The sequence below is a fragment of the Anas platyrhynchos genome, chromosome 35 (assembly GCF_047663525.1).
Source record: "Anas platyrhynchos isolate ZD024472 breed Pekin duck chromosome 35, IASCAAS_PekinDuck_T2T, whole genome shotgun sequence".
In the NCBI taxonomy this organism is placed as follows: domain Eukaryota; kingdom Metazoa; phylum Chordata; class Aves; order Anseriformes; family Anatidae; genus Anas; species Anas platyrhynchos.
This window is the reverse complement of record NC_092623.1, coordinates 452,173-524,261: the sequence shown is the minus strand read 5'-3', so window position 1 is coordinate 524,261 and position 72,089 is coordinate 452,173. Positions and strand designations below refer to the sequence as shown.

Here is a 72,089-nt window from a genome sequence, read left to right as displayed (position 1 = left end):
CCCATTCCCCCTCGTCCTGTCACCAGGCACATGGGAGAACAGGCCAACCCCCACCTCGCTACAGCCTCCTTTAATGTACTTATACAGAGCAATAAGGTCACCCCTGAGCCTCCTCTTCTCTAGGCTGAACAAGCCCAGCTCCTTCAGCCGCTCCTCATAGGACTTGTTCTCCAGGCCCCTCACCAGCTTCATCGCCCTTCTTTGGACCCACTCAAGCACCTCGATGTCCTTCTTGTAGCGAGGGGCCCAAAACTGAACACAGTACTCGAGGTGCGGCCTCACCAGAGCCGAGTACAGGGGGACGATCACCTCCCTAGCCCTGCTGGTCACGCTGTTTCTGATACAAGCCAGGATGCCGTTGGCCTTCTTGGCCACCTGAGCACACTGCTGGCTCATATTCAGCCGACTGTCCACCATCACTCCCAGGTCCTTCTCTGCCTGGCAGCTCTCCAACCATTCCTCTCCCAGCCTGTAGTTCTGCTTGGGGTTATTGCGCCCCAGGTGCAGGACCCGGCACTTGGCCTTGTTGAACTTCATACAGTTGACCTCAGCCCATCGGTGCAGCCTATCCAGATCCTCCTGCAGAGCCTTCCTACCCTCGAGCAGATCGACACACGCACCTAGCTTGGTGTCATCTGCAAACTTACTGAGGGTGCACTCAATGCCGTCATCCAGATCATTGATGAAGATGTTAAAGAGGACCGGCCCCAGCACCGAGCCCTGGGGGACGCCACTAGTGACTGGCCTCCAACTGGACTTGGCTCCATTTACCACAACTCTTTGGGCCCGGCTATCCAGCCAGTTTCTAACCCAACGAAGCGTGCGCCAGTCCAAGCCAAGAGCAGCCAGTTTCTTGAGGAGAATGCTGTGGGAGACGGTGTCAAAAGCCTTGCTGAAGTCAAGGTAGACCACATCCACAGCCTTTCCCTCGTCCACCCAGCGCGTCACTTTGTCGTAGAAGGAGATCAGGTTCGTCAAGCAGGAAGAAGGAGATCAGGTTCGTCAAGCAGGAGATCAGGTTCGTCAAGCAGGAGACGAAATGACAGAACAGGATACATTTGGATTTTTGTGCAGACAAGACTGTGCACATATGCACACGTGTGCATACATTGACAAATATTTTAATGCTAAATAACTATATAGTTAACCAGCTGAGGAAATTAGTTAAAGTTGAGAGACTTCATGCTCTTACTAGCTGGACACAAAATATGTTGAAACTTGAAGCTCAGAGAAAAGATTACAGGTGCATCTTTACAGCAAGAAAAAGCACCAGATAAAAGTGCTCAGTCATGTTCCACAAGAACTTATGATGCTGGATGTTGCTCTAAAGTAGACAACACTCAAAGTTTTGTCTGCAGACTCCCTGCTGTGCTTGGCTTAAGAAAAAAAAAAGAACTATAGTATGACTCTTCAGTAAAAGCTTGGAATTTCTAGTCTCTCTCTACTGTGGTGTATTTATAGTTAATGTAAACAGTACAACAGCACAACAGTCTTTATTTGTACAGTGGCAGCAGTGGCTAATGCTGCCAAATCCTTCTTTTTGCACATACAATCTGAAAACAATTACACATAGCTGAACCTCTACACAGGTACATAAAATGACTGCAAACTCCCTTCTTTCGTCTATAAATACACCAATATAAATACACCAATAAGTATACCTTTGCTGTCTTATCGTAGTTGGCATGCAATTAAGAGGCAGGCAGCAGCAGTTCCCCTTTGGGCTGTGCAGGGAGAGGCCCCTGGTGGAGCAGGCTGTCCCCCTGCAGCCCATGGGTCCCCCATGGAGCAGATCTCCACGCTGCAGCCCCCCCATGGGTGGAGGAGCCCCCGGTGGAGCAGGTGGATGTGGCCTGGAGGAGGCTGCGGCCCATGGAGAGCCCCCGCAGGAGCAGGCCCCGGGCCGGAGCTGCAGCCCGTGGAGAGGAGCCCACGTGGAGCAGGGGCAGAGAGGGACCGAGAAGGAGTGGTGGAGATGAAGTGCTACAGACTGACCACAACCCCCAGTCCAGTCCCCCTGTTCCCCTGCGCTGCACGGGGGGAGGAGCTGGAAGAGCTCAGATGGGGGGAAGGAAGGTGTTTTTGGTTTCTTTCCTTTGGTTCTCACTTGTCTAGCCTGGTAGTAGTAGTAGTTAGGCAGGAAATCTTACTGTCTCCCTATGCTGAGTCTGCTTTGCCCATCACGATCCTTGTTGAGCGATCTCCCTGTCCTTGTCTCAACCCTTGAGCCCTTTGCATCGTATTTCCTCTCCCTTTCTCTTTGAGGAGGGGGAGGGAGAGAGTGGCCGTGATGGAGCTCGGCTGCCCACCCACCGAAAAGCACTGCAGCTGCAAAGTACTGGAAAAGTTTTCAGAAGCAACAAGGTGTTTAACAAGGAAATGTATGGTTTCCTTTTTCAGGCTTCATAAATAATTGGGCTTATTTCATATTCCCAACTCGGAGGAGGAGAATTGTTGATTTCACCTTCTTTTTTCTTCCTTGGAAATCAAAGGTGAACAGCTCTAAAAGGAAGGGGAACGTATCAGAAGCAAGCTTTTTTTGGCTTGTAATCCTTTCTTAAGGAAAAGATTTCTCACACACCTTCCCCAGATGTAGGGGGGCAGAGAATAATTTTGGAACTACTCCAATTAAAGTCAGCTTGGGGAGAGTGGTACTTCTCTATTTGTTTCTATCACATTCGCATTAGCAACAGAGAGTGTTGTGTTGCTGCTGCCAGGGGCCTACGGTGATGACTTCAGAAACAGAATTGAATGATGTCACTGTGACACCTTGGTAACAGCGCCGCAGGAGGGCAGGAGGTGCTGCAGGCAGGCAGCAGCAGTTCCCCTTTGGGCTGTGCAGGGAGAGGCCCCTGGTGGAGCAGGCTGTCCCCCTGCAGCCCATGGGTCCCCCATGGAGCAGATCTCCATGCTGCAGCCCCCCCATGGGTGGAGGAGCCCCCGGTGGAGCAGGTGGATGTGGCCTGGAGGAGGCTGCGGCCCATGGAGAGCATTGCTTTTTGAAAAAGCTAAGAATTGTTCATAACTTATTACAAAAATAAAGAAATTTAAGACGAGCTGGAGCTTCTGAAGGTTAGACTTACATGTAATTGGTGAGTAGCCCCCTGTAAGCTGTGCAAGGACAGCAGCTACCAGCAGCTGGTAGCACAAGCAACTGCCAGCTTAAGCAGCTCTGCAGCAAGGTGGAATGAACAACAGTGGGTGACAACCTTGTTTGAAGTTGTCCTTTCCAGTGGTCAAACCTCCTCAAAATTCCTCACAGTATATTTGGTTTAAAAGAAACGAAGCACAGAACCAGCAAGAAATTCAGTGTCATTCTACTTTACGGATGGCAAATCAGACCCTTGTTTTGAAGGAAAACATAATAAAATAAAATAAAATTAAAATAAATTAAAATAAATTAAAATAAAATAAAATAAAATAAAATAAAATAAAATAAAATAAAATAAAATAAAATAAAATAAAATAAAATAAAATAAAATAAAATAAAATAAAATAAAATAAAATAAAATACTAAGCTATTTCTCCACCATAAAATATATTATTGTTTTCTGAAAGAAAGAAACTACAAACACCTTGGTCTTAGATTCAACTGACAGAAATGCTTGAGTTACTCATAATGTTTCACTTCATTGTAGATATGACTGGAAACCAGAGACAAGACTGGTAAAATCATTCCTAGAACTCTGTGTTGTTTTCCTTCAGGTACCTTGTCTCTCAAGTCAGTGAGGGCTGGGACAGAATGAGATTGGAAAAGTCAAGTGTAGTATTCATTGTTACAGAAGTAGTTGTCCTGTATCTTCTATGGCAAAAGAATTTTCCTGAATAAATATATAAATAAATAGATAAAATTCCCCTGGCAAAGATTGGAAGCTGACACTTACCTGAAAGTTACCAAAGCAACTTCCTCCCGGCAAGGTAACATAGCTCACAAATGGTGGGCCCAGGGAGCTCAGTGATTCATACACAATGATGCCTTCGCTTGGGAATATGGCCTTCTGCTTCTGTTTGCTTTCCCAGAACTCCTGCAATATTGCTACAACATTCACTGTCAAAGACATAAAAATGCTGAATGTAGGATGCATACATGTCCTTGATCTTAGTGTTTTCTGTGTTACACAAGAAATGCAGACATATGAGCTTGATACATTTATTATTGATAATAAAATGTCTGTGATTATCTCTGCTGGTGTGAAAAATATGATTTTGTGGCAATTTTGGACTTTCTGGGATTGCAGGCTACTGTAGTACATAAATTGCAGGTCAGCAATATTGTACTATTAAGTCAATGTGTTGGAACTTTGATATCACAGCAGCCATTAAGCTGCTCACTTTCAAACATGAGAAAATGTTATACTCAGATTCCTCTTTTCCATTCTCAAAAAAAACAAAAACAAAAACAAAAACAAAAACAAAAACACATGGTCATGCAAGGAAAGCAGCTGACTTTTAATGCAAAACTTTATGAAGTAGCTGGAAAAAAAGGTGTTGTATATTATGATGATAATAGTTGCAGGCTAATGTGAAAATAGAAATGTGAAAACCAGAAATCCAATTGACATCATGACTATTGAGCCAGTACTCCAAAGTTTTACGTTCTGTGTTGGGGTTTTCTCAACACTTTTCGGCTTGGACTCAAAAAGAATTTTAGTATAGTTTATCTAGACTCGTTTTACAGAGCCATGTGTAGCTTAGAGATAATTTTCTTTCTTTCTGGGCATCGTTCAACAGGTGGTGAGCAATTGCATTGTGCATCACTTGTTTTGTACACATTAGTGGTATTAATACTCTTATCATCATTATTATTATTTTCCTTTTTTTTCTTCTTCTTTTTTTTTTTTTTTTTCCTCTCTCCAAATAAACTGTCTTTATCTCAACCTACAGGCTTTCTTTCCTTTTTTTTTTTTTTTTTTCTTTTTCCTGATTCTCTCCCCCATCCCACAGAGGGAGGGAGGAGGGTAAGCAAATGGCTGCGTGGTGCTTAGCTGCCTGATAGGTTAAACCACAACACTATGCAAAAACAAACAAATGAACAAACAAACAAAAAAAAAAAAAAAACAGCTGTGTATGATGTTCATCATTTCTCACTTGAAAATTTAAATTCAGAAGGTAAGAAGTATGTTTCTTAATTTGGACCTTCCAGTGGAAGTATGGAAGCCCTAGGCAGCAGTATGGGTCCTTCAGAGTACTGATACTGGTTCAGTATCAAGTATTAGTGCATACAGGAATCAGTGGCAGAGATAATTTTCCTCATACATGTATAATTTTCCTCTTTCTTCATCTCGTCTGACCTTGTTAGTAGTGGAATAATGTAGAAGTGATCCATTTTGAGACAGTGTCACCCTGGTGGTAGCTCACATGCAATCTATGGACAGGGCATTGCTCTGTTTGCTGCAGGGTGAGCAATGTGAGCTCCAATATTGTCACCGCCTGTTTCCTGACTTCTGGCAGCTGCACTGCTCTCACAGACAACAGCTTTTCTTGGCATTTAGCCATGACAAGGGCAGACACACAGAGTGTGGTCATCACCAGTTCCCTTTTTGCTGTGCTCAAGCCATGAGGAAGTGCGGGTGACGTGGTCTGAGCTCTGGGGAGGCGAGGCAGGGTGTTTGGAGCACACTGCTGTCTGCCACTGGATGGTGTCACTGATGCAGCAGCAGTGTTGGCTCCTGCCAGTTCTGGCATTTTGGGCATTTAAAGCTGCAGAACTCTCATGGCATTGGAATATTGCTTCACCGTAAAGAAGAAAGCTATCTGAATAAATTTTGTATTTGTAACAGGAAACACTTTGGGATAACCACTGTCTCAGTGCAGCTGTGAGAAAAAACTGAAATATTGAGGAACTCTTAACCACAGAAACTGACTTCTGCTTTTCTAAATGATGATGAATGTGGGAGAAAAACTGGTCTACTAGCCAGGGAGACTGCTACCAGTACGGACTCCAAATGGTAATCCACCTTCAGAAACTGGTCTCTGGCTGAATACCTCACTGATGTAAACATCTGAGTGTTTTTTTTTTTCTTCTTTTTTTTTCTTTTTTATGAGACCTTCTGCTCCACAGAGCATGCACACATTGGGTAACAATCTAATTTTAAACCCATTAAGTGAAAACTGATATTTGAACATAAAATTCATGAATGTAAAATTTCCAAGTTTAAACATGACAATTCAGTAGGAGCTGTTGCTTCAGTGTGAGAATGGTATTGGTGACATTCAGTCCTTTACTGGTATTGAAATAGATAGCAACAGAAAGTATCAGCTTTAAGAATATCACTGATTTAGGATGTTTCCATAAAGTGCTTTGGTTTTTGAAACAACTGTTGTCCAAGAGTGCAGTCCTTAAAAACAATAATGCAAAGTCCACAGGAATAATGAATTTGGTGGTGTAGGTAACCCACAGTACTCTTTCTGGTCTCATCATTCAGCCTGTATGATACAACTTTTGGTAAAACAATAAATAAATACATTTTAATAAAGCTTGATTTCTCCCACATCATGATGAGATCGATTATTCTGTAGGTAATAAACTGCTGAGTCTTCTAAGAAGATGTACAATGCAATTGGCAAAGCTGCACAGGGAAATCCCAAGCATGATCATTTTTTGTCCAGTCCAAGTCCCTAGATTTTAGTATCCTATGCCCCTCATTGATGGAGGGGAAACTACCCATAAATATCATGCGTGCTTTTGCTTACCAAGAGGAAATTATACTGGTATAGTGGTCTATAAAAGAAACAGGTATTTAAACTGTTTAGTACCAATGATAGCAATAAGTGACCTAAATTGCTGTGTGTCTGATCCTTGCTTCTCTTCTGTTGTTAGTTTTACAGAAATTAAGAGTTCAGAGTGTAAAATTTCTGTTTTAATTTCCATTCTTGTTCATGAGTCCTTTCGATGGTAATTCAGCATTTAGACAGCCTGCATCTCTCACTTGGCTGAAAGTTTCCACTCTGAAAACTAATATTCAAAAGACTTTTTAGAGCTATAGAGAGGTATCTACTTTCACTGCAATACACCAACAGAAATATATTTCCCTTCTTTTCCTGAAATCCTGAAACATGCTTTAAGCTGTCTCAAATTTTACAGATAAAGCAATATTTTACCAGAGGACTAGTAAGCAGTGAGTAGCTGCTACAGATTAAACTAATACGTGTATGACTAACACAGAAACAGTAGCTGAGCAGCATCATTTTTATTCTGTTTAGAATTTCTGTCAAATGAAAGCTATGTGCCTATCCCACAGTGCAGCTGGATATCTCTGTAATTAAGTAATTAAAAGTGCCTGGGTTTGTACTGAATTGGATAAACATAAAACCTGGCTTAGCTGTGAGGATGGTAGCAGGAAATACTTGGTGGTATATATGTAGTGGCAGCATCAAATTATCACTGCAGTTTTTGCTGTGATTTTTTCAATCCTAGCCAAAACTAGCACCTCAAAACAGTGATGAACATGAAGATGCATCAGGTTAAACTACAGAATGCAGCCATGATATCAAAGCCTCAAACTTTTTTTTCCCCAAGAATTCTTTATGTTTTGATTTAATTAATTTTATTTTACTCAACTGCTTAGCTTGAATCAGTATGTTTATCATCATTAAATTAAAACAGCATATCAATTTCAAATATATAATTAAAACAATTTCAGCTAAACTTGTAAAAATTCGGTGTGTGTGAAAACAGTTCTCTACTAAAAAAAAAAAAAAAAGATTTTATTTATGCCTAACAGCCACTACAGCCACTATTATTTTTTTTTTCCTTCATTATGTATCACATGGATTTGTAGTAGTTTAGGAAGATGTGAAAAATGTATACATATGATCAGATGCACAATCAAATATACTAAGTTACTATTCTAAGATAGTAACTAATGATTACTAATATGATGATTACTAATGTTGTATTAAGATCTCTCAATATTCATTTTTCCTGCAATCACATGCATTGTTTGCCTTCATTTCTAAACATTCCAGGCAGAATGTTGTTCAGTCTCTATGCTGTATATCAGTATTTGGCATCCAACTGGCTTAAGTCTAAAAATGCAGTATGGAAAACAATGAGGATTTTCAGAAGTACATAAATGAAACAACAAGATTCATGGTTTAATGCAGCAAAATACTGTAATTTACGTCTCATTTTGAAAGGACATTCTCATTGTAATTGACTTTCGTATTTTGAAAGATGCCTATGATGTGGTTGAGTTTTTAAGATAATGCTTATAGTATTTGTATGCAATGACAAACAATTTTCTTCAGGATTAAATCATCCATGCTTTAAAACAATTTATTTTGTACACTGTCAGATGCTGAATTAGTTAACAGTATTGATTTTGTTGTAGGCAATGCCAAGACCCCATTCAGACAATATTTTATCCACTTTATACCTCAGATCTTTCTCAGTTAGAGTTTCATAGTAGTACGTGCATCACCAAGTTCAAGAGCAAGAATTCCATATACCCTCCTTTAGTACTCTCCCATCTGTGAATATTAATGGTTCCACAACAGTCTATTTGATGCTGGCTGTAATGCCTAGTTACGAGGTGAGAAGATGATTTTTCTTCTCTACTTTGCTTTTTACTCAGCTGGAAAAGCCTCTTGCCCAGGGGCTGAGCATTGTACCAAATGAAGCTGTCCCCAAGTGCAAATCCTGGTAGAGTTCTTGAAGTTTTCCTAGACTCTAAGGACTTTTTATTATTTATTTATTTATTTATATATATATTTGAATTTAGGACAGGCTGCGAGTTCTGTGGAACAACAAATATGTGGGTTATACAGCTGCATTTACCCTAAGTGAACCCTGAGCTCTTTTGAGAGTTCAGAAATACAGTTTGATGTGAACTGTGTTTGAAAGAGGATTAAATGATAACACATTTATTATAACACAACATTGTTTTCCAGACAATTTCTCACCTTTCAGTAGCAACTGTCTTGCCTCTGCTCAAGGAAGTCTGTGAGTCAAATTAAATATCATTCTAAGTGGGAAACAGAACTCTCCAACTTGGATTATGTCAGTAAGTTTGCACTGCATTGATGCCAGAAAAAAAATAGCTCCAGGTTTCTGTGAATTACTGCTAAAAATACTGGCTAGGCATTCACCTCAACCAAGGCAAACAAACAATGCCATAAACAGGAGGCTGGCCAACTGGGAGGGGGGTGTTTTGGCCAAGACTGGAAGGGCAAATCGGAGTGGGAGCCAAGTGACTCTGCCACTGAAGTGGAATGGAGTCATATACTTGACAACGTCTCACTGCCGAGAGAGTGGAGTATAAAGAACACACACACAAGATAACCACCTACTTTGTCATTTTAAAACTTAAAACAGCTGTTTCTAAAAGTCCTTTTAACTGCCTTTGTGGATTTAATTTAATACATGAATGCAGAAGAAAAATACAAGCTTTATGAATGAAAGAAATATGTAATATGAAATCTATTAAAGAAGATTCTTCAGTGAGAGGCTAGTAAAGTTCCCTTACATGTCTTAAATCAAGCCATGGCACATAATCAGTAAAACTATATCGTTTAAACAAAGTTCATAAGTTACAAGTGCACCCTTCCCCAGCTGCAGCCTATTAAGGCTTGTAACTTAATGCATACATCTTAGGGAAGCTGTTAAATTGGGCTCAGGCTAGCAAAGAGATACTGTTTAAATCTCTAGAAAAAAAAAAAAAAAAGGCAGCAACTGGAGTGGGATCCAGCTGTTTTGAGGGAAGGTTTTATTGCTTCTCTTTTGATTTATTTTGCATATTTTTAAACATATAAATAATAGCTTTAGGAAAAAAAAGGTACAAATGTGAGTAGGCAATATCAATTAATTTTCCCATGATCTTACTATGCATTTATCATATATATTATGTTATGTATTAGCATGTTGGCAGTGATTTTGTTAGGATATTCTGGTCCATATGCTATACTATTCTGTTCTCCATGTATATGTACAAAAATAAAAAGCCCCATATCCTTACTAAACCTAATGAAATTAGGTATATTGTTAAATATATATAAAAACATTATCAAGTATCATGTACTGGGACACCAACAATATGCTGAGAGGACTTCAGGGGCATTTTTCCTTCTCCATGATGGATTTGGATGCTATATGAGTGAGCTGATCTAGCAGTGGACTATTAGGTGATTCTGTCTAAAACCCTTAAAAAGCACAAAAAGTAGCAAGATGTTGTTTCAGGAAAAGAAGATCTGATTGTGGCGTGAGATTCCACTTGTGAGAAGCAACATCTTTAATTGGCAATGACTACCTTAAATCCAGCACTGACTGACAGTTCCTAGACTTCAAGGATTTGGAAAAAGAACAAAATAAAATTAAATAAATGAACTGGATGGCCTCCTCAAGAGCCATTCTGAACGTGTTACCAAGTAAAGGAAGAAAGAAGAAGATGTTGGAGGCAAGCAGCTCAGAGAATGGTGTAGGCTTTGTGAACCATTGGTATGTTTGTAGTCACAGCAGATTTAGATGCAGCTAGGGAAAGGAAGGGTAGAGACTGGGAGGGTTTCACTGACACCACCGTTGGACTGAGGCAAAAAGTCAATCCCTGCAGCGTTATGAATTGAGTAAGCAGGTTATCACTTGGAACAGAATGAGTAGACATACTAAAGTCAGGTGTTTTTAAGCTGATAGTCTGAAGACAACTGTTAATCATTGCCGAACAGCTTGGCTTGGTCTACCTTCTTATGTAGCATTACATGGGAAAATGATAAGAACTTTGGTATAATTTCAGCATCTGAATATAGCAATAAAGATTTATAAATTGGTCAATCTCTTGTGATAATCAGAAGTATAACTGATTCGCACAGGAATAGTATAGTAATAATAACATTAATCTAGAAAGGAAAAGACTGTTTGTTTGATAAAACTTTTAATCTTGTAATATTTCTCCAAGGCAACTGACTTACTCTGGCTATAGTGCACTTCAATTTAAAAGCTTGTATCAGAGAGCTAGTATGGTACCCACTGACAAATCTATTTCAATGTTAAATGAAGAAAAGTGAGCTGGGCTGATTCTACCAAAAATTATGGGCAGATCCCCATAAGTTAACATACTTTCTTATTAAAAACTCTACAGTCTAACCTGTCCATCTATTGCTGACCTGAAATCTTTGCTGGCAAAACGTGCAAAGGAAAATGTGCGATTTGTTGCTACCAGTAAAAAGAAATGGAGACACAGTGCTGTTCAGCTGATGTAAAATCACTTTGCTAAATGTTCACAAACCAACCAAGCAGCAATCCAGATAGGAACCATGAATTCAAGTCAGGGCTTAAAAAGACTTTCTGGAAGTACTTAGCTTTTTTCCAAGCTTTATCGTAACTCCTACCTGATACCATAATATTTTTTGATATGAAAACGAAGTCGTAATAAGGTCAGCATATGGATTAGACCAGTGCTGGGGTTAATTAGGTCTACATGGTAGAAAGCATTATCTTTTTATCATGTTATCTGGGATGGAAGCTACATACAGCGCACAGTTCAGGGAAACACACACACCAAAAAGCAAACACAACTCTTGCAGTAGCATGAGTTGAGCACTGGGCTCCTTCTTCTTGCCTTCCTCCTCCATGTCTTTGCCTGTCCCATTCTTGCTGGAGCTGCCAGCCCCTCTGCAGCCCACTGTTCCCCATCCCCCATTGGTGGGCTGGTGACAGGCCTGCACCACGGGGCCTTGCTCAGACCCCTGCTCTCTGCCAAAGATTGTCTACCACTATAAGGATAAAGCATTCTCATGGCAGGGAGGAACTTGTGAGAAACAAATTATCCCTGCTGTCTTGTTGCCAGGGCACCCAGCCATGATCTTGCATCTTTCCCAAATCCCATCATCTCTGCCTCTGCTGGGCAGATGCTAGCCCAGAAGGAGCACTGCTGCAGCAGGCACAGCACCACTCACTGTATTTGCTCCTGCAAGCTGCACCCAGGAGGGCAGGGACTTTTGAACATCTTGTCTCTCCCTGCTGCTGTTGAAGAAAGCCCTCTATGAGACATTCCCAACAGAACAAAGTGTTGGGACAGTGCAAGCCAAGACCTCTAGGTTGGAATGGGAACAAAAAGTGTATGTGGTGCTGAGCAGTGATGAGCAGACTTGCTCTGACATCTTGCCCTAGCAAAACTCAGTCCTGTTGACATACTGAGTCACACCACATTGTGAAAAGGGTAGATGCTGCTGCAACAAAGTAGATCCTGAATGGACTTCATTCTTACTTTGTTCTTTCCAATAAGGTCTGAAAGTAATGCGTTTGTAAGAGATGTGGACGTGGTCCCATGGGGAAACATGAGACACTATGTTCTTTCTAGTCTAATACTTGCTTGCTGTATTTAAATCTGATTAAAAGTCAGAGATGGACACCACCTAGATCTAAAGATTGTTATAAGCTCCCTCTTAATTAATTTTTCAGAGAGCATTGCTTTAATAATAGAAAGGAATTTATTGAGTAAGCAACAGCAAGCAAAACAGCGCTGGGCGGCCGGGGAGTCTCGGCTCCGCCAACGGCGCGCACCTCACCCCCCCCAGGGTCCCTTTTTATATCTTGGTGATTTCAGGATTACGCAGCACGTCCGGGTATGTTCTGCGACTGCGCGCACTGTTGCTAGGGGGTCGTCTCTGTCCCTCTGGTGGTCGTGAAGATGAAGGCCGTAGTCTTCCTCGGCGTTGTGGTTCAACTTCTTTCTTTATTTGGTCATGTTGGCCCAGCGTGAGACAGGGAGGCAGGGTGTTGATACACTAGTTTAACAACTTATCAGGAGATGGTTACATGAACTTTGCAGCAGTGTTTTTTGAACAAAAGAGGCTACTGAGATGCAGAAGGAGAGAAGGGGAGAGGGTTCTCTTTTTTGTTACATTAAGCAAAGGAATTTTCATAGTGTCTAGCTAAGCATTATACAGCTCCTTACTTCAGCATGGAGTTTTCACAACTCCCATTCCTCAAACAGAACTCCTTGTTTTTACAAAAGACAATGAACAAACATTTATTGTGTATTACAATCCCTCCTTTTTCTTTTAGTTACTCATTTTGTTCATTGAAGCTCTGCAATGCCTGGCTACTAAGAACTAATGTTTCCTCGATTCCTTCATTGGTACTTATTGGCTCGTATCTGGCATGTATGAGCATTAAATGTGCCGCTTCTAAATGTCCCTTTACAATCGCAATCAATTTATTAAAAATACATGGTCCAAAAGTTAGTGCTATTATTAAGAACAACAAAGGTCCTGTTATTGTTGATAATAAAGTAGTAGGCCAAGGTGAATAATTAAACCAAGATTCGTACCAGCTCTGTCGGGCTTCATTCTCCCGTTTCCTTTTTTTTTTCAACCCTTCCCTGGGTCTTGCCATTGTATCTCTTACCTCTCCAGTGTGATCAGCATACACACAGCATTCCTCTTTCGGGTCTGCACACAGCCCGTCCTGTTGTAAAAAAAAAAACAAATCTAATCCCCTATGATTTTGTAACACTACCTCTGAAAGCAACCTGATAGATTTTCCAGGGCCGAGATGGATTGTTCAATTTGGGTCAGGTCCTCGTCCACAGCAATGCATAAGGAAGTAAATTCTTGATTTTGTTTAACCAATGAGGCTACCCTGGTCCCCACTCTAGCTCCTCCCAGGATTATTAGGGTGGCCAAAGTTAGAGCCGTGAATGGTTCCCATCTTTCCAGATGATGACTTTCCACTGTGTCTGGGTGTACATATAATCCTCAGGGTGGTATAGAATCCTTGGTATAATTATCACCTGTATACAGAAATCACGAGACACATTAAAGAGTTTTAGTGATAGACAAGGAGTTATGCCCACTCACAAACAAACCCACCTAGCGTTGTTGGCTGGGATTAACCACTTGGCTGATTGTTTTCCATTCTCCATGATATTACATAGGTGACACTTCCCACTAGGAACCGTGCACACACACCTACCACCTCCAGTGACTTGTGTTAGTGTTACCCTTATGTCTTTTCCCCAACTGCAATGTAGAGGGCTGTTCTCGTTTGTGCGGGAGGGCTCCCCAGGATTCCCGATAGCATCATAATATGAAGGCCTTATACTAAAGCATAATCAACAGTGTTTTGTTACATTTGGGTTTGTTTTGTTTAATAATTTGTAGCTGGCATTCATGACCCCCCCATATGTTATTCTCAGCTATGTTATCATTCTCGGCTTTACCTGAGCTCGTAGGGCTGCCGAGGGTTGGAAGTGTAGTATTTTCCGCAGGCTGGATTCCCTGGACATTTTCTGACAATACCTCATTTGGTCCTACTGCCTGGGGCCTATCAGCATCCTCCTTTTCATTAGTATGAGTCCTCCCCTATCTGTTCTGTGTTTGTAAAATCTGACACCTCACATTTTTCCTAGTACCCAGCTAGTATCATCCAAGTTTGTTATATTTATATATAGAACCTTGCAAATTTCTTTATTTCCATGGAAGGTTCCTGTATACCCTATACCATGCCCTCACCACCTGTAACGGGGACCTGCTTGTTGGTTACAACCTTGCGGCCCATATCCCACTTGTAAGAATTTATTCCGACCAGCCCCGAGTGTCCAGTCCATAGCAATGGTTTCACACCCCCAGTATGCACAATAATACATGTTCGGGTAATTACAGTACCCCTTTCCTGGGTTAGAACTTGGGCAGAAATAAAATCCTGATCGGTTAAAGCATGGCTGCACTGACACCAGGTCACATAATGTGATGCGGAAACTGGGAGCACCCGCTGTCGTTGTTTGCTGGATGACGAATTGATCCTTCCATCTGATCAAGCTCCATTTAAAAGGCTGATGGGGATGCGCAGACCCATAGCTGACCAAAACGATGATACTGACTCCCATGTATCGTAGGAGGTGGTTGGAGCCCATCTAAATTGTCGGCCCCTCAGTCCCCCACCGTTTTCACTTCTCTGCCTCGCTTGTCAGTTCGGTTGCAGCGAACTACAAGGTATCGGTTCTTCTTGGCAGCAGCAGTGTTCTTCAGGGGAACCTACTAGGGAGCCTTTGAAACAGGGCCTCCTCCCCTTCCCACAATACACAGATAATATAAAATACTTATCGAGTCCGTCTTAGTGTCAGCTTCAAGTCGTCAGGGCCTGGAGCTGCCTCCCATTTACCTTCCTGGATTGGTCCTTTCACACGGCTGGCATGCGTCCATCCTTTCTCCGCAGTTCGAATAGCCGTTTCTGTGGTAAGCAAAACAACATAGGGGCCTTCCCCATCGTGGTGTTAAAGCAGTCTCTTTCCAAGTCTTAATTAGAATTGAGGGTGATCAAGTGGCAGTTCCAAGTCATAGGGCATACCATATAGCATTTCAAAAGGAGAAATTCCTACATCAGTTCTGGGCTGTGTCCATATGTTTAACAGTGCAAGGGGTAAGCATTTTACCCAAGAAGCCTTAGTTTCCAGCACAAGTTTTGTTAGTTGTTTCTTAATTTCACCATTCATTCACTCTTCCTTTCCAGAAGAGGAGGGGTGCCAGGGGCTGTGAAAATCCCACTCAATCTCTAAGGCCTGCTTTGATCCTTGCAGTAAAGCTTTACACCCATTCAGTCACGTGGTCAATTAGGACAAACAAGTAACTCAGTAAAGTCTACCTGTATACTTTGGAAAGGTCAAAGCCCTGGCTCCCGTCCCCCTCTAGATAGGTTACAGAAGGCCTTTTTATTTACCTTTTGACATATAGTAGTACATCCTCTACATGTGTGCTTCCCTAAAGTATATATTCCTACACAGACATGCTTTCTTAGAACAACATCACACATTGCTTGCACCTCCCAATGACTCTTCTGATGTAAAACAGTTAATATTTGCCTCATTATCACTTTATTCAGCATTTCTCTCCCATCAGGGAGTATCGATTTTCCTTAAAATGATCCACATATTTGTAACATTAATACCTCCTTGGGAGGTTGTAATTGCTCCAAAATCTTTTTTAGAATTTACCCAAATAGATAGGTGGCCCTGTATAGCCCTGAGGTATAATTGTCCACCTATATTGTTGCTTCCGCACCCATTTCAGGGTCTTTCCAGTCAGAGGTGAATATACATGTATGTTTGCTCTCAGGGCCAGAGAGCACTCCATTAATAACACTGTTATTCTAGTCTAACAATTTACTAGTTGAATGCCCAATTTAATCATCAAATCCCTTCCCAACAAGTTAGTCTCTGCCTTGGATACATACAATAATTGCCCAGTGATCATTTTATCCCCTAGTCTCAGCTTGGTATCCCCCAAAAGTGGCACTGTTATCCCAGTCCCTTCTACCCCCATCACATTTAGGGTTTCATTAGTTAATTTAATCCCTGATACTTTACAAGTAACAGCAGTTGGGAGAGCAAGAACCCCCCCCGCAGACACCAAAGTCAGTGCAGAAGGAGGGGGAGGAGGCGCTCCAGGCGCTGGAGCCGAAGCCCCCCTGCTGCCGCTGGAGAGGCCCCTGGTGGAGCAGGCTGTTCCCCCCTCCCCGATGCTTGGGAAACTGAACAAACACCACAGCAAATATGCAAATATACCAAAACTTCTAGATTGTTACTTAGATAATGCCTACATCACCTTTCCCTGCTCATTCAACTTCGAATACCTTTAACACTTTCAACAAACCTTTTAACACGTACTTTATCTTTCTCTAGCCTTTACTTTTCTAATGCCGACATCAAAGGCTCAGTCAGGGGCCAACTTAATTCCGTACCTTTTCCCTCCAAGATGCTGAAACAACATCAATATACAACATTTCATCCTGTTTTCCTTCTTTCCACAAAAACAACATTGACTGTAATATGGTGTTATAATTAATACTTCCATTTAGGAGCCACTCCGCTCCATCCTCTAGTTTATAAAGTGGCCACCACTGATTACAATATTTAATAAGGGTTCTTTTACTCTCTGTACCCTCTTACCCCACTATATCCCTTCAATGTGTTAGTATACATCCTAGGGGGCTTTTCCTCGGGATTTCTTTGCTTTGAACTTTTCCTATTGTAATCTGCAGTGGTTAATATTCCACCGTTTTCCTAGAAGCTCTTTACTAGTCAATCCCAATCCCTCCAAAATCCACAATATATAGATACACAAGTAAAATCAGACCACTGGAAATTAACTGCCTGTAGACAATTACACTGGGAACATTTAAACCTGATGAACCGATAATATGCCTGGGAAAATTTTGTTCCCTTAAACATACACCTCAATGGCAGTTCTTATATTTTCATATTTACATATTAACATATGTATAAAAGAACACTTTAACAAAAATGCCCGGGCTTTTATATATACAATATACAATGTACAGTTATTATTCCAGTTACAATCATTCCTCAGCAGCTGGAAACATTGTGTCAGTTGCCATTAAAGCTCGCTTACCCTCCTCCTGTCTCTTTCTTAAAATCTCGGACGTCCCCGGAGTTAATGGGGATGGCCACATATTCCTAGTCACTGGTCCCTGAACGCTAGAGTCAGAGTCGCTATCAGAGTCTCCCTGGGGTTGCGGATTAGGAAGCCCGGGAGTCGGAGGGGCTGCAGGTGGTGGTGGTGAAATATAGGGAGACAGTAGGGCTGGGATCTCTAATTCTCGGTTTTTCTTCTGCCTCCCATCCCCTCCTTTTTCTTTTAGAGGATATAAATCGGCTTGAGTTTCCAAGCTGATCCACAAATGTCCATATTCACTTTCTTCCAAACTAAAAGGTTCCTTTGAGTTTACATAAATATTTAGGGCCTGGCAAACCCAATCTTCAAAGGACCCAAATACAGGCCAGTAAAGGTGGTCTCCTCGAATCTGTTTACCACCCCAAACTTCAACACAATAATGTATCATTTTTACTTTATTGCTTCCCCGCCTAAAAGGGGAATCCTGCCAATTTTTAATCATTAATCCCTGGGTAACCTAACATCAGACGTTACCCTGCCCATGGGACCAGAAGGCTTACTCTTCTTCTGTCCCATCTTCTGGAGCGCCTTCACACACACACGCACAAATCGCTTCCCCCTTTTCGTGGCCCAGTCCCTCGCGGGATGTGGGAACCGCACTACGAGGGGTCCGCACTCGCTTCGTCCGCAATTGGACGTCTCACAACGCTACGCTCCAGGATACCCAACCCCAACCGAACGGATCACCGGCCTATACTTACTCACTCCTGAGTCTTCGTTCGGTCTTCGTGCACAAAGATTACTAGGGGTTGCCGGCTTTATTTGCTTGCTGCCGAATTTAGGGTTCGTCGGTGAAGGATTTGAATGAAAGTAGTCCTAGCGAAGGCCGCTGAAATCAGCGGGGCGCCCCCTCCGAAGGTCTTTCAATCAGATTGCCTTCATCCGAGTCACGGCACCAAATTTGTTATAAGCTCCCTCTTAATTAATTTTTCAGAGAGCATTGCTTTAATAATAGAAAGGAATTTATTGAGTAAGCAACAGCAAGCAAAACAGCGCTGGGCGGCCGGGGAGTCTCGGCTCCGCCAACGGCGCGCACCTCACCCCCCCCAGGGTCCCTTTTTATATCTTGGTGATTTCAGGATTACGCAGCACGTCCGGGTATGTTCTGCGACTGCGCGCACTGTTGCTAGGGGGTCGTCTCTGTCCCTCTGGTGGTCGTGAAGATGAAGGCCGTAGTCTTCCTCGGCGTTGTGGTTCAACTTCTTTCTTTATTTGGTCATGTTGGCCCAGCGTGAGACAGGGAGGCAGGGTGTTGATACACTAGTTTAACAACTTATCAGGAGATGGTTACATGAACTTTGCAGCAGTGTTTTTTGAACAAAAGAGGCTACTGAGATGCAGAAGGAGAGAAGGGGAGAGGGTTCTCTTTTTTGTTACATTAAGCAAAGGAATTTTCATAGTGTCTAGCTAAGCATTATACAGCTCCTTACTTCAGCATGGAGTTTTCACAACTCCCATTCCTCAAACAGAACTCCTTGTTTTTACAAAAGACAATGAACAAACATTTATTGTGTATTACAAAGATGACTTTTTGCTGAAGATAAAAAGAATGCATGTAAATTCTCATCTGACTTACAGACAAAGCACTATGAATGTCTGTCACCAGTCAGAATTAGTGGCACACACTCACAGCAACTTCAAGCCTGTATAGGTTAAATTTATATTAGAATGCCTTCAAAATTCTTTTCATACCTCAGAAAATCTAAAGTAGAAAAAAAAAAAAAAAACTACTCGAATCCACTCGCACTTTTGTTTCTATTTAATCATCTCTCCCTCCCTTAGATCTGTGGGTGGTCACAAATGCATTGTCCAAGCAGCTTGTACATACACTTTCAATAAAAGCCTTGTCAGTAGACCTGCAGGAACTGGTTACCAGTGGAAACTTATGAAAGGGAATGCCCCTCTCCTCGAGCCCACCCCCCACACTGCACCCCGATCAAATTCTTTGTTCCTGTGATGTGTGTACATTCACAGACTGCTCCACGAGGTCCCAAGACTGCAACAGTAATACAAACCTACCCAGCAGCATACAAACCTCCTGCAGGGTGGCTTGAGAAACAGATGTCAGACTCCTAAGCTCTGGGACAGATCCTTATGCTACATTCACACAAGAGTAGCATCCTTCTACAAGAGTAAATCCAACTTAGTCCCAGGGAACTACTGGGTCAGCCTCTGACTTTTCAGTGTGGCTATGAGCATAAGAATCTGGCAAGTGGAGTTGTTTAATGCAGATGTACATGGGTTTTTCCCCTAGGTCCATCACTAGCCATGTCTTTAAGTCTTTATTCCTTTTACAGCAAGTTTAGAAGGCAACAGTTGACTGTATGAGACTGATTTTATTAACTCTAACAGAGCTGTTGACAAAAGAATGAAGTGGAGATTAAATAAATGTCTCTGCAGTGTGCCTCAGGTCACACGGGAGATTACGATTAGAAGTGAATGTTAAATAAATAAATAAATAAAACTCCCTTCTAAAAATCTAACATTGTTCCAGCATTGTTTGCATGTTAAATGATTGACTAGGTGATTCAGACTGAAATGACACCCAGCAAAATACTAATTTTACAATCAAATTGTTTATGTAGGACCGGATTTGGGGGCATGACATCAAGAGATCTCATTCACCTGTGAAGAAAACTGAGAACAATGGAATTTAACTATTGTTTCATTTGATCTGTTGAAGAGGGTTTTTTCCATTGTATGAAATCTGTGGATGTATTTTCTAAGAAATTACTAATTAAATAGCACTTTGTTCCATGCATAGCCCCACTCAAATCATAAATTCAAATTTAAATACTCTTATTTCCATGATGTGAGTTGCATTGAACTCTGTTTCAAGGGATGCATCAGGCCAGTTTATTATGTGCCATCTACTGAAAGGTACTTCAGAACATTTCACAAGGGATAGTTTGTAAAATGAGAGAGAAAGAGAGAATAAATAAGTGTTTTGGCCAGGTTTAAAAAGTGCATCCATAGTCAAGTCTGATATGGGGGGAGGGGAGGGAAATCACATTCCATATACTTGCAGGAAAACATCGTATGTTTTAAGATTGCAATATTTGATATTTTGCAGTACTACAGTCAAGAAAGGTAATTTATAGGACAAACTAACCACAGAAAGAGAGTTGGCATAAAGTTTTCCAAAATTGTCAAGCAGTAAAGTTTTTACCATGTTATTAGAATGTAGTTAAATATCCTAGGTTAAAGTTGTGAATCAGTTTTCTGAAATGCAAACTTAAAAAAATAAGCAGCAACACTGCCTTCAAATAGGCAAGATAAAATAATGATAGTTTGTGGTATGCACACGAATACATGTACAAGCATGTTAATTACTTCTCTCTCTTAATTTGTTGGGTACAACAGACATTTGAATTAAATACACTCACTATCAGGGAAATAAAATCATTATCTTTGGTACTTACAGTCTTTAAAAACCAGGGCAGGGTCTCGAGGAGGCAGAACTTGGGCAATTACAAGTTGCAGAGACTCCAAGGTTCTGTCCATCTCTGCTCTGCTTTTCCAGAAAGCAGCCACAAGCTGCCCTCATGCCTGAGTCAGGCAAGTCCTGTACCAACTTTCCGCAGCTCATTGATGCGCTGGATTCCTGAGGAATCTCCCCACGTCTCCCAATCAGGCATTGCCTCAAACCCCACGACCCTCCGCAGGGTCCACCTCCCCGGACTGCTTATCTTTGCTGTATGCTGAGCTAATTAGCTGCAAAGGCAGGCTGACAGGCGCATTCCTACTCCTTCCTTCTGTTAAACACACCCACCTACAGGCCGGGGAGAGAAGCTAATCACCAGAAAGAAGTTTGTTTCATCGGTTTATTGGCGATGTGCTGAGGCAAAGACCTCTCTGGTTCATACCAAATGAATAAAGAGACTCTCTTGCTCACCCAAACCCTCAAATTATGGAAAAGATTGCAAATATAAGGAAATACTTATGTAAAGCTATACTAAATGTGATAGCCTGAAAGCAGCATGCAGGCTCTTGTTTAAAAACAACAAATTCGATAAAAAGTATGGTGTTTTTTTTTTTTCTTCCTGTAACTATGTAACTGGAGAAGAAGGATATTAATGGCAAATAGAAAATTAATCCGATTAGCAAAATTAAACTTGTGATATATTAGGTTAACCCAATTTGAATCTGGTTTCCTGAAAAGCAGTTTCCTTACTCCCTATACAATAAATGTATTAAAATACCAGTGAATTAAACTGTTTACATCTCAAAGGACCTGTGGGATATGCAGAGGTCTGAAGAGGCACTCCAATCAAGGCAAACACAGATGCAGTGGCAAAAGCTTGAAGCACGAATGTAAATACATTGCTGTCACACACATTTGTGTAAGAGTCATAAACTGTACAAAATAGTTGCTTTGCTCAGCTTACTTTTATTTCAATTCCAGTAAAGTCTTCTTTTTGATTTGGAAAAAATCCCAAAGTAAGGATGTGTGTTCTTTAATTACTGTACAGTCTTTCCCAAAGAAAAATTATTTTTTTCTTTTTTTCTTTTTAAAGATGCAGCAGTAGAAAACTGCTGGGCAACCTTTTATCTCCATCACTTGCAAGTTTCAGTACATACTGTTTCATTTATAGAGTGTGCATTGCACAAGGTGTATCTACTCTTTATCTTCATGTTTTGTTTACAAATTAATGAACTAACATTGTGTTTGTTTACTAAAACATTTAAAACCCATTTTGTTATTACCCGCACATTCCTTGCTAGGTGAATTCGCTAAGATAATCAATAATGCTATTGTCTTAACCTCTGCATTTTCCCAAGTTCACTCTAAGAGAACTCTAAACTTCATCCCATGTGTAAACTTTGTGGCGACCTTTAATGACTTCAGATATTTCAGGAATTCTGCTGCTTTGGAAAAAAAAAAAAAAAAAAAAAAAAAAAAGGCTTAATAAAGATATATTAAGCTGTAACTCCCTCACTTACTCTACTCTCTGAAAAGTCTCGTCTGGCAGAGTAAATGAAAATGATAACTTACAGCCATCCATTAGAATACCTTTAAAAGAGTTAATGGATGCTTTAAAGGAACATTTTGAAAATAAACAGCATGGATTTCCATCATTCCATCCTTTCTATTCTCATGGAGCACAATCAAACGGGACAGGCTTTGTATATTTTTGGAACCCATTACCAAGACAGACTTCAGGTCATGCACCAGAAAGAACTCACCCACTGTGAAAAGCTCTAAATTAGAAGCCAAAAAGTGTGTGCACATCTTATGCAAAGAGCTTCAACTGAAATCTCATTAAGCAGTCACTGAAACAACCCCTTAACAGATAAGAGTGTAGAAACATAAAAATATGTTTTTTCCCTTTACATTTAAAATGGAAATAAAATTAAATTCAATTAGGCTGCTTTTCTGCCCGTGCTAAAAAGAGCTATTTGCATCAGGAAACAGCCCTACATACCTTGATAACAATCACATTTAAGATTTAATTGGACTTCCTTACTTCTGTCACCAGACCTTCCTGCAGCTTTGATGCTAAAAGAAACACTTATCTATTACATCTCTGCTCCGGCCTGCCATGCTTTTAAGAATGTATACCGCTGCTAGCTAAGACTAGGTTTTTTATTGTAAGAGCAAAAAGACAGAAGTTGAAAACTTTCAAAGCAGAGCATGCTGCAAGACAGGACAGAGGCTGTAATTCTCAATAGACTAAAAGCTGATTTTCAGTTAGGGTAAAGTAGAATATAGATAGTATCAGGTGTGAGTAAAAAATCAACCTCAAATCCAAACTTCCTCATTTCCCCAGCCAAGTAAAAGATTTAAAACGTTGCAAACTATGGGTTGATGACAAACTTTACCATGTCATACGTCTCTAGGAAGGCTCTTCACCTAAATCACAGATACATCAAGATACTTGTTTTTCTAGGTCTTCAGAGACCCAAAATAACATAAAAAAAAACGTGGTAATATTTTTTAAAAAGAGAAGTTCAGAATGCTCACCACTTTATGTAAATTGTTAAATGAATTAGATTTATTGGTAACTGCACAGCCAAATTCAAAACCTGAGTGACTGCCAGATCTCTACAGCACTGATTTATTCCTTTTCTCTTATCTATAGATCTTTTCAAGATCTATACAAGATCCTGGAGTGAAAGGAAAAACAAGTAAGAATTGCTTGGTTCAAAGAATGTACATTATCATGTTGTTTGATGATCCTTGTACAGGTTCAAAAGAAATTTTAGTGTTAAAAGCTATCAGTTTTTATTTCCTTTTGATTTTTAATTAAATCAAACAAATATCTGTTTGTAACCTGAGGGCAGAATTTCACATTTAAATTTTATGTTGTAGGAACAAAGGAAAATTTTTAAAGAGGAATCCTCTGCACATCAGAAGATTCTTAATCTATACAAAAACAGTAAAATTGACCTAAAACAAGATACTGTTGGAAATACTGTACTTAAATGATCGTACCTAGTACTACTAATTTATTTTAAATCACAGTCGATATTTTTAACTAGGAACACAAAATAAAATCATGCAAACAAAACCAGAGGAACCAGCGTGATGTTTATTAGTTTCCAAAAATACACGGTATTGTTAAGAACTTTTTCCTCCACTGTATAAAAGGATGCTTGGTTATTAGGTAACTGTTTTAGCTGTATGTACTGTGAGTTTTCTCATGTTCAGTGGCAGCTATGATAAATTATCCCCAGAAACTAGCTGCATCCAAGCTTGACTTAATGTTGTGCATATTTTCTCGACTTTGTTTGGTATAAACGTTTGCCTCTCCTTTCTGTAGTCGTCGCCTCAGAGCAGACTTCTGCTGTTTTGTCAGCTGACGTTTTATCTTCCTTTTCACCAGTTCCTACAAATAAATAAACAATTCAGTATCACAAGTTTTTGAACATCATTTAGTACTAACATTACCATAATGATACTGTATTCTCAGTACTAACATGAACATGTGGTAGTGAACCTGTCGAGAAGACCACCATGCGCTGAGCAGCTGGTGATCCACACCAGGGTTAACTCGAGTTTGCCCAGGCCTGCCCTGTGCTGTGCTGCCCATACTGTGTGGCCCCAGAACCCCCTGTGGGGCTGCACAAATCCCTTGGCCTGGGGCAAACTCAGCCAGCTTCTTGGGACAGAGGAGCCTGCAGGCAGCTTCCGCCTGGTTCCAGTGATTACCACTGCTCTGTGGTCTTGCCTTTATCTAACAGAGCAGAAAGAAGTTATAATAAGAACTTCACCTCTTCTCAACAGCAGAAATTGAGCAAGCAGAGTTGTTTCTTTGTAAGAAAATCATGTAATTATCTCAACTGAGTGAAAGGGGAGAACCTCTGCTACAGACAAGGTCTACAGTATAGCTATGTGGTTTGGAGTCAGGGTCAGGGCTCTAGCATTTGAAGGGGTGTACGATCACCTGTGCTATTTTTTTTTTCTTTTAGCGTTAGCTCTAATAAAAAGCATCTTAGGTGATATCTTGCAGAGTTTAGGTGCCTTTCATTCAGGAATCATAATGAACCAGTACTTTTCAGTGCAAAACATATGCCTTCAGCAAAAATGATAATGTCCTGTGCTTGGAGATTTGACAAACATCTTGTACGTAGAAAAAGGACCAAGAGAGTTTGCTCCAGCACAAGGAGAGATCTCCTTGTCCTTATCACAACCCATGAATATTTTTTACGTCATCATGTTTTCTCCCCCTTTTTCCACCTGAGGACAGGGCTAAGAGAAGCATGGAGGAGCTGAGGTACCTGCTGGTGCAAAATTACCCCACAATCTAGTAACATTTCTTTTGCATTTACCCCAATTTCTCTTGCCTTGTTTTTTGTTTATGATACTGTCAGCACATTAAGTAGTAAGTTGGTAGTTAAGTCAGGAACCAGAAAGAATTCTTTTGGCACTGTTTAAAAACTGCTGTGACTAATACAACTAAATTATGCAAATACAAGGTAGTAAATAAATCCAGGTACCCAATCCTGATTTCAGTAAGAATGCTGTAGTAATTACATAGTATTCACCTGAATAGTAGTTTCCTAAGCTTTACCACATGCAGGTTGACTATCAAAAATGTGAATAAAAAGAGTAGTATAAGATCTGTCTTTCTTTCCTCGGAAGCTTAGCAGAACTCAGTATTTAAACAAGAGCATTTTGGAAATTAAATCTGTGAATGCTCTTTAAAAATATTCCAGAAGAAATTCCTGAGGAAAGCTGGTAAGAACTAGTTTAAATTGGGCCACTGATGTTTTTCTTCTGTCAGTAAGACAATTGTCATCCTCTGCTTTTTATAGGCAGAGCTCTGAAGGAAGGCTTCTCTACTTCTCCCACTTCAGTGGACAGATGACTTCCTTCACAGTTCATACAAGGCTCGCTAGAAGAAACTTTGCAATACAAATACCAGATATTTTCACTATGCAAAAATGTAAATTCACAAAATACTACTGCTCAACCACAGCATGCAAGTCTCACTAGTCTCTCCATCATCCTAAGCCTGACTGTAAGCAAAATGAATAAACAAATCTATCATTTATTATTTAAACTTTTGCATAGTTTGCATTATTTCCTATAATTAAATTGCAGCAGTCCCTACAAAGATTTGTACAAGCACAACAAGACATTTTATTTTGTCTGGAATAGCTTATTGTCTGTAACTCATAAGGCTTTCTTTTTGGCACAGTCACCCAGCTATGACTGCACCTACTGCTATTACTGCTATTGTTTATACATGCCCATATGAATTCCTTCTGTGTGTTTAATCTGGAAACCTGCTTATGTTTTAATGTGTTTCTTCATTGAGAAAGCTATATAAACAACAGAGAAGTGCTAGAAGCAGTAACAGGCATTGGCTCTAAGCAGCTCAGTGGGTCTTACTGCAGTGCCTTTTGTGTTTTTCGTTTTGCAATCACGTTCTGATGTTACAAATAGCTCATCATGCATATCCTTTCTTTAGTTCTAGTATTCAAAAGTTCAAATAAGATTTAACAATGGGCAGAAACATTTTACTTAGCGTAAGAGCATATAAATGGAAAGATTACACAAAGTAAATTGACACAGGATGTTTATGTGGCTGAATCTCTTGAAAGCTGCTTCTGCTTTTATCTTTCTTTTAGAACAGAATATTAGGTACTTAAATGCCATTTGAATATTTTAACAAGTTTGATGTGTCTGCCTACAGAAAAAACGTGTTCGCTAAACAATCAGGAAGGTTTCTACAGTGAGTGACCACTGCTACCACCTACTGGTGTACAGAAATATAATTTCAAATAGGGATCTATAGGCGATTCCAAAAGAAATCCTACACATTTAGGTTAGCAAACTGAAAGGGAAAAAATATGTATCGCATGGATCAGAAGCCAGGCGATTCCTAGCATTTATCCTAGCATTTATCCTAGCTCTTCTTTACTTCATTTCATAATTCAAGGCTAATTCTTTTTCTCCTTAATAAGGCACAAGGCCATGTCCTACAGTAAGAACAGGGATGACTAACAAAAGTCTCTCTTTCCTTCACACGAAGTCCTGTAAAAGTCTTACACAACTTGCAAACATGCTGTTCCCTAACACATTTATTTATGCATAAAACTGGCCTTTCTTCCATTTAAAATTTAGACACACTCTTTAAAATGTGATAGAGGTAGCCATACTGGATAGTATACTGAGTAGGGATGAAGAAAGATGTAAAATTCTGCCACAAAGTATTGATTTATGTAATGCTGAAAGTCAAATTCATATTGCCAAAGACACCATGACTACAATGAATTCATATCTATGTTTCAGAAATGTGGTAAGAGATGTGTTAAAAAGACAGATGAAAAAAGGCCAAGTTAAATCTTTACTCACGCATGCAAATTTAAAATACAAAAACATTAATTATGGGCAACAGAATTGATTTCTAGCAACAGAAATGAAATTAAAGTTGCTAATGCCGGAGTAGAGCTTTTGTGAAAGAGCAAAGAACAACACATGAAGTACAGCACTGGATATAATTCACTTGTAAACATGTAGAAAGCATCAGACCTATTTTCTGTGAACATGGAACTACAAACCAAAGATGTACATAGTAGTAATCAATTAAAGACAGTTACTGCTAACTAGGTATTTGTAAAAATATCTTCAACAGCTAAGTCCTAAGATGGTATCAGAGTAAACTAGACAGTAGCAGTAATAATTACCGGTGGAATGGTTGAACAGCTCCCAACACTGCTGGCTGACGTACTTTTAGTTCTTGTTCTGTGCTCCGCAATATGAACCATACTGTCTTCATTTCTAAAATATGTAAATTAATGTTTTATTCCATTCAGTGAGCATCATGTTTCAGTCATTTTTTTGATATACAATCAAAAGTGCTAGCAGAACATTTGAGCACTAAAGAAAGAACATTTACATTTGAAATATTAACACTAGTTCAAAAAACACGTTTTATGACAGGAAGGATTATAGTGCAATAGCCACATACATACTACACAAAGTAGTGTAAGAAAAAGAAGCTTCAGAACACTAAAAAGATTAATTCAGATTCTGTACATTGCCTAGGCGTAGAATTTCATGAAAAAGGAAAAATTCAAAAAGAAAACAGGGTATATGAACTTTATATATGCATTCAGGTACATGGGGAGCTTGCAAACTAATAGTTTGAATTTTATATAAGAAGGGGTTAGCTTAAAGGTAAGAAGGAATTTCCAAGTGTGTCAGTAAAGGCATTAAAAGCCACATGGTATGACGTTCAGTAAAATATATTTGAATAATATATTCCAAAGAGCTTGTTCTTGCTAATTTCAGCCAAATGAGGGGCAGAGGCTGAGAAAGAGCACTCTAATTATAAACTCGCTTGTCAAAGCTACTTAGCAGCAGCAGCGTTTTAATATAAAAAAAAACTTTTACTCACATTATTACTAGAAATAAAGAAAAAAGAAGAAAATTTCACCACACCACTAGACAGTAAATATAAGTATTTACCTGTAAGGTCTCAATTCCTTATTTAAAGTTGACAAGTCAACCAGATCAGGGCATTCATCGTTGTCCTTATCACTGCTGCCCTCTGTCTGATTCTCAGCAGCATCGTCAGGTATTCTTTTGTGCTCAGAAAAACCAAGTGCACAACTCTCTGCATCTTCACTGGACTTCGAAAGCACAGGCTGCCCTTCAACCTTTTCTAAGGCTGAACTCAACTCTGACATACTCAGTCCTTGTGAATTTTCACTACTTTCTGTGGCTTCAGCATCTTCACTGTGATAACAAGTCTTCAGAGGTTCTGCTTTCAGAAACCACTTCATATATGAAGTCTGCATTGTTTTCTTTATCTTGGCTGAGGAAGTTGGCGTTACTTTCAGCATCTTCTACAAATTCCCTCTCCTCTGTTGTATGATCATCCTCATCAGAGCACTCCGGGAAAAGCAGCTCATCATCTTCCTGCATTTCCTTTGTATAACCACTGGCAGCAATCTCTATGTCAAGAGAACTCTCTCTCCTGAAAGAAATAGAAGTGAGCTTTCTTTTAATATATCAAATCATTATGCTGTATTTTGGATTAAAAATACTATCAAGTTAGACTATAATTACCATGCTATTAACAAAAAGAGTATACTCCATTGGAACATAGGTAACATATTACAGTGCAGGGCTTTGGGTAGTTAGCAGAATGTAGCCTGACAGAACCAGACTTTCATACAAGATGATTCCATCTTCATAATCAGCACTTACTGAAAGCAAACAATTTGATTTTAACAAATATAATACTTAAATTATGCTTGTGCAAACAGAACGATGAAGGACATGTTGACACACACACAGACAATTCCCCTTTGAGAAAGGGCTCAGAGTGATATAAAACCCTTTTAACTGAATCAGCTTTGCTCTTAAAATATGTGAGAAAATTGTTTGCTTTTCAAAAGGGACAAACTACAGTAGGAAAATTTTGAAGATAATATTTGAAGAGGCGGTCACCACATGTACTAGCATTTTGAAAATTAAATTTAAAATTAAAAACTAAGTTAATACTTGATCCCCCAGGACTGTTAAATATGGTTTTAAGAGTCAGAGAAACTAATTCTGCGTCACCGTAACATTTACGGCATTTGGATGTATCTCTTTCCCCTAGCTGCAAGAGGTAAGACAAAGGAGACAGCAGATTTTAAGACGTGCTTCAGTTTTTGGAAACCACTTTTAGTAACTGCCAGTGAAGACAGTATGGATCCTTTTTACTGTAAGAATGACAAAAATATTTCAAATTGGCTCTTTTTCCCCCTGTTCACTTCTAAAATCATCTCTCAGAGGCATCCATTTTTCTCAGAAAACCAACGTAACTACCATAACATAGGGGAATTACGAGTCAGCTGGCATTTTTTACCTGATATCTTGGAATGATGGGAAGAGCTCACTCTCATAGTTGAAGCGTTTCTTAAAAAACTCCTTAATGCAGTTAACATCCCTGTCAAAATACCTGTTTAAAAAATACAGAATTGTAAAAATGCAATAATCAAGGAAATTAAGTCTACTGGTATGACAAACTTTTACTCTACTTTCTTGCCTTTTATTTGAATATTAATAACCATCAGTGACTCGAAGTGAGAAAGTACTCGTGTAGGTATACATACATAAATGCAGATTATTTCTATTCATTTCTTAATTGAAAGAAATAATATTAACTGAGAAGCAATTAATTACACATTTATCCTAAGGAGATTTCTACTCATTCATGAAACAAATTGCATTTGTAATGTATGGTGAAAACAGTAGAAAAAGAATTTGAAGCAGGCTTATGAAAACAAATCATGGTTGACTATTTGTTGTTATCAGCACTTAACTGGTTTATTTTGCATACATCATTTGTACGTACCATTCAGCATTTGGATGTGATGTTGATATCATCTGAGGGAAATCAATCATAGTGACATGATCATCATTATCCAGTATGAGATTAAATTCATTGAAATCCCCATGAATCAAACCATGATTGCCAAGTTTTACAATTAGATCCATTAATTCACTGTAGACAGCAGCAGGGTCTTCGATGTGGTGTACTTGGCATCTGGAAAGTTAAATAAAAAAGAAAATATCCTGAACCCTGAAGGAATTAATTTAAAAATATAGACAAGACATATGAGTTACATCTGAGAGAATGACAGGGTCACAATTTGAGTCGTAAGGGATCTCCAGAGGTTACTAGTCCAATACTCTGCTCATAGCTATGTCAATTCTGAGATTAGATGAGACTAATCAGAGCTCTACCAATGCGGGCTTGAAAGTTTCCAGGGATGGAAACATACTGTGCAATCTCCACCACACTGCCCTCATGGGGAGAAAGCTTCTCCTATCTCCAGGTTAAATCCCTCGTTTTAACTAAAGCCCTTTGTCTCTTGTACTCCTATCAAACACGATGGTTATGCTGCCTAATTTAAACAATGGATCAGCGAATTTTTATGTCTGGATTGTTTTAGGTAACTTAGGTCTTCTTGTATTCAAATGCCATTCAAATGTCTCACAAAAAAGTGTTTTCAAGACTAAGCTGGGGATAAGGCAAAGCCAAAAAAAAAAAAAAAAAAAGCTTAAAGCACTCCAGAATATACTCCAGCATAAACTCCAGAATAAAAGCAAAGTATATGTTTTGCCCCAAAAGTGCGCAGAATAGACATCACCTTATTTTTACAAGCAGAATAAATAGGCAGCTGTCTTATTATACCAGGAGCTGTCAAGAAGCCGTCATTTACAGCTAATTTGTGATATATTTTGGCCTGAATGCAACACTGTAGTGTTATGAGAACATATCAGTTGCACATACAAACAAAACACAATGGAATTCAAGCAGCTCTGTAATAGGCTGCTGTTGAATATTTTCATATTAACAGCAAAATTAATTGGTGACATTTCTTATAGCCAGAGGTCTGTATCATAAAATATATCATTTGTTCTTTGAATTTGGAAGTCATCTAAACTGGTATCTTCTGAGATGCTGATCACCTGAAATAATTTCTCATCTAGTACAGCATCTCCTTCAGGAAATGCTTAGTTAAAATTGCAGAACTGGGATAGCATGGTAAGCCTCACCTGCAATGCCCACATGTAACTTTAAAGCTTTCTGTCTACAGGACAGATGTGGAACTATTTAACAAAGGCGGGGAAACGGGATAGAATAAAGTCTTAAAAGGCACTTCTTCAATGTAACTCTTCAACTGTATACTTTGGGATTAATTACACTGAACCTTTGTTACTGTACATTATATAGAGTTATCAAATAGCTATTTTGCATTCTGCTATGGAAACAAAACAAGCCATTCATTCACATACAAAATTCAACATTTTTTCATGTTTCTGGATGTTGAAAAACTGAAGAAAAGTAATCTTCCTTGAGCAAAAAACAGCGTTCAATGCACACAAATACATAAAATAAAAAATAAAACAAACAAAAAACAAACACCCCCCAAAAAAATCAACACAGAAGTTCTACAGTGGCAACTGTACAAGTTGTAATCCTACCTGAATCTTTACCACAACATGGATCATGAACTGGAGCTCAGAACGTGGAGGATACACAACTCAATACTGAATATTTGATATACTGAATATATCAATATTGAATATCATTGAATAGATAACATATAGAACATAAAATTTCTGTGTAGAAAATGGTTGTAGCACTAACCTCTGTATCACATTGCTCCTCTGATGTATTCCGTACTTAAAAAAAAAAAAAGTCTATTTCCACCAGTCTTTTTGGACAAAGAGAGTATGTTTTTAGTTTTCCTTCTCTCACCAATTTCTCCAAATATAATGAAGCAGAACCCTAGCTGTTCTGGGCCTGACTTTATTCATGCTTTATTCAGCATGATCAGAACTGACTCACACGATAAGGAAAAACGTCATCCCTGCTGTCTTACTGAACCTATCGTTGTTAGGGTTTCTGTAAAACAGACTTCAAGCTTCCAAACTTACAAAGGGTAGCCATCAAGGAGTTCCATAATAACTGCATGCCTGTTGTAGTCTACAGGTTTTGGAACAGGAAATCCTCTGTCATACAAAGCCTGGAAAGAGACAACATATTGAAAAAATAAAAGATAACCATTAAGAAAACATTACATACCTGACAAACTACAAATATAAGATAAGCAGTTAAGCACCATTGCGGAAGCAGCATCCTACACATTATTCAACTGCTAACTGTAAAAGTCAAATCATGTGCTTAAGGAGGAAGAGCAATCTGAACTTTCACTACTAACTATGCTTCTGTATTTTCCAGAGTTTAGTTATCCTGCAGGTGGCAGGAAAACACAACGGGATAGAAAAACAGCAGAATCGTATCTGGTCTGTTAGCTTAAGAAACCACCAGCAGATAATTGGGAATAGGGTGTTAGAAAAAGGTTCAACAGTTCTTGTAAATACAGTTTGGCCTGGTCAGGTAATCCACACTCAGTCTCAGTAAGGCAAAAGTTTCTTCTTAAATATTAATATCCAGTATTACACTACATTAAAGATTAACTAAAGGTAGGCCATAGTATTTTGTAGCTCTGTTAGCTTGCTCTAACCATATTTACCAAATCATTCACTTGATTCACAGAATGGCTCAGGTTGGAAGGAACCTTAAAGACCACCTGGTTCCACCCCTTCTGCCATGGGCAGGGACACCTCCACTAGACCAGGCTGCTGAAAGCCCCATCCATCCTGGCCTTGAACACCTCCAGGGATGGGGCATCCACAGCTTCTCTAGGCAGCCTATGCCAGTGCCTCACCATCTTGAGCACAGAATTTCCTCCTAGTATCTAATCTCAATCTACCATTATTTTAATTTAAAACTGTTACTCCTTGTCCTATCACAACACTCCCTGAAAGAGTCCCTCCCCAGCTTACCAGTAGGCCCCCTTAAGTACTGCAGGCTGCTATTAGCATTCCCTTAAGCCTTCTCTTCTCCAAGCTAAATAACCCTGACTCTCAGCTTTTCTTCACAGGAGAGGTGCTTCACCCCTCTGATCACCTTTGTGGTCCTCCTCTGGGCCCACTCTAACAGCTCCACATACTTCTTGTGCTGGGGGCCCCAAACCTGGATGCAGCACTCCAAGTGGGGCCTCACAAGGGCAGAGCAGAGGGAGACATTCACCTCTCTCCACCTGCTGGCCACTCCTCTGTTGATGCAGCTCAGGAGGCTGCTGGCCTTCAGGGATGCAAACAAATACTTCTGGCTTATGTCAAGCTTTTCATCCACCAGAACATCCAAGTCCTTCTCTGCAGGGCTGCTCTCAGTGTGCTCTCCTCCCAGTTTGAAACTCATCGCTTACAGACCTAACAAATACTCTGTAATTATGTTTGTGGAAGTGATCCAAATTGACAAGACTAAAATACTAGTAGATACTTCACGAATTTTCCCTAGCATATAGTCTTTCCTAAGACAAGGTTAAGTGAAATGGCGATAGTTTATTCACTGCCTTTATTAAGACTCAGATGACTGGACAGCTTCACCTGAAATTTTATGGAAATTGCTTCAGTTCCATACGACTCCATGGCAAAGTTTGATTTTGTCACTTGAAAGTATACAAAATGCATCAGCACTGTCATTCTCTGAAATGTATACTTTAAGTCCACTAAAAAAAACAAATAAAAAGCATACATCCTAACATATACTGCAAATATGAAGTGATGAGAAGATAATCTGAGAAGTACATTCCAGACTATTACATCGTTGTTAATATGGTGCAAACAACCACCTACCTTCATGTAGGCAAACTCTTTCATTGCTGCTAGCCGGGATAAATACAGCCATGACATTTTGTGCCTGTGCTTATGGTAGTCACGCTTATTTTTCAGGCTGCGAAAGGAAGTTCTTCCAAGCCTGTGCAATTTCATTGCAAACTGCTGCTCGTCTTCATTTGCAACAATATAAATATCTAGGAGAAAAAACAGCAGCACAGATCTGAGAAATAAATGGTATCTGACAGGTATATAATGCAACAGTGCAGTGAGAAATCGGTTGCTTGACTTCTTGTAACTGCTATTTCTGGAATAGCAAAGTCTACTACACTTCTTTTAACAGAAAAGACAACCAAATTTGTATATTATGTATTACAAATCTGAACAAGAAGAAGTCATTGGTGAAGAGATTATGCTGCTCCACTAGTAGAATATCATAGAATCATTACGGTTGGAAAAGACCTCCAAGATCATCTGGTTGAACCATCCATCTGATCTGAAACATATTTCAGACTAGGGGATAAGAAGTAACTTAATGGCACACTAGAAAAGACTTCTCTTGACTGGACAGAAAACTCAAGGTACCTCTTACTTTAAAACAGTGTTAGCAATTGGCTATGTTTCATTTTTACCATTTGTCCCCTCTTTTTTTTTTTTCGTCATTTTTTAATGACAAAAGACATGCTGTGCCAAATTACAATCAACATATGAGCATGAGAAACCAAGATAGCACTCCAATAGTTTGGACTGTATATTACTTTTTTTTTTTTTAGGTGGGATGAAACATTTGATGTTAATCTTTTTGACAGAAGGCTTCAAAATTCTTTGCAAGTCACAAGACAACTGTCACCTGTTTGCAAAATACCTTTTAAGGAACCATCCAAGAATTGTACAAAATGGTCAAAGTGGAACAACACTTGTGAAAAAAATCAGATGTAGTCAAGACTCACACAGAACTTGAAGTGACCATAAATTTTGGTGTTTGACAGATTAACTGATATGACTATCCAAAGGTAAATTCACCAAGTTTCCAACAAATTAACAAAAATACAGACCCATTTCTTCTAAAAAAAAAAAATTATATACTGAAAACACTTTTTTAAATTACCTGATTCTTTGCCAACACCCATCTGGTTTCCAACAGAACTGATGACTTGCCGGGAAGACAGAGTTCTCAAGGCAAGGTAATCATATCCTGCATTAGTTAACCGATAGCCCTGGACAGCTAGGAAAAAATAAATTACACAACATTTCATTCCATATTATGCATGTATTTCTTTTAAAAGAAGTTTCATTTTGGTCTCTCTTTTATTTTTTTCCTGCTTATGGTACACAACACTCAAATAGTATTTTCACTGTTGGCTAGTATCAACCCAACTTGACAGTAAGTTTAAATTCGTGCAAGCCTTTTGAAAACTAACTGGATAAAAAGTAGACATTTTGTTAGCCCCTTGGTAACGCAGGCAGTGACAATGGTTCAAATTGCATAGGATTACTTTGAAAGATGATTACTTAGGAGACACGGCAAGGATTCAGGATTGTTTCAAAGACCTAAACCAAACCTTAATGGTCTGAAAAACGGAGACAAAAAGGAGATGAATTTCATGAAGACTCCCACATTGTGCTTGCAAAGCCAGATGCAAGTGCAAGACTAAAGGAAATCCAACGCTACTAACAGAATGGGACAGAATAAATACTACTTTAGTGATCGTTCCTGACTGGCTGAAGGTATAAGGTTTTTGCAGTCCGCTCCAGTTTGTCTGCTGTAAGACTGTAACACATTTGGGCTGATCCCTATGTGAACTTAAATACTACCTTAGCTAACAATTATTTATTTTATCCACGAATTTGGACGAACGAATCCATGAATTTCAGAAATCACCAACACCATTTGTTGCTGAAGGAGTTCACATTCCCCAGCTAGCCCCAAGGCGAGACGGGGCTCACAAACGCCCCGGACACCCGAATGACCAAGCTACCGCACTTCTGTGGCGCTGAAGAACCGGGAGGAGGCTCCCAGCGCAGGCCCCACACTCACTTTTGGTCCGCTCGTAGGCCAGGAGCTTGTGCTTGGCCAGCTCCCGCAGCACCTTGTTGCAGCCGCCGTGCTTCAGGCTGGCGATGGGCGCCACCAGGCTGCCAGGCACGATCTCGTGGTTCTTCATGTCCATCTCCACCTGCCGGGGGGCGAGAGGGAACGGTCGGCGGCATCAGCGGGGAGGGGACGGGAGGGGAGGGGGGGAGCTGCGCCTTCCCTTCCCTTCCCTTCCCTTCCCTTCCCTTCCCTTTTCCCTTCCCCTGTCCCCGTCCCGTCCCGTCTCACCGCGGTGAGCACCCTGAAGTGCTGCCCGCTGAGGTACCGCAGCACGGCCACGTTCAGCTTCCCCATGGCGGCCGCGCCCGCACCCCCCTCACAGGCCTGGCCGGCCTCACGCGGACGCACCGCGCATGCGCACGCCCCCCTCTCCCCTACCTCGCCCTACCGGCGGAGCCTGTTTTGGGTCCTGGCAGCTACATAGAGACGCGTGTCCTCCGATGTATCTTCGCATACCGAGCCGGTAGCAAAGTCACTTACAACTCAAAATAGAGAAAAAACAAGCCTCTACGAATCGAGACAGAATAAGCCTTAAGGTGATGGCTTAACCCCTCGCTCTACTCTAAAAGAGTTAATGGGGTTGCATGTGTATCTGCCCAGACCGATCCAGTGGGAACACCACCCACGGCACCAGACACCCAGAGCGCTGCCCCCGGCTTCAACTGTGCATGCGCGGCCACCGCCCACGGCCATGAGGGTGGGGGGGGGGGGGGGAGGCTCCCAGTGCGCATGCGCCTGGCAGCCCCGCTCGGTGCGCACGCAGAGGGCAGTGGGGCGGGGCGGGGCGGTTCCAGACCCGGGGGTTGCGGGTTCGAGTCCCGGGGCGGACATGTTTCTTCGCCGTGACACCCCGTTATTGCCATAACTAATACCGGGGCCCAAAGAGGCAGAAATACAGCTGCAGCCATCCCATCCGTGTGTGGTTAGGTAGCAATACCTGGGAACAAATCATGTCTAACCTGCGGTGTGATGTTGCTCACGGAGGCTGGTTTTCCATTATATGTTATCACGGTTACCTCTGTCTGCACCGGTTAACGCGAAAACGCCCAGCAATGTTTCTCAGGCGCTCAAATTTTGCTCGAATTTTGCAAATTTTAGCTGACAGAGCTGCAGCTCGCGAACCGCTGCCTCTGGGGGGCGGCAGTGTTTTAGAGATGAAACTGAAGTGTTTTTTGGTGGTGGTTCCTTCCCCCTCCGTCCTGCAAGATGGCATGGCAGAGAAATTATTTTCTGGTTTCTCATGTAGGTCCTCGTGTAGTCCTTCTTACAAGCTGCCTATATGGACTAGTCTATAAAGTATTTCTGCTAGAAACATGAGGAATATGTGACTGCAACGTGAGTATCCAAATGAGGTAACTCCATGCAAAAAAAGGGGATGTTAACTCCCTGTATAATCAGCTAATTAAGAGGCTGGCTGTTTCAATATATGCATAATATAGTGGACAGTAAGGCTATCCAGAATTTAATTCTTGGCTCTTAAGGCATCTGGAAAGTTGAATTTGTGAAATCAGATCTTAAATTTCAGCATGAACAGACGAACAGTTCAAACAAACAAACAAAAAAGCAAAAAACAAAATGTGATCTTAAAGTCAGAAGTTTAACCATGAAACTTCTCTAGAAGTCTGTACTGATGTAACTGTTAATAAGCACTGTAAAAAATACTGTTATTTTTGACTGGTCAGTATACTTCTAAGGACCTGGCTGACATCATGAAGAATACACATAAGTACATTCAATTTTTTGTATTTTTAAGCATTATAGGTTTCACCCATTTTATATGCATGCATGTATATGTGTATGTACATGAATGATCATTGTGGTGTCAGAAAAAACTCAGTGTTTATAAAGTTTTTCTAATGAATAGCAGAATCCATGCCAAGTGTACAAATGCTGCACATTCTCTTCTGCAAGGAGTTTTATAAATCCCCAAAAGCTGTAGGTTAGTGTAAGGTTTGAACAGTGCAGTTCATATAGTGGGCTCTTTCATAGTAGTTTTAGGAAACTACTGTTCTCAAGATAGATACGAATGCTTAGCAGTTTTATTGCTTCAGGTGTTCCGTTTCAAATGAAAATTAGTAATAAACCTAAAGGGAATAGATTGTGGGAGCGTTAAAGTTTATAGTTTAGGTAATTGCTAAGGTGTCTGAATTAGTAAAAAAAAAAAAAAAAAAAAAAAGTAATTGCTGTATGTATAAAGAGCCCACAGTGGTGGCTCTATGTTACCTACATGTTTATATCTGGAATTTTAGATCAGCATTTGGCACTTGTCAAGGAAGTGTTTAGTCACTTCATGAGCCTTAGTTGGTAGTCAGACAGCTCCGTTTGCATTGGAGTTGAGGCTTGTCTGATACGTGTGAGGTCTAGCTGGGGTCTATTCCCCCATCGTAGCTGAAAACAGCCTCCAAAAGGCTGTAAAGCAGGGTAGTGGATATTTTTAGAGTGGATAACATGGGAACCTTTCAGCTTTAATTCAATGATACAGAATATTTAACACTTAAGTCTTTCCTAAAATACTTACTAATTCAGCTTTTCAGATTCTTTTATTTGTTAAAAACTATAGGGCTTGCAAAGCACACCATTATTTTAATGCTCATGTTGAGCAGTATGTAAAGCTTAGTGCTCGTGCAGTACATTAGTGAGGTTTCTTTCCACACATGCAGGCTTCTCAGCTCTGCCTCATCGTGGTGGTACTGCTCTCAGTAGTAGGGATAAACATAAAGTCTGAAAGGTTGGCTCGTTTGCTAAGCTAGTTAAGTTTCTTATGTTTGGTGAGAGACTTCCAACAAGTTCTATAGACAGTAGTGTGTTTTTTAGACATTAAACATTTAACATTAAAGGCAGGTAACAGCCCCTTCCTGCAGACTGAGTGGTGCTAACTTAAGGTGTGTGGCAGTCAGAGGTGGGTACAAGTTGATGCCATGTGGTAAAATTGTATACATGTATATGCCATTGGCAGTTCTTCTGACTGGTTACTAAGGTTCTGTAAGCCAAATTCTATAATCATCAATCATCTGTTGTTTGCATATGTCTTAAGGAGGGCAGTCATTTTTCTTTGTCATTGTGATAACTGCTTAGTTTTCAAAAAAGGAAGGAAAGACAGAGAGCTTTATTATTATTATTATTATTATTATTATTATTATTATTATTATTATTATTATTATTTGAATTTGAATTGCTGTCCAGCCAGAGACATGGGCGCAGAGGGAGTTTGTCTGTCAGATGCCATTTAGAGAGCTCTGGTACATAAATTAGAGTGGAGAGATCAGAATGAGCCTCGATACTACTTCATTTATTTGATCACAGTGTGGGGAGAATTGAGACTTTGAAGCCAGTTTCTATGTGTTCAGATGGAGAATAAAACCATGAGAAGAAAAAGAGTAGAGCTCTCTCCTGGGCATAGAAAACTGGCAGGCTGTGACAAAGCGAGAGCTCTCAAAACCTTCCTATCAAACCTCAAACTTGGACCTGTCATTTTCTGGATGGCCAGTTTCCTGCCAGCCCACCTATTAGGTCATTAGAGATTGGAGGTATGTCCCTTCTAGGCCCTGGGTAGACTACCAGAGGGGCAGTGTCTAGCATCAAATGAACCTAGCTGCTCATTTTTGAAGCAGTAAGGACCTAGTGTCAGAAACTGGTTTTGTTATTTGAGCCAGGTTCTACTGACTGCATATGATTGACTCCAAGCCTGGACAGATATTCTCTCCACTTGAATACGTCTTTTACCAGAGCATAACAATCACTTAACAATCAATTAACAATCGACCTCATCGCAGTCTACAACTTCCTAGTAAGGGGGTGTCGAGAGGCAGGAGACCTTTTCTCCATTAACACCAGCGACAGGACCCGCGGGAACGGGGTTAAGCTGAGGCAGGGGAAGTTTAGGCTTGACATCAGGAGGGGGTTCTTCACAGAGAGGGTGGTTGCACGCTGGAACAGGCTCCCCAGGGAAGTGGTCACTGCACCGAGCCTGTCTGAATTTAAGAAGAGATTGGACTGTGCACTTAGTCACATGGGCTGAACTTTTGGGTAGACCTGTGCGGTGTCAAGAGTTGGACTTGATGATCCTTAAGGGTCCCTTCCAACTCAGGATATTCTATGATTCTATGATTCTATGAATTTATGCTGACATACTTCTCAATTTTTATGTTTTTCCACCTGTAGATTGCATCTCACTGTAGGTTGCATTTTAGTCTCCTAATTTATTCCCTGGTTTTTATTTTTATTTTTGTACCACCTCATTAGTGAATGTAGAAGAAAATGCATACTAGCTGGGCTGCATCCGGAAGTGCAAACCAAAGTGCTATAGATAGCATGAATGTAGGAAAAACACACTTTATTGTCTTAATGAAGAAAAATAAGCTTTAAACTGACTTTAAATATGTCATAAGACTTCATGGTATTAGAAAACATGCTAAAACAGGCTGAAAAAACTATTATGAATCTCTCGTTTTCCAATACATTCTTAGACCAAATCCTTTGAGATTCAGAGCTATTGTCCTCACTTTAATGTGACCTTCTTTAATGCAACCTTATAATACCTTGAATATACATCTCTATGAGCCTGTGATAATATTAAACAATCATAAGTCAATTGTTTTATAACTATTACATTATGAATTCTTCGTGGTACACTGAAAATTTGTTCATTGATCTTTTGCTTAATTCTACAGATACTTTTCTTACTACAGCCTGCATACAGAATGTTCTTTAAATGAGCACAGAATGTGCTTCAGGTAATTTAAAGGCTTCCTGGCTATCTTAAAATTATATTGATTTTCACCTTGAATATTCACCTATCCTTTATTTTTAAGAGATATACAGGGAATGTGGGAGGGGAAGTGCGCCTTTTCCCCTTTTTTTTTTGTCACTCAGCACAAGGACAGTTATTGCCCAGCAATAACAGTATGTTCCATTTAGAGTCCAAAGCACTAATATCATTACTTTTTCTCTAGCTTTGATGTAAAAAAGATCCTGATTGTGGTTACAGAATCATAATCCTTCAGTATTTATTTTGAGGAGCTGTGAAGCCAACTTTTAACTGCCTTTGTATTCTACAGCTTTTTGTTTACAGCCTTTCTTCCTCTCTTTTTTCAATCTTATTTTTAGAAAAAATATAATAATGTTGCTGATAAGAGAAATGTAGCAGTCTTTCAGGCAAGTAAGAATAACCAGTATTAAACAAAAGGTAGAAAATCAGAAAACTATTGGCTAAAAGCTGCTATCTTGAAATGAGACTTGTTTGTTTTCAATAAGTAATTTTCTTATTTCTCTTCAAGAATGAAAGATTCTCAGTGAAAGCTAGTAGTTAAAATTAATATCCACTTGATGTGAAAATGGAACAAACATCAGAAGGACCAAGCATTTTGCTTGGCTAAAGAAAGTGCAGTTCTCAAGGTAGGATAATAATTCTAAGTGAAAAATTTTCGTTTTTAAATACTTTTAATATTTCACTTTTAGAATTTGCATTTGCTTTCAAAAAGCAAATGTGGTTGGATTAGAAGGGTGTAAACTTGTACGTTCTAGTTTATTTTTAAAAGTGTTAACTTACGATTTTTTTATTTTTATTTTTTAACAGAGGAGGAATTTATCTACGTTGGGAATTTGTTAATAGATAATTGATGTATACAATGGATATGCATATACCATTTGGATTTTTTTTCTACTGTAGCTTCACGCAATTTTTGGCATTGTAATCTTTCAAGATGTCAATGCTTCTTTATACATTTCATGCGCTTATATGTAAAGTATGTTTAAATAAGCCACTGTTTTCAGTAGATCCTGCTTTTTCAGTGAAACTCGCGTTTTGAATATTGTGGTTGTCAGAATTCTGAAGCAGCAATGCAATAAAAGAAGTTGTATAAGATCTTTTATATACAGAAACCTAGATGTACACTTTGCATATATGTACAAGTGCTTTTCTCTGGTTACAGTGTTTGCAGTCTAGTGCTAGTAATCTTTACTATGAAAGGACTTTCTATTTTTAATCCTTTAGATAATTTTTCTTTATAAAGAAATATAATTAAAAGTGACTTTATTGCGAACAGTTTTGAAGTGCTGAAATTACACATGCTGCCTATTTTTCAAAGCCTGTTACTGCTAATGAGTTTTTTATCATTATTCTGCAAAGAATGGTGATGTTATGAATTGGTATGTTATATTGTCAACAAGCATTGTTTTTGAAGAAAAGGTTTGAAGATATTCAAAACTATCACTGTTGCAACAAATCTATTGCTTTCTTTTAAATAGTTGCGCCATCCATTACAGTCCTTTGAATTCTGACAGTAATTCAGGCAAACAGGAGGAACCAAAGACCAGATGATGCTTGTGTAGCAGGCATTTTTCTGTTCATTGCCAAGTGCACAGTTCACTGTTCGGTCACCTGTGTCGGCTGGTTTAGTGCCTTTAATGCAGTTCTCTGCATGCTCCCTATTCTATAAAGCTTACTTGGGGACTTCAGACATGGCCTGTCTTATTATTCCCTAAGGAAGGGTAAGGCCTTTACTGTCCAGCTGGAAGGATCACTAATTAGAGCCCTTGCTTTGGCACAGAGTGTGTCAAGCCTGCAAGCCTTCCTGCTGGGATCAATGGCATTCATGTTTGCTTTCATGAATGCACAATGGACAGGGATCTTGGCAAAGAACTGCCTATTCAGCTTGTGCTGAGAAGCTGAGTCTTCACAACATTTTAAAGTAATTGTAGAGGTAGAAAGGGAGCTATAAGAATACACCCTTATTATTCTGCTCAAAAAAAAAAAAAAAAAAAAAAAAAGAAGAAAAGTATTCTCTCTAACGAGAATCCAATCCGCAGTCAAAACCCAGCATATATTTTTGCCCACATAATGCTCGTAAAGAAATTTAGAGTCATTACTCCTCTATGCTTGCAACTTTCTGAGAATTTAGGATACATTTCTATTTTAACCATCTATAAAAATTTAAAACTTACTTTGCAGTAAATGCAAACTCTGTAAGCAATATGATTAATTCAGACTATGTGTGAGGTGTTGCCATTAATAAATAATGGTTATTGGCAGGGCAAATGCTTCATTTAATTCTTTCTTTTTTTCCTCTTTCCCTTTAGAGACAGGTATGTTTCTGCAAAGGGGGTAAGATTTTTAAAATGAGCTTGTTTTGGCATGTATTTTTCATGGAAATACAGACCTGGGTCTGTATTCTGGAGTGTCTCTTCAGGGGTCACCCAAATACACCATGAATATTATTTACCAGTAAAACAGCTTGACCGTGGCAACTGCCAGGTGCCCACCTAGCCTCCTCCAGCCTCCCACACCCTGTCCTTGACAGGGCAGGGTGGAAAAGCTCCTAACCTGTGATAAGAACATGGAAATCACCAATTACCATCATGGCCAAAAAACCCTTGACTAGGGGAAATTTATTATAGTTTATTGTCAAGTAAAAATAGAGAAGCGTGGTGAGAAACAAAACAAAAACAGCTGCCCCTCACCTGCTCCTTCTTCCCAGGCTCAACTTCACTCCCAACTCTTCCACCTCAGCACCCTGAGCCCTGAATGGTGTGAGAGGCTGGCAGTGGAGGTTGTGGTCTCTTCGTAACAGGTAGCCTCTGTCACTCCTTCCTCCTAACAAGTTCCCCTTTCTCCCTGGCTGCCATTCTTCAAGAACGCTCCAGTGGGGTGCAGTCCTCCAGCAGCAGACTGCTCAGGCATGGGCCCAACTTGGGCCACAGTTCTGCCAAAAAAACACCTGTGTGGGCTCTCCATGGGCAGCAGCATTTTTCAGAGCACAACCAACTGCTGCAGGGGCCTCCGTAGTCTGCAGGAGGACTGCTTCACTGTGGTCTTCTCCACAGTCTGGAGGGCAATCTCTGCCAAAACCTTGCCTCATAAACCCAACACAGTGTGGTAGATACTGGATGCCTTCACTTTATGTTCTTTTATCATTAGAAATAATGGATTTTTTAAAATAAACTTTAGAATAAAAATTTGAGCATGATGTTAATATAATAAAGGATGCTAGCCCCAGTAAATGAAATGTTATCTAATTGTATTTCACAGAATCACAGAATTTCTAGGTTGGAAGAGACCTCAAGATCATCGAGTCCAACCTCTAACCTAACACTAACAGTCCCCACTAAACCATATCCCTAAGCTCTACATCTAAACGTCTTTTGAAGACTTCCAGGGATGGTGACTCCACCACCTCCCTGGGCAGCCCATTCCAGTGCCTAACAACCCTTTCAGTAAAGAAATTCTTCCTAACATCTAACCTAAAACTCCCCTGGCATAACTTTAGCCCATTCCCCCTCGTCCTGTCACCAGGCACATGGGAGAACAGGCCAACCCCCACCTCGCTACAGCCTCCTTTAATGTACTTATACAGAGCAATAAGGTCACCCCTGAGCCTCCTCTTCTCTAGGCTGAACAAGCCCAGCTCCTTCAGCCGCTCCTCATAGGACTTGCTCTCCAGGCCCCTCACCAGCTTCGTCGCCCTTCTTTGGACCCGCTCAAGCACCTCGATGTCCTTCTTGTAGCGAGGGGCCCAAAACTGAACACAGTACTCGAGGTGCGGCCTCACCAGAGCCGAGTACAGGGGGACGATCACCTCCCTAGCCCTGCTGGTCACAGTGTTTCTGATACAAGCCAGGATGCCGTTGGCCTTCTTGGCCACCTGAGCACACTGCTGGCTCATATTCAGCCGACTGTCCACCATCACTCCCAGGTCCTTCTCTGCCTGGCAGCTCTCCAACCATTCCTCTCCCAGCCTGTAGTTCTGCTTGGGGTTATTGCGCCCCAGGTGCAGGACCCGGCACTTGGCCTTGTTGAACTTCATACAGTTGACCTCAGCCCATCGGTGCAGCCTATCCAGATCCTCCTGCAGAGCCTTCCTACCCTCGAGCAGATCGACACACGCACCTAGCTTGGTGTCATCTGCAAACTTACTGAGGGTGCACTCAATGCCGTCATCCAGATCATTGATGAAGATGTTAAAGAGGACCGGCCCCAGCACCGAGCCCTGGGGGACGCCACTAGTGACTGGCCTCCAACTGGACTTGGCTCCATTTACCACAACTCTTTGGGCCCGGCTATCCAGCCAGTTTCTAACCCAACGAAGCGTGCGCCAGTCCAAGCCAAGAGCAGCCAGTTTCTTGAGGAGAATGCTGTGGGAGACGGTGTCAAAAGCCTTGCTGAAGTCAAGGTAGACCACATCCACAGCCTTTCCCTCATCCACCCAGCGCGTCACTTTGTCGTAGAAGGAGATCAGGTTCGTCAAGCAGGACCTGTCTTCCATAAACCCATGCTGGCTGGGCCTGATCGCCTGCTTGCCCTTCAAGTGCCGCATGACTCCCAAGAGGATCTGCTCCATGAGCTTCCCTGGTACTGAGGTCAAACTGACCGGCCTGTAGTTCCCCGGGTCTGCCCTCCGGCCCTTCTTGTAGATGGGCGTCACATTTGCTAGTCGCCAGTCAGCTGGGACCTCCCCCGATAGCCAGGACTGCTGATAAATGATGGATAGGGGCTTGGCCAGCTCCTCTGCCAGTTCTCTCAGTACCCTTGGGTGGATCCCATCCGGCCCCATCGATTTGTGGACATCCAAGTGCCGTAGCAGGTCACCAACCAGTTCTTCGTGGATGGTGAGGGCCACATCCTGCTCCCTGTCCCCTTCCACCAGTTCTGGGTACTGGGTATCCAGAGAGCAACCAGTTTTGCCGCTAAAGACTGAGGCAAAGAAGGCATTGAGCACCTCCGCCTTTTCCTCATCTCTTGTAACTAAGTTTCCCCCTGCATCCAGTAAAGGATGGAGATTCTCCCTAGTCCTCCTTTTGGTGTTGATGTATTTATAAAAGCGTTTTTTGTTATCTTTAACAGCAGTAGCCAGATTGAGCTCCAGATGAGCTTTGGCCTTCCTAATCTTGTCCCTGCACAGCCTCGCTACATCCTTATAGTCCTCCTTAGTGGCCTGCCCAATTTTCCAAAGATTATAAACCCTCTTTTTTTTCCTAAGCTCAAGCCACAATTCTCTGTTGAGCCAGGCTGGTCTTCTTCCCCGCTGGCTCATCTTTGGGCGCATGGGAATAGACCGCTCCTGCGCCATTAGGATTTGCCTCTTAAAGAGCGCCCAGCCTTTCTGGACCCCTCTGCCCTTCAGAACCGCCTCCCATGGGACTCCACCAACTAGTGTCCTGAGCAGCCCAAAGTCAGCCCTCCGAAAGTCCAATACAGTGGTTTTACTGGTTCCCTTCCAGGCCCCGCCAAGAATAGTGAACTCCACCATTTCGTGGTCACTCTGCCCAAGACTGTTCCCGACAATCACATCCTCCACCAGTCCTTCTCTGTTTGTGAAGAGAAGGTCTAGCTGGGCACCACCCCTGGTAGGTTCACTAATCAGCTGCGTCAGGAAGCTATCTTCCACTTTCTCCAGAAACCTCCTAGACTGCTTCGTCTGGGCTGTGTTGTGCTTCCAGGATATGTCAGGGAAGTTGAAGTCCCCCACGAGTACAAGCGCCGACGATTTCGCAACTTCTGTCAGCTGCCTGTAGAACTCCTCATCCGTCTCCTCATCCTGGTTCGGCGGTCTATAGCAGACCCCGACCAGGACACTAGCCTTGTTGTCCCTGCCGATCCTAACCCAAAGGGACTCGATCTTGTCATTCCTAGCCTCGAGTTCTACAACATCGAAAGACTCTCTAATACAGAGAGCCACACCGCCACCCCTTCTGTGCTGCCTGTCCCTTCTGAAGAGCCTATAGCCAGGCATCGCAGCACTCCAGTCATGAGACTGGTCCCACCACGTTTCCGTGATGGCAACCAAGTCGTAGCCTGCCCGCTGCACGATGGCTTCCAGCTCCTCCTGTTTGTTACCCATGCTGCGTGCATTGGTGTAGATGCACTTCAGCTGGGCCTTTACCTTATCCTCCGGCCTTGCCATTGCTCCCCCTGGCACAGCCCCAACAGTCCTTGCTTCAGCCCCATCCCCCTTCTTACCTAGTTTAAAGCCCTATCAATGAGCCCCGCCAGCTCCTGGCCCAGGATCCTTTTTCCCCTAAAGGATAGGGACCCGTCTACGGCCATCAGACCAGGTGCTGAGTAAACTGCCCCATGGTCGAAAAACCCAAGATTTCTGCATAGGCACCAGCCCCGGAGCCACGTGTTTAACAGGTGGGCTTTCCTTGTCCTCTCCATACCCCTCCCTGTCAACGTAGGGATGGACGAAAATACTACCTGCACTCCTGCTCCGTCCACTAACCGTCCCAGCCCCCTAAAGTCTCTTTTGATAGCCTTCAGGCTTCTGTCATCAATGTCATCACTGCCCGCCTGGACTATCAGGAGAGGATAATAATCAGAGGGGCGTACCAGGTTGGGGAGCTTCCTGGCAACATCCCTGACTCTGGCCCCAGGGAGGCAGCAGACTTCCCTACGGGTAGGGTCAGGCCGACAAATAGGGCCCTCTGTCCCCCTAAGGATAGAGTCTCCCACGACAATCACCCTTCTTTCTTTCTTGGTGGAGGCAGTCCTGCTGCGTGGAGTCGACCTCCTCACCCTAGGCATCCTCCTGGGAACACTTTCTATCTCTTCCTCAGTTGCTGGTCTCTCAATCTCCAGGGCCTCAAACCTGTTTTGTAAGGGCACCTGGGAAGGTGGGGCCGGAAGGGGAGGGCATCGCCTGCCATGTCGCGCAGGGACCTGTCTCCACTCCTCCTCAACTCCCAGATCCCCTCCCTCTGTCCGACGGCGACAGGGCAGGGGGTCCACCCCCATTTGGGGTGTCTCACCCCGGTACCTCTCCTTGAGGCCCTGCAGGGAGTTGCTCCAGAAGTCTATCTCCCGCTCACATTCCCTGATGGCCCTCAGCCTCTCCACCTCCTCCTTGAGCTCCGCCACCATGCGGATCAGGTCATCCACTTGCTCACATCTCACGCACGCAGCGTCTCTGCCTCCCGCCGACGGCAGCAGCAGGCTCTGACACTCCCTGCATCCGGTGACCTGAACCGCTGCATTCTTTAACGGGCAGTCGGTCTGGGTGTGTACCGACCTCCTGCAGAGCGCTCCGTGCCTTGTGGAGACCATTATCGCCTAGCTAAAGACCGTCGTTAAGAGGCGTTCGTGTGGGCGGGGGTTGCCCTTCCTGCTCGCCCTGCCTGCGCGACCTGTTTGATTTCACAGTGGAGAAGATTTTAAAAATGACTAATCTAAGAAGAACAAAAGGCAGGCTGCAGCAGGGAAAAGGTAAAGTTGCTTTTGTACTTTGCAAGATGTGGTAAAGTATCAGCCTTTTAAGGCCAATAATAATTCAATTCTCTGATTAAAAAATGAAAGAGGTGAGAGGAAATATGTGAATGAAAGGATTATGGATAATGTTGAGTTCTGCTGTGCTTCTGTTTTTAAAAGGCAACCAAAGTGCAATATCTTGTTACATTTCATGTGTGCTGGAAATGAAACAATACATTCTGGGATAGCTCAAGTTTCATATGAGAGAGAGATTTTTAATTTTAATTTTTATTATTATTATATATTTTTTGAGATAAAGGGGCTACATGAAACATTGTCAGGTTGTCAGGACTTGCATTTTAAAACAGAAGTGCATCAAGATTCTGTTCTGGGTCTTCTATGTTTTCTCTGAACTGTGAAGCGATAGACTAAGCAGTTCTCTTAATGCAGTAAAATTTAGTTTTGCATTGCATTTTGTGGATGCAAATGTAGTACTTTAGCACTGGCAGGTAATTGGTGAAAGAGACAGCTGCTGTCTTTCTCCTAACTTTGCTCTCCAATTTAAAATGCACTAGGTGAGTGGGTGAGTCATTTTTTTTTAAATAATTACTAACTTTTGACTCTGTTTTTAAAACCTTAAATATTCTCTCCTGTCTTTGGTAAGATTGTGGTTTTATTGTTGATATTGCTGATCATAGGACACCTGTGCTATTGCTACTATATGTTTTTGCTCCACTGTGATGAAATTCTTGTTTGTACACGAAAGTAGCGTGTGAAGAGTTCCTCTTTCACTTGTGTGTGTGTTAGCTCCCTGTCAGATTTAACCCCCCCACCTTCCAAACCAGTAATTTGCCTTTCATGCCAAATGCTATGTGAAGTTACAGTGTTTGAGTGGTGATCACTCATGTGGGTAACATTGCCTGATTTTTCCTAATATGAGAAAATATCTGGATGCTATAATGTGCTGATTTTTGAAAGAGATACCAGAGAAGAGACCTTGTGCTCTGTATCTCTGTTGTGCTCTCATGCCATCATTGGGTGTGCACCCCTTCCCCCGTGTGCCCTCTGTTACGCACTCTCTTCATTTTACCTCTGGCTCACTTGCTGTCTCTCATTGTCTTGGCTCTTGCCCTTTCACTTGCTGTTCGTCAGTCTTCTGTATGCTCCTTTGTGTTCAGTCATGGGCACGTGCTCTCTTGCTCTGTCTTTCTCACACGTGCTTCTTCATGCTTAGTCTTGTGTGCTTGCCCAAGTCTTTTTCTTACACAGTCACATTGTCCCTCTTCATCTCTCATACCGTCTTGTGCTCTGGCTCACTCTACTTTATTGCTTCTTCCAAATTTCTCATTCACTTATACACTACGTACATCAGGTACAGAGGCATACACTACATCAGTTGTTTATTCTATATAGTGGATATGTTGAACCCTTCTTTGTAACATGTTGCATGTTTTATGGCTAATCTGATGATCCATCAGTGAATGACAAACTGCTCCATTAATTGGATCATTAATATTAATCCAATATTAATGCTTGGTTTTGTTTACTTCCACTACTTTATTAATATTATTCTCATTTTGTTTCAGAAACTCCAAGTGGAAAATAAAAAATCAAGTATTAGAGAATTTAAGGTCTTTGGGATTTGCTAAATTCAGTTAAGAACTGATTTCATTATTAATTCCAATGTCCAATAAAAATTGAATCTCACTGGGCAGGGTTTAAAATTCTGGCAAGGGTATTATCCATACAACAGCCTAGTCTGTCAGTGGCTAAGCATGTTGCAGTGGAAAAACTGAAGTCATAGCTTCAGGTAGTACTGTAGTCCAGCAGAAGGAATTTAAAAAAAATAAAAATTAGGACTGTAGGCCTACTGCTAGCTAATATTTATCGACCCTAGCCTTGGTTAAATGATGCAAACACTAAGCAAATGTTTTCAGTAATATGGTCTATCAGAATTCATTGGAACTTAGAACTGAAACGTAATTAAAGTCAAATATAAATTATTGAGAGCAAGTAGTTTCAGGTTAAGGAGTTGAACAAAGATAAGTTAGTAACTACTTTCCTCCATGAGAAGGGATGATGTATGAAGAAATTACATATTTCCATTAACTTTTTGTGTGTTGCCTGCAGTCTGCTTTGGAGAACATACCAGTTCCTCAACCTGAACTTATATATCAAATTCCAGGTGTCAAACCAACAAGTAGATGTGTCAAAATGTTTGATTCCTGGGTTCTCAGTTAGAGGTTCTGAACCCTCTACAAAGAAAAATGGGCAGAAATAAATGGGTCATCTTGAAGTTGGGGGCTAATAATGATGGAGAAGAAAAAGAAATTTAAGTAAGCAGAAAATGTGACAAAAAGAAGTGGCTATCTCTGAGAGAAAAACAAAACAAACAAAAAAAAAACAGGAATCTGTAGGTGCTGCTAAAAGACTTCATGTAGACCTTCACTCAGCTTGATGCAGAAAGTGGGCTTGTCCTACACATGTATGGAAGACTGGTGACACTGACTGTGTAGCTTTGTGTCAAGGAAGCTGCAGCATAGTCCTGACTGTACGTGATCGTCTCTAGCACAGAACACAATTATCAGATTCAGTTCAAAGAGAAATTCCAGACTTTGGTCAAACATACATTGAAGGTCAGCTTATGATTTTTTAATTATGTATTTTGTTTCCTAGAGATCATTATCATTATAGATGAAATGGCAAAAATTTTTATCAGTTTACTGAAAGCACAAGTAATACAGTTGTAGAGGCTAGTAATAACGTGAAAGAACACAAAATTATTACACAAGCTTATATTTCAAAGAATCATTCCTGATTCTGTTTCTTATACAGGAATATCAAAGAATGGCATTCATTCAATTGAAATGAGAGTGCACTATAGCAGTTTCCAAATATTAAGATTGCTGGAGGGAACTCCTGTAACAATAAGTATATATCTTCCAACATACTTAGGTATGCACAGCAGAAACCGATGCCATTTACAACAAAGTGTATTGGTTCTTTTCTTTGTAATCGTCTGTCACTTCTTGTCTGGTAGTAACATGCATTATTCATTGATAATAATTTATATTTGTTATAGTTTTTGAATTTTATAGAGGTTTTCCTCATTATTGAAACATTATGTACACAGATTTTGTTAAACTCGGAACTTAGAAAATGGAAAGAAGTGGTTTCAAGTAGAGTATTTGGAAGATCATAAGAATGTGGATGAAGAACTTCATGCTTCTTGTCATCTTAAATGAATTTTATTATTTAAGTTCCTCTTTGGCTGTATATAATTGCTTTATAAATATTAAAGTGTCTAATAATCACTAATATTGAAACTGTGAAGGTTTACGGATATCTTCAAGGCAAAAATGGCAGGGAGAGTAACATTTTTAGCTAGACCAATACAGTTAAAAAAAAAACAGGCAAGCTTTTGGATATGAAGCCATTTTCTGGCACCTACGCAAAAAGACACTTAAATAAGGCATGAACTAAATTCTCTTATGTTCCTGCAAGATTGAGAACTGTTGCAAAACTTTCATAACGAGTTATAATGTAGTTCAGAAACATCTGTCAGTGCTGTTGGTCTAAATTTCTTGATACTTTTAACATCCATTAATAACTTTTTTTCCATTTAATAACTTTTTTTTTCTCTCTAGATTTATAGTTTAAAGAAAAAAAATAGCCTATCACACAGAAATATTTTCCTATTAAAACTTTATTAACAATATATCTTCTTATTAACAGTCTCTTATTTAAAGAAAAGCAAACAGACACTATATATGTTTATATATATGTTTATATATATATATATATATATATATAAACAGTAATGACAAAAGAGCCTCACAACATTTACATCCATATCTTTGTTTTTTTCTTCTTCCTCTTCTTCTGAATGTTTGTGTAGAGTCTGCTTCCAAAGAAAAAATGTTGATGGCTTTATTTCCTCTTTCACATAAAAGGAATATTTAATGCAAGAGGCTATCACTGAAAATTGCAAGTTCTGACCATCTCCTAAATTCCTGGTTTTATGCGTGTCTGAGTATTAAAAAGAGTAGCCACTGGGTGGCTGCTGTGGTTGAGAGAATAATGAAATTCTTTGTAATGGTTATAGCATGACATTCTCTTTCAGAGTAAAGAGTGCTGTAGTGGATGAAGATCTTCATTTTCTTCTGTTATGGATTGTCCTATCATATAAAAGAATGCATTTTATGTGATATAAAAGTATCTTTAAAAATGTATTGGAACTCTGAGGACCCACTTGCAAGAATCTAAATGATTTTCACTTCATTCTTGAACACGGCTAAGTGCTTTAGTTGTTATTACTGAATATGATTTCATCCTGTAATTAAGTAATTCAGTGTGAGGCTAATAAAAGTTGTGTTTTGCAATTTGTGCATAAGAACAACAGAAAATATCATGAGAATCACCTTGACTAATTTTAAATTAATGAAATAACATTATCTTTAATGCTTTCCTGAAAGCAATTTGCAAATTATGTTAAAAAAACAAACAAACAAACAAAAACATAATGGGAAAGAGTAGTTTGGGGGTTAAATAGTAATTAGTAAGATTAGAATAGTAAGACGGAAATAAAGGATCAGTGCCTTAAAAGATGTCAGGGTAAAAACTTCCATTCTCTAGAAGGACATTCTTTCACTTAAAAAGAAAATTTTGGGTGTCTAGTATGGAGGGGGACGGTAAGCTGGTAACAATGTCACTACTAGCAAAGACTGGTACTTGGAACAAATGACAATTATTTGCTGTAACGAGTAATTGCCCAAGATTAGGAAAGGTGCTGGGGCTATATGGGTAAAATTATTTTAATCCCCTTAATAAATAAATAAATAAATAAAAGTTAAAAAAGAAACAAAAATCACTTCAAGATTCATTTAGAATACCTTACTACAAGGTAACATTCAACGAAATCAAGCTCTTCATGATGGATAGATTCCACTGCAATAGTGTAATCTTCAAATTGAGAGTGGAAAAATAGTAAAAGAAAGTGTCAAAAATGAGACTTCGGAAGAAGTAATGAATTCTTTTAAACTAACTTAGTACTTAAGAAGAATTAAAAAAAGAAAATGGCAAATGTAGTAAAAATAGCAAAAGAGTAATAGGAGAAGTGGCAAGGGAAAAAGGAAGATATAAATACTGATAATAGGGATAACCAGATATGTAACTCCATTGAAGAATGGATTTGATTATTAATTAGTTGTGGTCAGCATGCCACTATAGAGGTGTTCGTGTGGAACGGGGGAAGTCTCATAGACATAGGAACATATGTCTAGACATAGGAACTTCATCTGCTTGAACCCCAGCTCTATAGGTTAACTAACGAAAGTAATTACAAAAATTAAGATGATGTTCAGAGAAAATAGAAAGGAAGCTAAGATGTGTGGTCAATAACATTGTTTCTTGAGTCAGTGAAGTCTGGAAGAGATACTAAGGAATTTCTGATGAGGTAGTTTTTGGAAACTGTAGATCTCTCTAACAGTATTAAAGGGAAAAAAGTAGATAGGAGTGTTCACTCTAGTCATATATGACATTTTAGCTTTCTAAATATGGATTATGGGGAAAAAAATGGTAGTAATAATCCAAGAGCCTAGGTACTGACATTCAACCAGTATCTTCATTGATTTCTTTGCCATGACAAATCTGATATTGAGGATTAAGAAAAATTTTAGGAAAAAACAAAAGAACTTTAGATCCTATGATTCTTCATTGATTTGCTTTAACTTAAATGGGTAAACAGGAAGAGATCTTTAATGCCCTTGGTTTTTAAAGGGCAAACTCAGAGAAATGAAATATTTACAAATACAACACTGAGGAGCCCAAATACTCAAAAGTGAGACATAAATTCAACATGAAAATTTGTTTTTGTTCCCAGAAATGTAGGTTGAAAGAGGGCCTGCAGCTGTCTGAAGAATACTGACTTCCAAAAGGGTAGTAAGGAAAGAGGATGTGAGAATCCCAGAATCATAGAATGGTTTGGTTTGGAAGGTACCTTAAAGATAATTGAGTTCCAAGCCCCCTGACAAGGGCAGGGACACCTCCCTGGTGCCCAAGGACCAGGTTGCCCAAGGACCCATCCAGCCTGGCCTTGAATACTTCCAGGGGTGGGGAAGTGTTCCACATCTTCTCTGTGGGTAAGTGCATCCACAGCTTCTCTGGGCAACCTGTTGCTGTACCTCTCCACCCTCAGAGCAAATAATTTCTTCTTTATATCTAAACTAAGCCTCCCCTCTTTAGGTTACTCCTTGCCTGTAAAGCAATTCCGTGTTTCTCTTAGATAAACATTATTTTACCTAAAGTTACTTAGTAATGCACCAGGAATTTATTCAAAATAGTATATTGCTTTTTGTGTGTACTAATATTTCTAACTAATTTAAAATTTATGTACTTCCTTGCAGTAAACTTACGTTTTGTCTTCTAATCTTTTCTAAATGAAACATATTTGGTAAGGTGTCACTCTCAGCTCTGTTTCCAAGCAAGTGTTGGAAATAGGTGGAGAATTCATTCAAAATTTTAGTAAACTGCACCAATTTTGTGATTCTGGAGATGAATGAGGTTAACATTATTTAAGAGAGAACATGGTGAAAGCAGTATTGGACCATTTGCATGGAATTGCTGAAGTGCCTAAATTCTCCATACAGATAAGAATGTTTGAAATTGAATGGTTTTCACACATGCCAAATAGTGTATGCATGACTTCCCTGCTTAAATGCTTTATGCTTCCTGAAATTTGGTGACTTGTTGCCTCTTCAGGTGTAGGTAGAATATGTGTTGTTCTAAGACATTAGAAAACAAGAAGAGAAATTATTTTTGTGCCCTTATTTCCTTTGTTGGGGAAAGGGGCATAGGCCAGTAAGATTCTGAACAACTGAAATGTTAAAGCTTGTGGGCGTTGCAAAAAAATGACTACATATATAAGTCTTTGCAACTGTTTGGAGCTGCTTTTATGAAAATGGTAATATACAATGAGAAGTAGTCCATGGAAACTAGTGCCTAGAACAAAAAGCCAATGTATTTTTTCTTTATTATATAATGTTCAATTATATGTGCCCGATAGCCATCCTGTGCAAAGAACATATCAAGAGCTTTAAACAAAATCTGATTATAGTTATATTCAAAGCTATTAGAATTGATTTCAGAAAAGCTCTCCATAACATTTACAGAGCCATTTGCAATTCTGGCTATAGCGGTGGGGGGGGCGAGGGGACAAAGAGATTGTGGTCTCCTAGAGTACACAAACCTTTACAAAATCTTTTCTTACTCTTTGCTCCTATGAATCTCTGTGGTCAGTAATTCTGAGAAATTCCTTTGTTACCATTAAGATGGCCAATCCTTTCAGTTCTCTGAAGTACACTTGTCTAAAGCTAAACCCGTAAGTATAGACTATGTTAGAGGGAGGACTGCCATTTGTCTGGAAAATAGGAATTAAACCTGTGTTATCCTCATTGCGTTCTGTTAGGGTTTCTAGAAAAGATAGAAACTGCAAACAATTCAGCTTGATTTCCATATCTGTGTGGACATACAACAGGTCAGGTGCTTGGTAATTCCTTATTTTGTAGCTCAACCGTGCATACGAGAGAAACTGACTTCTTACCAAGAGACACAAATGCATGATGTATCTAACTTCAAAACTGCTCACTCAGAATTAATTTGCTGTTTGCTAAGAAATGTGCAGATGCATATGGAGTTCTTTGTCTTTTTTTTTTCCTTTCAGTGCCATGAGCACTAGGTTAATTGAGGTGCTGGGTACTATCATTTAAATGTTAAAATTGCATTGTGGTTATCTTCTTCAACAAAGATATGTGCCTTGATGTAATAAACTTGGCATGATATTTAATTGTTTGTAATAAGTGTGGTAAAATCACGGTCATTCATATTTTACAAAATCACAGAATCATCTAGGTTGGAAGAGGACTCCAGTATCACCTATTCCAACCTCTGACCTAACACTAACAAGTCCTCCACTAAACCATATCACTAAGCTCTACATCTAAACGTCATTTAAAGATTTGTTACAGAAAATGTCCAGTGCCAATCCATTTAAAAAAAAAAAAGTAATAAAAAGGTGTGCTTGTATATATATGTATTTAATAGTGGAATTTTAATTTGCAAGTGTAATTATGCAAATACCCAAAATATATTTGAAGGCTTTAAACTTATGCTGGCTTCGTATTTTTATAGCAAACTTTAATCTGAAAATAGACACAGCTCACAGCCTGTTAATAAAAATATATCTTCATCAGTATTAATTTATCTTCAATCCATCCATGATTCTTTTTAATTTTATTGTCCACTTCCCATCCCACAGTTAGAAAGACATAGTCTAGAAATGAAAAATTGAAAACAAGTGGTCTGGAAATTAAAAGTTGTGCTTAGATTGATCATAGCAACTATTAAAGAAGTTTCCTATTATTGTTTTTAAGACGTTCATGAAAATTTTAACTTCCATGTTTAAGGTTTCCATGATTTGTCTACTGTAGCATGCAGTAGGCAAGCAAGCATATTGTCCTTATCATTCTGCTTTCTCCTGAATAGGCAGAAGGCACGGTACAAAAACATACCTGGTACAAAAGGCTTGACAAGCAGAGATAAAACAAGGCACTTACAAAGTTATAAGTTGAGAAAAGTAGTATTGCAGTAAACTGACTGCTCCACCTGATCCTCCTGTGCACATTGGATTACTTGCAAACTAGCTGGATGCAGACGTTCAGTGTCTGAAGAAACAGATTGTTCTACCATTTTCTGAATTTGTATTGACCATGTCTTTCATCTTCATTTTATGACGAGATCAGTTGACTGGACTTAAAAAGGTCTAGGAGCTAATGATTTACCTTGAAGGCTTTCCATCATAGCTGTTTTTTTCCTGGTGGCTACAGCCTGTTGCCTTTTTTTTTTTTTTTTTTTTTTTTACTGCTTATAGTGAATTGAGCGTCCTGCCCTAGAAGTGAAGAATGGGAGATAGTTAGAGAAAGAATGAAGTGATAAACTGTTCCCTCCTTGTCACATTGTCGTGGTTTAACCCGGCCGGCAGCTAAACACCACGCAGCCGTTCGCTCACCCTCCCCCCTCCCTCTCTGGGACGGGGGAGAGAAATGGAAAGTGAAGCCCGTGAGTTGAGATAAAGACAGTTTAATAAGACAGGAAAATAATAATAACAAAATAATAATAAAATAATAACAATAATAATACAATGGTGATAATAGGAAAGTAATAATAGTATGTACAAACAAGTGATGCACAATGCAATTGCTCACCACTCGCTGACCGATGCCCAGCCTAACCCCGAGCAGTCCGGCCCCCTCCCCCCAGCTAGCCACCCCTATATATTGTTTAGCATGACGTCAGATGGTATGGAATACCCCTTTGGCTAGTTTGGGTCACCTGTCCTGGGTCAATTTTTTTTTCAACAATTAAAGCATCGGGGTGTTATCAGCACTCTTCTCATCCTAAGCCAAAACACAGCATTCCACCAGCTACTAGGAAGAAAATTAATTCTGTGCTAACTGAAACCAGGACATCTATCCACCCCTTATTCCATACCATTTATGTCATGCTCAGGTTACACTCTTTTCCATACATTCTAATTAGTCACCTATAGTAATCATGGTAGTGATAACATACAGTATAATATACTATTTAACATGGTACAATTCAGTTCATGGGCTATTCTCACCCAGTATTAAATCTCCTTGAGGTACACACCGGACCTCTCCGTTCTTTTGCATCACCCACCAAGTGTATCCAGGTCCCTGAGCGAAAACAATTCCACGAATAGGTTTGCCTTTTCCTGAGGCAGGAGTAGCCCAGACTGTTTTACCCAGCATATTTTTTACATGCACTACAGGAACTTTATCCCCATCTACAGTACGTAACAGGTTTGATTGGGCAGGTCCAGCTCGGTTGGTAGATCCCCTAGTATTGACTAACCAGGTGGCCTTTGCCAAATGCGTATCCCAGTTTTTGAACGTCCCAGCGCCCATTGCTTTCAAGGTAGTCTTTAACAGGCCATTGTATCGTTCAACTTTCCCGGAGGCTGGTGCATGATAGGGGATGTGATACACCCATTCAATACCATGTTCTTTGGCCCAAGTGTCTATAAGGTTGTTTCGGAAGTGAGTCCCATTGTCTGACTCTATTCTTTCTGGGGTGCCATGTCGCCATAGGACTTGCTTTTCAAGGCCCAGGATGGTGTTCCGGGCGGTGGCATGAGGCACAGGATATGTTTCCAGCCATCCGGTGGTTGCTTCCACCATTGTAAGTACGTGGCGCTTGCCATTGCGAGTTTGAGGGAGTGTGATGTAATCAATCTGCCAGGCCTCTCCATATTTATATTTCAGCCACCGTCCTCCATACCAAAGAGGCTTTGACCGTTTGGCTTGCTTGATTGCAGCACATGTTTCACAGTCATGAATAACCTGTGCTATAGCGTCCATGGTCAAGTCCACCCCTCGATCACGAGCCCATCTGTATGTTGCGTCTCTACCTTGATGGCCTGAGGTGTCATGGGCCCATCGGGCTATAAATAATTCACCTTTATGCTGCCAATCCAAGTCCACCTGAGCTACTTCAATCTTAGCAGCCTGATCCACCTGCTGGTTGTTTTGATGTTCTTCAGTAGCCCAATTCTTGGGCACATGAGCATCTACGTGGCGTACTTTCACAGCCAGGTTCTCTACCCGAGCAGCAATATCTTGCCACAATGCAGCAGCCCAGATGGGTTTGCCCCTACGCTGCCAGTTGTTTTGCTTCCATTGCTGTAACCATCCCCACAGGGCATTTGCTACCATCCATGAATCGGTGTAGAGATAGAGAACTGGCCATTTTTCTCGTTCAGCAATGTCTAAAGCCAGCTGAATGGCTTTCACTTCTGCAAACTGACTCGATTCACCTTCTCCCTCAGCAGCTTCTGCAACTCGTCGCGTAGGACTCCATACAGCAGCCTTCCATCTCCGATGCTTCCCCACAATACGACAGGACCCATCAGTGAACAGGGCATATTTCTTTTCATTCTCTGGTAACTGGTTGTACAGTGGGGCTTCTTCAGCACGACCCACCTCCTCCTCTGATGATATCCCAAAGTATTTGCCATCTGGCCAGTCCATGATCACTTCCAATATTCCTGGGCGACTGGGGTTTCCTATTCGAGCCCGCTGAGTAATCAGTGCAACCCACTTGCTCCATGTAGCATCAGTTGCATGATGCGTAGAGGGGACCCTTCCCTTGAACATCCAGCCTAGTACCGGCAATCGGGGTGCTAGGAGGAGCTGCGCTTCAGTACCGACCACCTCCGAAGCAGATCGAACTCCTTCATATGCTGCCAATATCTCCTTTTCAGTTGGAGTATAGCGGGCCTCAGATCCTCTGTATCCCCGACTCCAAAACCCCAGGGGCCGACCTCGAGTTTCCCCAGGTTCTTTCTGCCAGAGGCTCCAGGTGGGGCCGTTCTCCCCGGCTGCAGTGTAGAGCACATTCTTTACATCTGGTCCTGTTCGAACTGGCCCAAGGGCTACTGCATGGACTATTTCCTGCTTGATTTGTTCAAAGGCTTGTCGTTGTTCAGGGCCCCATTCAAACTCATTCTTCTTACGGGTTACTTGGTAGAGCGGGTTTACAATCAGACTGTAATTTGGGATGTGCATTCTCCAAAACCCCACAACACCTAGGAAAGTCTGTGTTTCTTTTTTGTTAGTTGGTGGAGACATAGCTGTTATTTTGTTGATCACATCCATTGGGATTTGACGACGTCCATCTTGCCATTTTATTCCTAAAAACTGGATCTCTCGTGCAGGTCCTTTGACTTTATTCTGTTTTATGGCAAAACCGGCTTTCAGAAGGATTTGGACTATTTTCTTCCCTTTCTCGAAAACTTCCTCTGCTGTGTCACCCCACACAATAATGTCATCGATGTACTGCAGGTGTTCAGGAGCTTCCCCCTGCTCTAGCGCAGATTGGATCAGTCCATGGCAAATGGTAGGGCTGTGTTTCCACCCCTGGGGCAGCCGATTCCAAGTATATTGGACTCCCCTCCAAGTGAAGGCAAATTGTGGCCTGCACTCTGCTGCTAGAGGGATGGAGAAAAATGCATTAGCGATATCAATTGTGGCGTACCACTTGGCTGCCCTCGATTCAAGTTCATACTGAAGTTCCAGCATGTCCGGCACTGCAGCACTCAGTGGTGGCGTCACTTCGTTCAGGCCACGATAGTCCACTGTTAGTCTCCACTCGCCATTAGACTTTCGCACTGGCCATATGGGGCTATTGAAAGGTGAATGGGTCTTGCTGATCACTCCTTGGCTCTCCAATTGACGAATTAGCTTATGGATGGGGATCAGGGAGTCTCGGTTAGTGCGATATTGCCGCCGGTGCACAGTTGTGGTAGCGATTGGCATTTGCTGTTCTTCGACCCTCAGCAACCCCACAACAGAGGGGTCCTCTGAGAGACCAGGCAAGGTAGATAATTGTTTAATGCCCTCTGTCTCTAAGGCAGCTATACCAAAAGCCCACCGGAACCCTTTTGGGTCCTTGCAATATCCTCTTCTAAGATAGTCTATGCCAAGGATACATGGAGCATCCGGGCCAGTCACAATACGGTGCTTTTCCCACTCATTCCCAGTCAGACTCACTTCAGCCTCCAATACAGTCAACTGCTGAGATCCTCCTGTCACTCCACAAATATAGATGGGCTCTGGTCCTTTATAGCTCGATGGCATTATAGTACATTGTGCACCGGTGTCTACTAAAGCCTTATACTTCTGTGCGCGTGATGTGCCAGGCCATCGAATCCACACAGTCCAATAAACTCGATTGTCCCTTTCCTCCCCCTGGCTGGAGGCAGGGCCCCCCTAATCCTGGTCAGAATCTTCTTCGTTTCTGTGTTTGAAGGATTGTCTGCTGGAAGTTGGAGCAGCAAACTTTTCGGAGAATCCTTTTTTCCTGATTGTTTTCTTTTGCAACTCACGTACCCGTGCCTCTAGGGTCGCGGTAGATTTTCCATCCCATTTTCTCATGTCCTCTCCATGGTCTCGTAAGTAAAACCACAGGGTGGCACGGGGTGAGTACCCACCATATCGTCTTCCTTGTGTGGGTGAACGCCTACCCCTGACAGCTGAGACACTGCTTTGTACAGGTGCGGAGGAGAATAATCTCTCTTCAAGTTGGTGAACCTTTTCAGAAAGTTTCTCCCAAGTGTTCTCTTTTGGTCGGTGGGCACTGGTTGGTTCAGGTGGGGAGGACAATAGATTCTCTTCAAGTTGGTGAACCTTTTCAGAAAGTTTCTCCACAGCTGAGACGCAGGCCTGTAAGGAAGAGGAGAGACTTTCTTCGTACTGCCGGAGTTGTTTAGCCGCTTCATCCACTGTGGGTTCCTCATCCTCTTTCCAGGCCATTATTGCCAATGAGCTGGCATATGATGATGGTGCACTCCGTACAAACTTCCGCCACATGGGTCGTGTACACTTGACTTCATCTGGATCTTTGGATGTTTGTCTGAGGTCTGGATCCTCATAAATCACTTCCCGTACGGCTAATTCCCTCAGGTACTGGATTCCCTTCTCCATAGTGGTCCACTTGCCTGGTAGACATAAAAGTTCTTCCTTGAAGGGATACCTTTCCCTCACAGCTGAGAGGAGACGCCTCCAGAGGCTGGTGGATTGTGCTCCATCTGCAATTGCTTTGTCAATGCCGGCGTCTCGAGCAAGGGATCCCAACCGTCTGGCTTCCCTGCCGTCTAATTCCACACAATTGGCTCCAGAGTCCCAGCACCGGAGCAGCCAGGTGACAAGCTGCTCACCTATACAGCGACCAAAATCTTTTCGCACATCTCGTAGCTCGCGCTCGTTTAGGCTTCGGGTAGTTACTGTTGCTTTTTCGGCATCCTCATCTTCCTCCTCCTGAATCCTTGATGGCCCAGCGTCGTCATCATCTTCGTCATCTCTATACTTAGTTTTGGCAGAAGCCTTACCTGGATTGGCAGAAGACTCTCTGCGTTCTAAACGACTTGAATTTCTATACCATATTTTCACCTTCTCTACAGGGGCAGCTTGCACTGCTACTGCTCGTTTCTCTGACTTTGTTACAGGGTCTGCCACAGGGGTTGGAATGCCCTCTGCAGGGTCAACTTGCACTGCTACAGCTCGTTTCTCTGACCCCGTTACAGGGGTTGGAATACCCTCTGCAGGGTCAACTTGCACTGCTACAGCTCGTTTCTCTGACACGGCCACAGGAGCTGGAGCAGTTGCAGGAACCGGAGCTGTAGCGGCTACAGGAGCTGGAGCTGGAGCTGGAGCAGTTGCAGGAGCTGGGACTGGAGCAGCAGTAGGAGCTGGAGCTGGAGCGGCTTCAGGAACTGGAGCTGGAGCAACTTCAGGAGCTGGGACTGGAGCAGTTGCAGGAACTGGGACTGGAGTAGCGGCCGGAGCTGGAACTGGAGCGACTGCAGGAACTGGGACTGGAGCGGCTGCAGGAGCTGGAGCTGGAGCGGCTGCAGGAGCTGGGACTGGAGCAGCTGCAGGAGCTGGGACTGGAGCGGCTGCAGGAGCTGGGACTGGAGCGGCTGCAGGAGCTGGAGCTGGAGCGGCTGCAGGAGCTGGAGCTGGAGCGGCGGCAGGAACTGGAACTGGAGCGGCTGCAGGAACCGGATCTGGAGCGGCTGCAGGAACCGGATCTGGAGCGGCTGCCGAGTCCACCGTAGGGGTCACAGTGGCCGTTGGATCTGTCACAGGGCTTGGAGTGGCCGCAGGGTCTGTCACTAAGTTGATAGCAGTATCAATGGCAGCTCGATAGGCATGAGCCAGGCCCCAGCACGTTACAATGATTTGTGTTACTTTAGAACTGCCAGCATCATGACACCTTTTTTTCAAGCATTCTGCCAGTTTTTGAGGATTTTGCCATTGTTCAGGGGTGAATTTCCAACACACTGGGGGTGCCAACTGCTCTAGATGCCTGCCCATATCCACCCATACTCCCTGCCACCCACAACTATCCTGCCTCCGGGCAGATCTCCGGATGAGCTTCCCAAGTAGTTGTTTAACTATAAGCAGAATCTGAAGTGCATTCATGAGGCAGAACAACAAGACTATGGTATTCTGAGTATTCCAGAAATATTCAATATCCTGGAGAGCTATTGTGACAAGCTCAGGGGATAAGAGGGTGGTGAAGGAGGAAGGCAGAGTGACCCAGGAGGATACAGGGGTGGTGAAGGAGAAAGGGAGAGTAAGCAAGTAAGGAAAAATATCCTCCCCTTTCCCCTTCACAGATTGACTCCCTAATGGAAAAAAACAATAGGTATAATTGCTAATAGTTTCCAAGATACAGTTTCCAAAGTACAGAGTCGACCATGTTACTGAATACAAATAACAAGTTAGAGTCATGACCACATATTTCATCGTCTCATAAGCCATTGCTACAACACACAGCACCATAATGATCTGAAACCAGGGCCCAGAGAGAATAAACAACACGACAGAGAGCAAATACGGAAAATAATGTACTATAATACTCAATTTGGAAAACAGGCGCAGCAGAGTTGAGATTAAAGCAATCAGCATCATGACAAGTGACTATTAAGCAGGTCTAATCCTTACACCAGTTTTAGTTTAACACACTCTGGTCAGATCTGCCGTTATCTCAACCTTTCGGGCCCCACGTTGGGCGCCAAAAAGGCTGTCGTGGTTTAACCCGGCCGGCAGCTAAACACCACGCAGCCGTTCGCTCACCCTCCCCCCTCCCTCTCTGGGACGGGGGAGAGAAATGGAAAGTGAAGCCCGTGAGTTGAGATAAAGACAGTTTAATAAGACAGGAAAATAATAATAACAAAATAATAATAAAATAATAACAATAATAATACAATGGTGATAATAGGAAAGTAATAATAGTATGTACAAACAAGTGATGCACAATGCAATTGCTCACCACTCGCTGACCGATGCCCAGCCTAACCCCGAGCAGTCCGGCCCCCTCCCCCCAGCTAGCCACCCCTATATATTGTTTAGCATGACGTCAGATGGTATGGAATACCCCTTTGGCTAGTTTGGGTCACCTGTCCTGGGTCTGTCCCCTCCCAGCTCTTACTGCACCCCCAGCCTGCCCGTTGGCAGGACAGAGCAAAAGGCTGAGATGTCCTTGGCTTAGTATAAGCACTGCTCTGCAACAATTAAAGCATCGGGGTGTTATCAGCACTCTTCTCATCCTAAGCCAAAACACAGCATTCCACCAGCTACTAGGAAGAAAATTAATTCTGTGCTAACTGAAACCAGGACACACATTCATCCTGGTTTCCTAATAAGGGACTTTTTAAAATTGAGCCTTGCGCTACTGTGCATCAGGAAGAGATCTAAGCAACCAACAGGTGACATACATAGAAGTTTGCTGTGGTAAGTGGAAAGTTTAAATTCGTGATTTAAACTTTCTGGCTCAGCTCTGGCCAGCAGCCAGAACCTTTTGGAGCCGGCCGGAGCTAGCTCTGCTCTGACATGAGGCAGCTGCTGGGCTCTGCTCACCCCTGCAGCCAAACCCTTACCATGTGTACCCAGTACACAAAGCTTGGCTGGAATGCTACAGTACAGTTCCAACAATTCATAGAATCACAGAATGGTTTGCATTGGAAGGGCCCTTAAAACCACCTGGTTCCACCCCTTCTGCCATGGGCAGGGATACCTCCCACCAGACCAGGTTGCTCAAAGTCCCATCCAGCCTGGCCTTGGGCACTTCCAGGGATGGGGCACCCACAGCTCCTCTGGGCAGCCTGTACCACTGCCTCACCACCCTCATAGTGGGTGAAATTTGTTTAATGCACTTCTTCACAGATTTAGTCTTAATTTCTGACTCTGGGATTAAAGCTACAGCTGCCTAGAGGAGCCTGCTAAAAATTGATCAAGGGAACTGTCATCATCTTTCTTTTTCTCTTATGAAGTATGTATTTCTGTATGGACACCATTGGCACACAGAGATGAGGTAGGAATGGAGCACAGATGTGTTAAAACTTCAATTAAAAGCAAATTTCAAGCCTTAGGAGAGGTGATACTTTGGGATAGGGTGCGTGTGTTTTTCTTTCTTTGTTTTTCATGAAAAGCAGATAAAAACACTCATATCCTTATGGACAGTACTTAATAAGTTTATCTTTTTATTTGACGTGAGGGTATGGAACTGGATTTAATTTTTTTTTTGACCCATACAAGTGACTGGAAATTTTGGTACAGTTGCCAGAGACAACATCTGATTTTTTCACTGGTCTCTATTGCAAATTATATTTCCATCAGAATACTTTTCATGACGAATTGTTCATGAAAATGATTTCAGGAGGTAGAGCACCTGCTGAAGTCCTGCATTGCATATTAATGTAAAGGCGACAGGTCTTGCAATTCTTGTGTGATGTTCAACTCTGGCAACATGCAAACTGCTTTTTGTTAATGAATTGCGCTAAGTAATGCTTTACTCTTTTATGTATGTAATTATTAATATGTAAATTACCAATGCAGGTTGGCAGTTTGGCAGAGCAAGACCTTTTTATAGTTTGTCTTGTTTAGACTGAAGAAAATCAGAGGCAGTTATGGAAAAAAAAGGAAAATGGCTGAAATATATAGTTGCAATAGTTGTAAGCTGTGAGTAGGCATGAAACATTAGTTAAAATACATTAAATGTTTACTTAGTCAAATAGTGACTTCAGTCATGCAACAGAATGGTTCCCTGCTAGTTCAATAAATCTAATGAGGCAAAGCAGTACCTTTCCTGATGTTACTGGTTTACAGCCATTCAAAGGATACTACAGTGAGCAAATGGCTACTTCATTTCTTGATGCCAAGGACATTTAGCATAGCTAATGAGGGACCAAGACAAAAAAGGCTGTAAATTATTTTTGACGATTGGAGCTCCTGGATTAGTGAAAAACTCAGAGTTAAATCTCGGTGTCTGTTGCAGGAAATCTGTGCTTTTGGGTCTGTTCTTGTTTTAAATATTTATTGCCATATGAAATCAGGCTATGTCTAGCAAAAACATTGGAAGACTTGCAGAGAAGCAGGATCCAGAAAGATTAAAAATTTGGGCAAGTGCTTGGGTTATTGAAAGACCAAAGCAAATTTTGTCTGTAGACTTTCAGACTTTGGAAAGAGTTCAGTTACTTTTTGTTTGTGATTGCTATTTTCTGTCTCTTAATGAAATAAAATAGAAATCCACGTGTTCATATGAGATGTTAATTTGCATGTAATTATGAGAAATAATGATTCAGAACACTTCGAATCAAAAACAGTGATAGGATTCAAGTTTCCATAAAAATATCATCTTTAAGTGGTAGTTTTAATTCCAGGTTCTTTGCATTTCAATATGAAATATAAGACTTTACATCAGAGATTTTACATTACTTTACAAGCTATGTAATAAGTTGTAATAAAAACTTCCCATTTAAAAAAAAAAAAAAGAAAGAAAAAAAAGAAAAAATAAAGATAACCAGCTGATGCATTGCCTGAGTACATATTTTCTCAGCCATTTGCCTCATTTTATGTACAGCTTAATATGTATTTTCTCTCTACTTTGTCTATAAATATATATTTTCATATCCATAAGAATATACTCATGTTCTTAGTAAATGAAGGCATGCTTTCAATAAATTGAATGTCCAGCTGGCTGAAGATTTAAACAGAAAAAGGATACAAGAAGATATTTGGTAGATAAACATGTTCTTGTTTAGTCTTTTTTGATACTGATTGTTTAGAACTCTGAATGCTTGCTTATGCTAGCTTTGGGCTGTTCTTCAAAAAGTCAATCAGCACAGTCTAGATGGTGGCTTTGATCTTTGTTTTTATATTTGTTTTAAGAGACTAAAAGACACGAAATTTGTGATTACATGGTTTGTGAGATCATCCCCCCCTCCACACATTATCCACAGACGGTTTAAGGGGACTAAAGAAAGGCTGCCCGCCTGAGGTTTTGACATCTTCATTATAGTCCCAGCAGGCTACTTTATAAACATCAGCATTTTTGCAGTTGTTTTTGCAGGTGCTTAAAGGAGATTGTGGCCTTTCACCTAGCATAATCAGCTTCCTTTTATTTCACAACATTTACTATTCCTTTGCATAGCCTTATTGTTTTTACACAGTGCTCTTAAAGGAAAACTTAACGAATTATTCCAACACCTGCTTGCCACAAGGCAAACACTGATCTTCATGTTAGTCCTATGAGAGCTTACCACAGCCTCCCTAAGGCACATTTATCATGCAACTAGACGTCATCAGTCTCTGAAGGAATGTGATAGTGACTTGCTTACTTTCACATCGTGTGTCATCTGCACTGTGCAAAATTTACATTTCTAAACTTTGTATTTTATAGTTCAGTAAATAATAAAACCAACTTTTACAGACTTTTGGCAGAATATTTCTTAGGTCCAAATCCTTACATTTTAAATCACCTAAATTATGCTTGCTGCATTTGTCTGTTGCTTTTATGCATATCATTTTCCCATGTTTCTAGTTATGCTTCTCTATGCTTTGGATAAGCGGATAAGTATGATAATCAAAGTTTGTTTGTAATTTAAAATATTTATCAGCATGAAGAGTGATGCACATAAGCAACATTACACCCTGGAAAGGAACTGTGATAAAAAAGCAGATATGTTAACAACTGTTAAACCAGTGCAGAAACTAATTTTGCTTCTATTACCTTCTAAGCTAGCAGACTTAACCTTTGGTCTGAAAGTGGTCAGACTTTCTGTTTGGATGTTATACTGCCGGATGAAGCAACAATATTGTAAGATCTTGTTAATGAACTCTTGATAAAGCATAGACTTACAATGAACCTTATTTTCTCACTGCTACAGTACCGATGCATAGGCAACAGAAATTATTCAAAAAAACCTTTTTATCCGGAATTAATACCTATAGACACACACGTGCTTGAAAGCCATCTTCTGCTTACAAGGGCCAAGTATTTAGAATTTCAGAAGCACAGAAAGCTGTCGTGTTGCTTACATGGGGGGTATGATTTTAAATAGTTGTGATTACTACACACCAAGCATTCCTCTGATTTTAATCCGTCTGTTTATGCCCATATGGAACGATTTTTTATTAGTTATATATTTCAGCAACCATGGCTCCTTATACTGCCCCCCACGGATTAATTCTGAAGCACAAGAAGAAGCATCGAATAGGATTTCTTTACAAATGTCTACCAGAAACACTCCAAAGCCTCGATGGGTATCAAATGCTGCCGGATCCCAAACACATCTTCTGCTCTTCTCTTGCTGATTCTCAGTCAAGGAGGCTTTGCAAGAGCCTGAAATCCTGCTCATTTCAGAAAGGGCACGGCAATCACGAGCAGATACTGAAAACTTACTGACTCCCCCCCCCTCCCAAAATGACACCCAAACCAGTCGCGGGAGGGGAGGGGCGGAGGAGGGGAGAGATCCCATTTCCTACTTCCTCAAACAAACACCAAGCAAAATGCCGGCTCAGCGGCGCTGTGGGGCGGCTCCCCCCAGCCCCAGCCCCGGCCCCCGCTCCAAACCTGCTCCGGGCGGCGGGAGGCAGCCTCCGGGCGGGCTGAGGGGCCGGCGGGCCGCGCCTGGGCCGCCCGCGCTGCTGGTGACAGCGCCTCGCTAGGCAACGGCCGCAACCTTCGGCGGCGCCGCCCCGCCGCGCACAGCGGCCCCCCGCGGCAGGAGGGCGCGGGCAGAGCGGGGGTTGAGGGGTGGGTGTGAGGGGACACCGGGGGGCAGCCCCCGGCCCCCAGGGACGCGCACAGCTCGCCCTCGAGTCCTGGGGAGGGTGGAGGGGGCCGTCTGCTTGTGGTCAAAGCAGGGGTGCGAAATGCGGCTTCCATCGCCGCGCTCGTCATGGAGGAGAGCGTCTCCTTACGGCTCCGGTGGAGCTCAGCAGTAAAGGCTGAGTTTTCCCTCAAACACAAGCGGTCTCCAAGTAGGCGAGCCACGCTCACAACTGCTCGCAGCTGCTGGCCCAGCAGCCGCCGGGAGTGCCCAGGCACACGTCCACACACAGACACATCTGTAGACACAATGCCGACAGAGCTCAAGGAGCAAAACGCGAACGGATTCTGTCCGATTTGTATATGAAAAACAACAGATAAGACCGAGTCGGTCCCATTCATGACATGGAACACTGCTTTAGCAATTTGTAAGTGCACAGAGCTTACTCCACCCTAAAGACTTGATAAACAAAGAGACATTTAGAAAGCTAAGCTGTGAAATGACTGGAACAAAAGGGTGTATTTCCAGCTTCAGTTCCCTAAAGCATGCAAGTACTTTTCAGAAACAGAAGACAGGACAATGTAAAGATGTAATCTGCGATTAAGTAGTTCTTCTTTCACAGGGAAAACCAAAACCAATGACTTTTCAGGGACAGCAAAAACTCTTGATGAGACAACAACCTTACTCACTGTTGAAAATATAATCCCTTTACATCATTGGCCTCACTCTGCTGCTGTTCTCTCTTTTTTCTTCTTTTCTCTCTTTTCTTCACATTTATAGATCTACACCCTGAAGCTAGAGATTTACCAGCACGTCGGCCACTTCTGCCTTTTCCAGGCTCTGAATCAGTATCACTTTCCAGTTGTAGTAAGGCAAAACGAGATGCAGTGGTAGGGACTGAACTGATTAGAGCAGATTCCATTGCCATGTCTGAAATTCTACTGAGCTGGCTTCTTTTAATTATCAGTTTCCTGGGAAAGTAGCACAGAAGGTAGAATGAAAACATTGTTTGATCAAACAAGCAATAATTCATATCATTAAACCACAGAAGTGGTTTTTTTTGGCTCAGAAAGCATAAGACAGGGCTGAAATTGGGGGAATGAGGGAGAAATCAAAAAGATACAGTATAATTTATTTATATTTTAACCGACTACACTGTATTACCTTAGGTAAATAAAGAAGAATTACATAAAAAAAAAAAAAAAAAAAAAAAAAAAAAAAAAAAAAAAAACAATCTACCAAACACATTTTAGGCTAATACATTCGCTCTTGAGAGATTTTGTGGAAAAAAAAGGTGGCTCTAAAAGAAGCTGGTCTTCATGTTCTGGGCGGAAAAAGACACAATAGAATAGAATAGAATAATTTAGTGCTTAAAAACTATTTCAGATGCCATCCCCAGAGCCTGACAAACACAATTTAAAAATGAAGTAGATAATACACATACGCAAGCTCCAGTTTGGGGTAAGCAGCCTTATCTCTTCTTTTACAAGAAGTTTAATTTTGTTTGCAATGCACTGGAGATTCAGCAAGCAGTTTTCTCCACAGGGAGGTGAACCCAGCATTTCAGCTGGTACCGTCCACAAACATCAAGTTCACCTGTTCTTACAGCAAAACACAGAGGATACGCTGGGGGGAGACAGAACTAAGTAACACTTATGCCTTCTGTTGTTGCCTGTAGCTAAAAGCAACATGTACATCCCTGGGACACCATTCTAAAGATCAAATCATTTACCTAACATTAAAGCTAGATCCTGGGTATATCTATGTTTGTCCAACTGCAGTTTTTCCATGCAGAGTTTGGTCAATTAGCAGAGTATTGAAAGTGATGATATCCATCTCTGATTACAAATTTCATAGAAAACAGACATCTAGATATGCTGACATATTATGACAGAGGTGTAGTGAGATAATACATACTTCTTGAAATTACTGTTCAAAAGGGATCTTTAGAGTTTGAAACAAGTTCTTGAGTTATCTGCTTAGATAACCTACAAATCTGTTCCTTATTAAGTACTATTACAAAAGAACATGAGACTCTGCAGAAGTTTCCACAGGCTCTCTTTACCACTTAACTCCAGAATTTCTCCAGTCCAAAATTGTATAGGTGCTCCATATATACTCAGGTATGTCAACATGCAACAATAGCATGGCAGAGACCATTCCCCAAAATAATGATTTAAAAGGAATACGTCATTTCACTTTTCAGAGATGAAAGAACCATGCTCTACTCTTAAGTTTACAGGAGACAAAAAGGTTACAGAAAAGAGCATTCTCGTCACACAAAGTTACTCAACTCCATTTCTCTCAAAAGAAGAGAAGATGAAGCTGGTCATCTTAGGAGAAAACGGCCATTGAGCTGTGAATCTACTTGATGCTGATATTCAGATTAGCTGATCAGACCACAACTATGTATCTAGAAAATACAGGTCAATCATATCTACATCATAAGTAATTCATATTTGTCACTCTTTAAATGACAGAACAGGATACATTTGGATTTTTGTGCAGACAAGACTGTGCACATATGCACACGTGTGCATACATTGACAAATATTTTAATGCTAAATAACTATATAGTTAACCAGCTGAGGAAATTAGTTAAAGTTGAGAGACTTCATGCTCTTACTAGCTGGACACAAAATATGTTGAATCTTGAAGCTCAGAGAAAAGATTACAGGTGCATCTTTACAGCAAGAAAAAGCACCAGATAAAAGTGCTCAGTCATGTTCCACAAGAACTTATGATGCTGGATGTTGCTCTAAAGCAGACAACACTCAAAGTTTTGTCTGCAGACTCCCTGCTGTGCTTGGCTTAAGAAAAAAAAAAAAAAAGAACTATAGTATGACTCTTCAGTAAAAGCTTGGAATTTCTAGTCTCTCTCTACTGTGGTGTATTTATAGTTAATGTAAACAGTACAACGGCACAACAGTCTTTATTTGTACAGTGGCAGCAGTGGCTAATGCTGCCAAATCCTTCTTTTTGCACATACAATCTGAAAACAATTACACGTAGCTGAACCTCTACACAGGTACATAAAGTGGCTGCAAACTCCCTTCTTTCGTCTATAAATACACCA

The 72,089-nt window shown here is 41.1% G+C and overlaps 3 long non-coding RNA genes and 1 pseudogene across 3 annotated transcripts; 1 reads left to right on the top strand and 3 right to left on the bottom strand.

The window, feature by feature from the left end:
- Nucleotides 1-12,404: 12,404 nt before the first annotated feature.
- Nucleotides 12,405-21,174, bottom strand: LOC140000941 (uncharacterized). The gene is made up of 2 exons (XR_011806133.1): nucleotides 18,108-21,174; nucleotides 12,405-15,166 (listed from the first exon to the last, which is right to left on the bottom strand). It is a non-coding gene; the product is annotated as an uncharacterized lncRNA (long non-coding RNA).
- A 2,745-nt stretch (nucleotides 21,175-23,919) lies between these two features.
- Nucleotides 23,920-36,481, bottom strand: LOC140000949 (serine/threonine-protein kinase RIO2-like; annotated as a pseudogene).
- Nucleotides 36,482-36,908: 427 nt separating this feature from the next.
- On the top strand, nucleotides 36,909-42,345 carry LOC140000958 (uncharacterized). Its single transcript, XR_011806148.1, has 4 exons — nucleotides 36,909-37,475; nucleotides 40,811-40,873; nucleotides 41,417-41,534; nucleotides 41,716-42,345. It is a non-coding gene; the product is annotated as an uncharacterized lncRNA (long non-coding RNA).
- A 24,995-nt stretch (nucleotides 42,346-67,340) lies between these two features.
- On the bottom strand, nucleotides 67,341-68,972 carry LOC140000952 (uncharacterized). Its single transcript, XR_011806141.1, has 2 exons — nucleotides 68,815-68,972; nucleotides 67,341-68,591 (listed from the first exon to the last, which is right to left on the bottom strand). It is a non-coding gene; the product is annotated as an uncharacterized lncRNA (long non-coding RNA).
- Between the last annotated feature and the right edge of the window lie 3,117 nt (nucleotides 68,973-72,089).